We start from the raw sequence: 70543 nt of genomic DNA, 5'->3' as shown, positions 1-70543 counted from the left end.
ACATCAACTTGTTGCATGCTGAATTGAAGTGGTTCCTACGTGCTGGGACTTCTTTCGAGTTGGGTGAACTTTGGGAGCTCACTGTCAAGGCTAGCCATGGCCGGTAGGGGTTAGCATCCATAGAAGAAGAAGAAGAGAAGGGAGAGAGAGAGATTCTCAGAATTCATCATTCATTCATTCATCATAATTTGTTGGCTAACCATCCAAAGTCTGTTACAACCACATAAGACTATATAATTTTAACCCGGATTAATTTGCAATCATCATCATCATCATCATCAAAACTTTCTCTTACCTGACCATACAAATTCATACAATTACAACCCTTAAATAAAACATGTAACATACCATAGATAGAGAAGCAGAAAACTTTGAAAAAGAAAAATTGGGTTTTGTTTTGTGAGTTAAAACAAAAGGCACTTAATGACTAAGAAATTAGTGATGAATTATTACACAAAATTCTAAAAGAGACCAATTTTTTATTCACACACTTAAATTACTTTTTAAATCTTCATAATTTAAATCTTATAACTTGCTTTCAAGGATAATATAGTTTTTTCATCCAGATATTTTTACTATTACAAGATTGAATATGAATGGAGAAGTCTTTTAACCTTTTATTTGCTTAGTGCAATATCTAAAATATTTTTGTTTTCTTTTTTTGATACAGTGTAATTATTAAAATATTTTTTGAATAAAATTTTTTATAGCAATGATTGAAGGGCTTTTCGATCCTTTTCTTATGTTTTTTTGTTAATATGGTGTGGAGTCAGGGTATTTATGTATTTATATAAATTAGATTAATTTAAAAATAAAAAAAAAATGTTGGTGTGTATAATCATACTAGTATTTGAAGCGGCTACATCTTTTCAACGGTAAGTACGACTTTTCCTAGCTGTCAAAATAGGCTGACTCACTGTTGTCTCTTTCAAAGGTTGGGTGGTCGTTGAATTGGCCGCCTGTTGTCTCTTTCACAGGTTTGGTGGTGGTTCAATTCTCCCCCTCTTTCTCTCTCTTCCCCTTGCAACGCACGCTAGCCTAGCCAAAATTAAGAGAAGTCCTGGTTCCATGAAATTGATGGTGCATCCTTGATATTTCCCCATCGTTCAGCGTACGTTTTATTTTTGAAAGAAACTGTCTGTTGCAATCCCTGTACTGCTGCTTATAATCATTATGATATAATTTTTCTAGCTCGTAATGTTGCTCTTAAATTTAAATTCTTTACTTTAAACATCATTTTAATATCATACTTTATACATCCATTCCTGTTTTTCCAAAGTAAGATTATGTTACATATTTGCCCAATCAGAAAGGACTATCTAGCCTTATTATGCTTATATTAAGACTTCTTGGAATCATTGCAATCCACCATAGCTGATACGAAGGCAACCTTTAGGCATCAAAAGGCTTTCAACGCAAGCTTGTATAATACCCTTTAGGTTTTTTCTCTTGCTTTTAAATGGATGCATGGCATTCATTTGGTGCCTGCAAAGACCCTGTTTGCTGGTGAGACATTTTTACATAATCATGATGACAAATAATTTCCTTGTTAAAACCAGTACTATTTTGTTTATATATTAAGTTTCTGTTGTCAGCTATCAAGTGGGGAAACCATCAACTGAAAACAGATCTTTGTTCTTCGACCGTTTAATTGAGGCTGCCTTATCAGTTGTGGTGGAGGACGTGACCAAGAAATCAAAGGATCTGCACCCTTTCTTGAACTTCCCAAGGCACAAAAAGTGGCGAGTGGCCCAAAGGCCTCAGAGTTAAAAGCCAAGATAGAAGCTGAGCAGCATGCTCTACGCCGAATGCGCATGTGCCTCTTCATGCAACAAGAAATTTGCTTCTTCATGCAACAAGAAATTTTAAATTTGGATTGTTGGTTCACTTTGTAGCATTATTGAAATGGTCTCAATTTAGTCCAGCAAGTGGGTTCTAATAAAATGCAGTCGTCATGGAGCATATTTCAATTCGTCTAGTTAATTAAAGCCAAATGCAGATTGTTAAAAAAGTTGGTGAACTTGGAATTGGTTCTCCTATGCCTTTCCCGTAGGCAATACCCATGACACTCTTGAATCTCTTATCTTTTGAACAAATCACGACTAATTTTTACTGAATAGAATCAAATTTCAAAATAAATGAAGAGGATGGGAGAGTCAAGTATGTGGTTACAAACCAAATTAAGAGAGATGAGAGGAGCTAGATGAGAGATATAGTGAACGTTTAAGATCCAGAAGAGAATGAAATCAATGAAAAGTGGTCTGGGTGAGGGATAAGGTCAAGAAAGCGCGAGTAGACTGTATGTCTCTGTGCACTCGCTCGTGAGAGAGGAGGAGGGGGGTTTCCTAGCAAGGTCTGCTATGTTGTATGCATTTAAAATTACATCAACCTATGATCATCCCACTCAATTGGTTGTTACAGCACATGTTTCTTGTTACATACAAGCTGGTTGTCTCTGTACAGTATTTGTGCTTCCTTTCACTGTTTACACTTAACATTCTAACTTCTTTGCTGCAGGATGTTGTATGACATGACAAACGATTTATTGCCTTCCATTATCCTGTCACTGACGAGGATGCTCCAACCTATCGCTCTATAATCCAGAACCCTATGGACATGGCTACCATGCTGCAGCGTGTTGACTCTGGTCAATATATCACATGCTCAGGATTCCTGCAAGACATTGATCTAATTGTGACCAATGCAAAGGCGTGTTTTGTTCCTAGCTTCATTTAATTCTATTTCTAGGTTCTCCTTCCATTGAATAATTTAACACCACTATACCTTTGGTCAGTGCATCTATTTCATGCTTAAATTTGGCGTGCATGTCTCTAATATAGGTGTACAACGGAGATGATTACAATGGAGCTAGGATTGTCAGTGGAGGTTATGAGCTTCGGGATGCGGTAAGTTTCCATGCCTTCTGGTTTTCTATGACTTTACCTCTCATTTTGTCCTATCACCTAAAGCATCATTTGATGAATCCCTTTTCATAATATTTTACAGGTGCATGGAATGTTGTCACAGATGGATCCTGCGCTTGTCACATACTGTGACAAGATTGCTGCTCAAGGGGGTCCTGTACAAATACCAGATGATTTAGGGGGATCTATTTTCCCTTCAACCCCAGTTGTGCAGCTTGGAACAGTTACCAGAACAAGTTCCAGGCTACGCAACGTCCAGCCTGATGTTAATCTGGATCAAAGCTACGAGGCCTTGAAAAGGCAGAAGAAAAATGCTGATGCTACTTGTGCTGGGATGTTCATTGGTAATGCTATATACTTTGTCCTTACGATATTGCATTTTGTTTTTCCCACCCATCTGAATGATGTCTTGAAACATGTCATTCAGATATTTGAAGGACCTGACCAGTAAGCTACACCCTTCAAGAACCACCATCTCCATTTTTGTTTGACTTAGTTGTTGAGGGGCTTTTTGTCCTGTTTAAAAGGGCTTCAATACCAAGATATTTTAAGGGAATTGACTTTATGAATGGGTTATCTTTAAGTCATCTGCAATATACAGATGATACATTGTTTGTACCCAATAACGACAACTCGTTAATGAATTTTAAGAGGATTTTGAAGTGATTTAAACTAGCATCAGGTCTGCGAATTAATTTCTATTAAAGCTCTCTGGTAGGGATCAACTTCGATGATGATTTTATGGTTGGAATGGAGAATGCAATATATTGTAAATGGGACACATTACCAATCAAATACTTAGGACTCCCTTTTGGTGAAAATCCAGAAAGGCTTTTAACAAGGAAGCCAAGATCAATAAGATTCGTTAAAGATTGGGAATGTTGAAAGGAAAAATACTTATGACTTCCTTTGGGAGAGAATCCATAAAGGCTTTTAACAAGGAAGCCAGTGATCAACAAGATTCGTAAAAGAATGAGAAAGTGGAAAGGAAAACTTCTCGTCAGCATAGTTTGAAGAGTTTGTCTTTTTAAAATTGTTCTTTCTTCTCTTCCATTGTATTATATGTCTGTCTTTCTCATGCCCAAGTGTGTATCTCATGTTATCTCTTCAATCCAGCATAGGTTTTTGTGGGTTGGGGTATCTACTGAAATGAAGATTTGTAAGGTTGCTTGGCATGTGGTAGTCAGAGATAAATGCAGAGATTGTTTGGGTGTGGTTTGCAAGGTAAAAACAAGGCACTGCTTTTCAAGTGGCTTTGGCGTTTAGGCGATACTAATCATGGAGGAAGGCAGCAACTTATTAACAACATGTATCAGCCTACTTATATCAATGGTCTTACACTCTTACATTGTTTAGAAACTCTCTGTCACCAACATGGAATGCTATTTATTCCATTATCAGCAATGATGCAACAACTTCTTCTCTCTTGAAGAATATTTGTTACTTCAAAGTTGGAAATGGAGAGACAAATTCACTTTTGGACAGACAGATGATTAACAATGTGGGATTCCAAGAGAGTGATTTCCATTGCTCTATGCACTTTCAACAAGTATATCAATTTGTTTGACAGCGACGAGGAATTACAGACATGGGTCTTGGATATGAAATCTCACTTGGAATCAAAACTTAAACTCCTCAGAACAGTCCCAGTAATTGCAGCAACTACTTACATTGATAGATGGAGTCAACTTGAGTTCAAGCAGAGCTGATTTAAAACTATGGGAACCTAATGCACAAGGGCACTATACGGTTAAATCTTCCAGCACTATTATTGACAACATTGACTTCCCAGGTACTTTCTCTTTCATTCCATTGTTATGGAAAGGTTTTGCTCCTCCTAGGATCGAAATATTTCTCTGGTTACGTCTGCAAGATAAAGTCTGTACAAGGGGATTTTTTTTTATAAAGGCATTTAATCATTTCAAGCCAAGTTTTGTGTCCATTCCATGATGTCGAGAATGAGCATGCACCGCACTTATTTCTTCACCATCATGGTTCCTGGAAGTTTTGGCAGCATTTTATGAAATGGATTGGGATGAGATGGTGTGTGCCTAAACAGTGGAACAAGTTGTTTTGCAATGGTTAGTGGCAGGTTTCAAAGGAGAGCATCAACTCTGCTGTGCTTATAATTGGAATACAGTGTTTTACACTTCACAGGTTATCTCTTTGGTTGAAGTCGATGGATAGAAATTTTATGTAGTATTAAGAGGATCTGATGGTATCTTAGCATGGACAAACAACTAAAGTTCCAGTAGTCTCATGCATTCTTTCTGCTACTGCTTAGCAACTCATCTATTAATGTTCTTCTTTTTCTAATTGTTATTGTTGTCATTTTCTTCCATTTTAGAATTCCATTGACATAATGGTTTTTGGAACTCATCAATAAAACTTCGATTGTTTTAAAAAATCCCTTCTTCTGTTTCTCTTTTAGTATACATCTAGATTTAAATATGGATTAAATATGGGTAACACTACTAATAAATTAACGAATATAAATAAAAACACTGACGGATTTTTTCTATCGCTATTTTGTGGTGATCTTTATTGACTGAATTTTTTTCCATCACTAACCCCATTGGTAAATACCGACAGAAATATGTTGTCGGTATATATTGAGGGAATCTCAGTCAAAATAGAAGGAATGAAAAAAAAACAATTAGTACGTTAACATGTAAGTTTTTACAGACGCCGTTACTAACGAAATTACAATTGGATTCAAACAAGCAAGCTGTACAGTGACATGTCACTTATACCGACAGATTGATAGACGAAATAATTTTATCGACAAATCCATCGATAATATTTAATATATGACATGATGCTCGACCATCCTCTCCCCTTCCCCTATTTCTTCTTCTTCCTTAAAAAACCTCTCTACAACAAAACAAATACCCCCCCCCACACATCGCCTTTCATCTCAACACAACTCATTCTTCTACAACTTGAAAATGTCACAACAACACTCTGTTTGACAACATCCGTATTCTGATTGAAATTTTATTGTGAATTTTTCATTTTAAGTAAGAAAATCTATTTTTTTTTTAAATTTGAACACAATTTTAAAATATTAATTTTTTTATTGCATATTTTTGTTGTATATGTATTTTGTTTGGGTGTTTATTTGTTTTATTGTTTTTTTCTCAAAGAAACTTGTTGTATGGATTTATAATTTTGTACATCTTACGGTTTGTTTTAAATTTTGTAAAATTATATTTTTTTGTAAATTGTTGAAACTTATGTCAAATTATCGACTTAGGTGTATTGTGATGAAATAAATAATGGCTTGTTTAACGGGTCTGTTTTATATTTTATTAATTTTATTGCCGAGTTGTAATTTTCGTAAATGTATACAAATTTGTATGCATGTAGATAATGGATAATGAATTAATAGATAATACATATATAATCTGACATCAGACACTGTTTCACGCCGATGGAAATACCGATGGTTTGTGTCTGTCGGTGTATTCCAAAGGTGAAAGGAATCATTCCCGTCCCTCCGGGATTGTTCATTACGCATAATGCCAATGAAAATATCGATGGTTTGCAATCCATTGGTGTATTTCAAAGGCGAAGGGAACTGTTCCTCTTCACATGTCGATGATGGCAATTAAAGTTCAGTAATTGAGTGGCAGGTTTCCCAAGAGAATCACCGACGGACTGTGAACTCCAACGTGCTGGTAATTAATGCATCTCTGATTGTTTACTATTTATAGTTTTACCGATGGAATCACGGATGAACTGAAAAAATTCTAGAGGGCATTTTGAAATTTTTAGTGCGAAATGAAAATTTCAAGGGGACGTTACTGAGGGAACCACCAACGGATTAATTTAAAATAATAATATTTAATAGTTCGTCGTTGATTTTCTCAGTAAAACATAGTATGAAAACCAACGAGCACATCAGAACTTCATTTTTTTCTCTTAATCCCAAAATCACTCTCACCCTCTCAAATCCTCTCCTCAATTCTCTTAATCTAAAGTGCTAGAAATTAAGCCTTTTCTCTTTCAACACAATTAATAGGTATATGTGGTGAATCTTTTAATGTATTTTCTTTTTATTTTTCTTCTTTTCTTCAATTTAATAACAATGTATTTTTTATTTTATTTTTTTGTATCACACATAGATAAACTCTGAAATTAAGTATGCCATTAAGGTAAAAAAATTTCATTTCTAAGGCCTATATTTGTTTTTGTATTATTTTTTTGCATCTATTTTTTTTTTGTCTATGTTGCAATAATGTTCTATTGTTTTGTTGAATTTTAATTGTTATTGTCAAATTTGTTGTTCAATGTCAATTGAATATATAGGATTAAATTTAATTACAAAAAAATCTTATCAATTTAGGATTAAAAATATTATCACGTTGAAAATGAGATGAAATTGAATTATTCAAAATTGTTGTTAGAAATAAAATAAAATCAACTGGTTTGTGGCATAGATGTTGTATATTTGCAAGATTAAAAATTTTGGGTAGTTTCTAGTATTGAGGAGTTGCTGCCAAAATGTTTTTTTTTAAATGAAATTGTTTATCCAAATATTTATTAAATTTGTGTAGATGCATAGAGGGAAATCAATTGTACGTCGTGAGCACATGATCGCAACTACTTCTTCTATCAGTGATGATGACAACAATGTGTCATTAGGTGCCGACTAAGAAGAGGCACCTGAAGCATATGCGTCGACTGATGATACTGCCTCTTCGATTGAGATTCTGCAATGTAGAAGTGGTGTCCCTTCACAGCGGGATCAATTCACCCGTAAGTATAAGGCGCATTGGAAGGACGATATTTTAATGTAAATTTCTTTTGCTTTGAGTTTGTTTATGTTTAACAATTTATGAACAAATAATATTTCATTAAATTTATCAATTTTTAGTTTCACAAACATTGAGGTTGCTCAAGTAATAACATCAGCATTTAAATCATCCATGAAAATTCTATTGTTCCAATGGAGCCAGGTTTCCAAACATCCTGATTGGAAACCACATGTTGATGCATGGTTTACAAGATTTATTTTTTATGTTAATTCCTTTACTTTATTGAAATTATTGATTTTTTTATTAATTTTTAATGCAAGGCTAAATTTGAGTGAGATAGAGTAAATGATAATATTGCGAGTAGGGTTTAGGAGAATCACACTACAACTAGGTAATATTTGAAAGGATTTCAAACCGTCATACATCCTGGAGAATATATGGGTGAAATATATTCATCACGTGACGTCCGAGCATTTCACACGATGCTTACAGTCCGGTGCGGGAACCAGAGCTAGTAAATTCACGGTTCGGTTACCACACATACTGGCAACTCTGTTTTGCTTGTTTCGCATGTGAAGTGAATGGTAAGATTAATTTTAATCAATATATCTTTTATTAATTTGTTGTTATTTATAAATATATTTTCTTATAGGCTATGACTTCTGAATGTGAGTCAAGCCCAATTGAGTTTTTTATGGAGATGCATGTGTGAAGTGAAAACCGTCAAAAAGGGTTGCAACAGTTTGTCAACAACCGTGCTCAACACTTTTTGGTACGTTATTATTTTCTTGAATTTGATGATTTTATTTTTTATTTCCATGAGACATGTAACAACTGGTTAAAGAAGAGATACGAGGATGATCCTTCGATCCACTCGGATTTCGATCCGAATTTATGGATGGAGGCAGGATCGTCTAGTGGACCTGATAGAAATTGGGTGTAGGAACTCCCCAACACTACAAACAAGAACTTACAGAAGGTCCATAGTGTCTCACATATTAGGAGCTCGCAATTAATACCGAGCACCCAGTTTCCAGAGTTCGCGGCCTTGTTATAGCAAGGAGTGCAAGAACATACGACCTATCTAAATGAAAAATATAAACGACTCTCTACTAAATATGAAGAACTTCGTTGAATGGTCATGAATATTAGATCACAAGTGGGTGGTACATGTGCACCCTCTTTTTAGCTCTATGGTCTCGAGAATTAATGACCAGCCTCCTCCTCCTCCTCCTCCTCCTCCTCCTCCTCCTCCAGCACTGCTTTCGTTCTAGTTTTATTGTATTTGAACATATAAATTTTAATAAATATTTGGCTTTTATATTAAGATTTTAATAAATTGAATTTTATACAATTTTAATTTTTTAATTTTTTTTGTTCATAGATTTTTTTAAAAAAATATTTTTTTTAATTATTACGGACTGCATTACCAATGGACTCAATCCGTCGACATATTATAAAGAGTTAGAAAAAATTATTGCATATGTTGGTATTTTACAAAGGATTGGAATAAAATTACTTTAAATACCATTGTCAATCACTGACGATCCCGTGGGTCAAAAAAAATTTTGACATGCATTTTTTATTTATAAAACTTTGAGGGTTTTTTTTATACCAACAAACTAAAAATTACCGAAAAGTAGTTTTTCAACTAACGTTTTTTTATCTATGAATTAGTTGGCAAAATACGCTCTAACAAAATTATAAAGTAAATACTGATATAATATTCTATAGATGAAAGTGTCTAATGTAATAGTGTAACCGACCAGTCTTAATAGTCAAATAATTAGCAGTAGTGTATGATCAATAATTTTTTTAGTGATATTCGCATGCTATCATTGAATTCTTGGTACTAGGTCCATGATTTATCTGTATGTGCTCGTACATTAACAAAAATAGGATTTGAATATTAAGTATGAATGTTAAAATTTAAACGTAATCATATGTCTGACCTTTGAGCACTGATCCACACCTCTGTTGATCAGTTCGGTCCAACGTAATAATCTATAGATATAAAGAATCTATTTATGTCCCACAACACAGAAATTTTACACTCAGCTTGTTGTCAATATAAAAAGGTTAATCAAGGATCGGTTGGTCATAAACTTGTACTTTATTCAATTCTTGTAATTTTTTCTTTCATAGATTAGTCCTAAACTTTTTTATATATTAATTATTTATGCTCTTTCTCATAATCTATTTTTATATTATTCCTTAAAATTTATATTTTTTTCTTTTAATATAAAAAATCAAAAATAAAATAGTAGTAATAAGAATACTAGCGATTTGATAAAAGTAGGCTGAGGAGAATTTCAAATATACAGAAAAATTAAGTTGTAATTTTAAACATCATTAAGAGCCTAATTGTATTCCATTGTACCCAAGATTGAAGAGACAATGCGGATTTAAGGTCAAATTAAATGATTATTGGACAAATCTACATAAAAATTAAGCTCATAGACATAATTAGATGTTTAATAGGCCAAATTGATTTAATCATGGACGAAATTAAAAGTTTAATTATGCTTAAGAATTAATTTGGGTCAAATTAAAGGATTGCATTAAGTATAAGGACTTAATTATTGTAATAGTCCGGTCCAACCTACCGTATATTATCTGCTTTGAGCCTTACTGCCCTCATGGTTTTGTTCCTGGTGACGCGAGCCCACTTCTAAACCTGACGCCCCAAAACGCGTACAACAGGTCGGCGACCAACACTACACCTAAAGCCCAAATATCATCGAAAGGAGAAGGGAAGTTCGACCAAGATTAAAGAAGAATAGGAGTTGGAAGCTTGAATTGGGTAGTGTTTAGAGTTTAATTACTTGCTTGGTAAGGCCCAAAACGAACAATATACGGCAGGTTGAGTCGAACTATTACATTTGGTATCAGAGCCGAGGATGGCTCGTCTTAAGGTGGGAGGATTGTGATATCCCACATCGGAAGCGAGCATCTAGATCCAGGGCTTTATGAGAAGTGCTGGATGCTGACCTCTTGTACGCGTTTTGAGGCGTCAGGCTTAGAAGTGGGCTCACGTCACTAGGAACAAAACCATGAGGGCGGTAAGGCCCAAAGCGAACAATATACAGCAGGTTGGGCCGAGTTATTACAATTATACTTTAAATGAGTCGAATTAATATTATCAAGGACTTAATTGGTGAAAACTTAAGTTTGGGAGCCCAATTTAGGTTTAAATGAGAAGATTGAAATTTTAAAGGACCAACTTAATTTTTACAAAGTTAATTAGTTGAAATCAGGGGTAAAATTGCAAAAAAATAAAAATTTAGGGTCAATTAAGGGTTAAATTGGAGAAATTCACAGTTAATGACTTTTTTGAAAAAGGCATTGAACTTTAAGGACTCAATTGATTGAAATTAGAGGTGAAATTGAAGAGAATTGAAAGTTTAATAGTCAATTGAGTGTCAATTTTCATAAATCCAAGACCAATAACCAAAATAAAAAAGACACTAGAATTCAGGGTTGATATTGAAGTTCAGTAGGAGAAAATTGCATAAAATTAGAAGTTCTAGACCAAATAAAGACGCAATTGAAAGAATCAAAAGTCAAAGGACTAAATTGAAATTTGGTCAAATCCCTAAATTAAAACTCTAAAGGAAAAATAGCATTGTTTTCAAGATATATATAAAAAAAACACAAACCAAACGGCGCATCGTCTGGTTGTTGTTCATCACCCCTTACCTTTTGCCTGAAAAACTGCTTGGGTGGCTACTTTCCATGGCATTTAATGCTACTTCTCTTCCATTAAACTGGGTAAACCATACACCATCATGATGACCTGATATTGTACTACACCTCAGAGTAGATCTTGCTGACCAACTACCCCTATGGCCACCGCGACGCCACCCCAAAAAGGCCAACTCAAACAGCTTCTAGCTGTCAACTTTTTTAATCTATGATTGCACTTTTGAGCCTGCGGTTGACATCCTTCCTACTTAAATCAAGGGCCAAGATTTGCCTCCAATAAAAACAAAGTTTGGAAAAAATCAGCTTCTCTGTGGTCCCTATTTTTCTTCCTTTTTTTTCGTCACGCCTCCATCATCGTTGAAGCCGTCAGAAACATGTCAGACTCCTCAACACCACTAGGAACGCCACCAGCATCTTTTTTCCTTAACCAGGCAAGCCTCCGTCTTCTTTTTCTTCTTAAACCCCCCTCCCCCCAGTGGCCATTTCATGCAGAATTTTGCATGCAATGTTCAAATAATTAACATGGTCGCTGGGTTGGGTTGACGACCATGTGAGCTATAAGTTGAACCCGTTTCAACTCAGCATAAAAAAAAACAAGAGGAAGAAGAAAGGATGTTGGGTTGTCAGTTGGTCTAACCCAACCGAGCTGGACCTATTGCAACCCAGCTCGGATGGCTGGGCTAGGTCCAGCCCAATATAAAAAAAAAGAAAAAAAAAAGAAGGAAAGGTCTATTTGGCCATTAGTTAGCCCAACCTGACTTGACCGGGTCCGGCCTAGATGGCTGGGCTAAATCCAGCCCAATATATATTTAATAATAAAAAAATTATTTTTTTAAAAAAAGAAAAAAAATCAGATTTTCCAAAGGGAATTTTAAAAATATATGTGGGCCCCTTGCATGTTTTTTCAACTATTTTGCATAATAATAGGTTGTAGACTTACACTATAAGACATAGACTCGGTATTAAAAATACCCGATTTACTCCAAAACTTTTTAAAAAAAATTCAAAAAATATAAATTAATTCCCTCTTTCGAAAAAACACAAAAAAAAAATATGTTTTTATCTTTGTGCATATGGTCAAATCCTAAAAGTTTTTCATGCATATTTTCTAAAGACAGTAAAATCATTTTTACCATGTTTTTAAAAAAATATAAAATTAATATCGCAACCAGTTTATGATTATCCATTTCAGTATGATCAAAATACAAAAAATCTCATCATTTGGAATGCTAGGACTTAGCTATATCTAATAAATAAATAAGTATTGTCATTAGAATGGTTATAATTTAATCCGATAAGGTTGAAATTTCTTTATGAAGGAAGATCTACCTTGAACTTTGACAAGATCAATTAATAGAAACGCGACTTAGAATAACAATCAAACAACAATACAACTTATCTAAGATAGAGTGTACTAGGGGTGATGCGTCTTTTTCTTGCACAACCAATCCCTTACCCGAACTTTCACAGACCATTAGGTTTCGTAGTTATTATAATATTAGATAACAACTCATGAAATTTATAATTATAAGTTTATAATTAAATTAAAAACCTTTCTTCAATATATTCAAAAGATAGATCCATCATTTAACCGTTTTGGGATATGATTTAATTATATTCAATAAAGGTCAATTTGGATAGCACGCAACCACCTAATCTTCGAATTCAAGGCTCCGGATTGGGATATGATTTTTGATCTCACCTTTCACCGTTTGGCCTTCTGGTTGAAGTCTTTAGTTAGAAATTTCAGCTATACAGGCTCAGATCTTTTTAGAAATCCTGAATGTATTATGAACTAGACTAATTAATTAGGTCCCTCGTCGCTTTGGTCTTCTCTTTTCTTTTATATTCCCATTGTATTTTTTTCTTTCGTTCAGTTTCACCTACTTGATGGGGCTGTTTAATATATAATTCTCTCGTTTACTATAAAAAAAAATCCATCATTTAACATTGTGATTTTCGTAACACTCTTCAATTAAAAAAACAATGAAAACATTTCTTCCTAAAAACCAACGTTTTTTTAATTTTACTTGGTATGAAAGCAACAGCTTTACTAGAATCCTCATCTATTTCATGCACCGTGGCCCACGATCAATCTGAAATTTCATCTACACGTGAAATACCCACATTGAATCAGAAAAGCTTTAAAGGGGGCATCACCTTTACAGACACCAACTATGATGTATGAAATCAAATCATGGAGATGCATATTGCAGGACGTGAAAAGCTTAAATAAAATATAGGTGAAACATCTCAATCAAAGGTTACTGCTGCCTCGCATACAAAGTGGTATACATAAAATCAAAAGGTCAGAAGATTGTTGCCCATTTCTATGTCATCAGAAATTGTAAAGCGCAATCTCCGATAGCGCATCACACATGAAATCTAAAATGCTCTAGCCAAAACTTTCTATGATAGGCCAGATGAACCACAAATCTTGGCACTGATTCAGTGAGCATTAATTTTCTTCCATGCAGATTGACAATTGTGATAAGACTGCAATGAAAAATCTAATTATGTTCTCATATAGATATAAAATGAGTTGAAGGATTACATGTGCATATCTTCTAGAATGAACTTGATGTAGAGTATGAACAAGATCGAGATGAGATTCTCAGGAAGGAACTAGCACTGGATTTTGAAGAAACTTATGCATATACACATCGTGATGCTATTCGTAGAACAATATTTGATGGAGAACCTGATCACTCAAAGTCAGCTGCCATGGTGGCTCGTGGTCTCAGCCTCAAAAAGGGCAAACTAATCTGAAATATAATTGAACAACTAACCACAAAATCATATTGCAAAACAGAATCAATCATATAGATCACAGGAACGTAGCTTTAAAGTAGGAATTGCATGATCAAAATGCTTGTATACATATATTGTGATTGAAACCAAACATACTATATATGTCGCTATGTTATGAGCTAATCAGATAGCTAAAGTGGCAGGAACATGCCAAGTCACCCAGCTAACAAAGTTTCAATCAAATCATCATGTCTCTGTTATTGTGGTTGAACCTTCTCCTAAGGAAGCCTCATTCTTGAATGCAACTTTAGGTTACCTGGGTAAGGCTCTTCATCTGATAGTAATATTGAATGGACAACTAATTCAGATGCTACAGATCACATTACCTTTGATATTAATCATGTTCAATTACTTTCACAAAAAATAAAATAGATTAAATTGTGGCCATCCTTTTCCTCAACTATAACTAATTGTTTGTTGCTCAAACTACCTACGGTTTGCATTATGTTGTGATTTGTTTCTTCAACCTTTGTTTTTTAAAGACATCCAGAACGTCTGAAGACAATTGGTTATGATACGGGAAAAGCTTTATTATCTTAATTTGATAAAGACAAGTTCAAGTCAATTGGAACAAGTTTACTTGGTTGATAAATTTGACAAACATCGGAATTTAGAAACTTCGTAGTGGCATGGGCGCACTTAGGTCATATCTCTATCGGATATTTTAAAAATATATATTGTTTACAATTTTTTTCTAAAATGATTAACATGGATTTGTATATTTGTGAAATGGCTAGAAGCCATCATGTTTCAATTCCAACAAGGATGAATAAAAGTGGTATCTTTTATAATTGTTTAATTGTTGACTCTAATTAATGTATGACTTCCAACAAAAACTTTTTCTTTGAATTGCGAACATTAATTTGTTTTATTTATTGATTATCATATTCGTATTACATGTGGGTTTGTTAAATGAAATTAAAAAATTAAATTTAGTGACACATTTTAGAAATTTCAGATGATAATAGTTGCTTGCTATCAATTTAATATATAAGTTCTTTGCATTGATAACGATAAAGAATTTGTTAATTAATTATAACTTATAACGGTATCTGAAATTATATGGCATTGTTCATCAGACAACTTACTCTTACTCCCCTTAACAAAATAGGATTGCATTTTTATACATCGAACTATTTAGTCTTATAGTTTTTAATCTACATTTTTTTTTGTATATTGACTATTTATGCCTATTAATTAGAAGAAATAAATTATTGAAAACTTTTCTTCCTAAAACCCTCTTTTTCTTTGTTGAAATACTTTTTTTTTTCTACTATAAAAAGCCTTACTAATGAAGACCTTATCAAGAGTTGTCTACACGATACATGCAATATATTTTCTTTTGTCATTTATTGAATACAATTTTATTGGTTTTATCACCTACGTGGGGAGAATAATTTGATTTTGATATATAATAATACATACAAATATGATAGAGCAGCTAAAAAAAAAAAACAATGTTTATGGTTGTGATGTGTGGATAACGAAAAAAAAGACTTTAGGAGGTAAGTGATGTGTGGATAACAATTACTTTCTCTAATATAATATTTTTTATAACCTAATTTTAACCCTCTTTTCCAGAATATTTTCAAAAAAGTATGAAAAAAATCATGTAGCAAATGATGATCAAATGAGAAGATAAATCAAATAAAACAAATAAATAGTCATCAAACAAACGAGGGCTATAATTGAAATAGGAAGAAAATGAAGAGCTACTCTTAATTTTGGCTGGACTGACATGTTTTTCAAAGGGAGGAGAAAAAACTCAACCACTATCAAACCACCATAATATGCCTTACACTCGCCATCCTAGTGGATGCGCCTCCATACTATCCTTTAGAAAAGGTCTTTTTTAGCAGTCACAAGAAGTCGCACTCACCGCTCAAAAGGTTTGAACATCTCCCACAAGTTCTGTGTTTTATTTGAGGGTCATAATTGTTAGGATACTGGCATGCAAACCCGACAAGATAAAAGACAAAGAATAGGATAAAACGAGAAATCAGACACACAAGAATTTACGTGGTTCATCCAATTTGGCTACGTCCACGGGCAAGTATAGAAGGATTTTACTAAGTAATATGGGAAATACAACCTCTCTCTACTAATAGGAGAACAACTGAAATTTCTCTATTAATAGGAGAAAACACCTCACTTACTTTCTCACAAATACCTCACTTTTGTGGGATTACTTTCCCTCTCTCACTCTTCTCTTCCTCTCTTGTGATGTGCAAAATAAGCTTGGATGCACTGCCTATTTATAGGCAAGCATCCAAGCAAAGGACAAAGGGGCACCAATTGGTGCTGCAAGTGGCACCGAATTGGTGCCCAACATTGTTGAATTTGCAGCACCAATTTGGTGCCTAACATTGTTGACTTTGCCAACAATGCAACTGGCTTCACATTCTCCCACTTGAAGACTTTGATGAGTGAATCAAGTCTTCACACTTAATCATCTGTGATTCTTCTATCTTTTCTATACTTGCCATCTTGATGCTGCTTACGTTTCTGCTAGGCCATAAGAGGATTTACACCATATATACTTATCAGTGTTGACCGGTTTAGTCAAAGCATCTGCTGGGTTTTCCTTTGTGTGAACCTTCTGAAAATCCACACTTCCATCTTCCAACACTTCGCGAATAAAGTGATATTGAACATCTATGTGTTTTGTTCTTGAATGAAACGCTGGATTCCTTGCAATATGCAAGGCACTTTGACTATCACAATACAAAAGAATATTCTCTTGTTTGTGCCCGAGCTCCTCTATAAGTTTCTTCATCCATATTGCTTCTTTACAAGCTTGTGTAGCTGCCATGTACTCAGCTTCTGTTGTGGATAAAGCTACAACAGTCTGAAGTTTAGAGACCCAACTCACAGCTCCTCCTGCAATTATGAACACATAGCCTGTAGTGGATTTTCTTTTCTCAAGGTCACCAGCAAAATCTGAGTCAACATAACCTCTGACCGTAAATTCTGATCCTCCATAACATAATGCAGCATCTGAGGTACCCTTGATGTATCTCAAGATCCTTTTAATAGTATTCCAATGCTCTCTACCAGGATTTGTCATGTATCGACTAACTGCTCCCACTGCTTGTGCAATGTCTGGTCTTGTACATATCATGGCAAACATTAAACTTCCCACTGCTGATGCATACGGTACACGAGACATCTCCATCCTCTCTGCTTCATTGCTAGGAGACATACTTGAGGATAATTTGAAGTTAACAGGAAGTGGGGTGAAAATTGGCTTACAATTTGCATGTTGAAGCGTCGCAAGATCTTCTTCAAATAATTCTTCTGAGAAAGCCAAATCTTCCTCTTACTTCTGTCTCGGTGAATTTGCATCCCTAGAATCTTGTTTGCTGGTCCCAAGTCCTTCATATCAAACTCCCTAGCCAATTGAGCCTTCAATTCTTGGATTCGATCTTTGTTGGGGCCTATTACTAACATGTCATCCACGTACAACAACAAAATGATGAAATCTTCTTCAAACCTCTTGTAATACGTACAATGGTCTGAACTGAGTCTGTTGTACCCAAGGCTAATTATGAAGGAATCAAATCTCTTGTACCAACACCTCGGCGCCTGTTTGAGACCGTATAGAGATTTGTTCAACCTGCAAACCAAGTTCTCCTTGCCTGTTTCAGCAAAACCCTCTGGTTGGAGCATATAAATTTATTCTTCAAGTTCTCCATGAAGAAATGCAGTTTTCACATCTAACTGCTCTAAATGAAGATCAAATATAGCACACATTGCCAAGACTACTCTGATTGTAGTAAGTCGTACCACCGGAGAAAATATCTCATTGAAGTCTATTCCTTCTTTTTGAGCATATCCTTTCACCAACAATCTTGCACGATATCGCTCCACTTGATCATTGCCATCACGCTTTATCTTGTAAACCCATTTGTTGCCAATGGCCTTTCTTCCTTGTGGTAGCGGAACAAGATCCCAAGTGTTATTCTTGTATAGAGCTTCAATCTCCTCTTACATTGCTGTCATCCACATAGATACATCTGTGCTTTTGATAGCCTCATGGAAAGTTGATGGCTCTTCATCCTCTGTTAGAAGACAATATGCAATGTTGCTCTCAGTAACATATTCTGAGTGCCAAGCCGGTGGTCTTCTTTCACGAGTTGACCGTCGAACTTCAGGAGTTTCAGCCTCTATTTGTTGTTGTTCTTCATGCTCTGGTGCATCTTCAGAAGAAGTATGATTCTGAGTATTTTCCATCTGGACTTCTGTAGTCTCCTTTAAAATGCTATTATTTTCTTCCATTTGCATTTTATCTTCTGCAAATATAACATCTCTGCTGATGACTACCTTGTGGGCAGTGGGATCTCACAGGCGATACCCCTTAACTCCATCAGCATATCCCAAGAATACACATTTTCTGGATTTTGAATCCAGCTTGCTCACTTCTTGTGTATTGTACATCACGTACACAGGACTTCCAAATATATGCAATCGAGAATAATCCGCTGGTTTTCCAGTCCACATCTCCATCGGTGTCTTCAGCTCAATTGCAGTTGATGGAGATCGATTTATCACATAACAGGCGGTATTGACTGCTTCTGCCCAAAATGACTTTCCTAGACCTGCAGCCTTCAACATTGCTCTTGTTCTTTCTAATAGAGTTCTGTTCATCCGCTCTGCCACTCCATTTTGTTGTGGAGTGTATGCCGTTGTGAACTGCCTTTTGATACCTTCATGTTGACAGAAGTTATCAAATTCATCACTGATATATTCTCCTCCATTGTCAGTCCTCAAACACTTGATCTTCTTTTCAGATTCAAGTTCTACCCGCGCTTTGAAAGTTTTAAAGACTACGAACACATCTGCCTTCCTTCTAATTGGATACACCCAACATCTCCTGGAGAAGTCATCTATGAATGATAGAAAGTATCTTGCTCCTCCCAAGGATACAACCGGTGCTTGTCAAACATCAGAGTGAATCAGGTCTAAGATGCATTTGCTCTTAGTTATTGATGTGCCAAACTTCAACCTGTGTTGTTTACTTGTAACACAGTGCTCACAAAAAGGTAAAGTAACCTTTGTAAGCCCAGGGAGTAACTTCTGATCAGAGAGAACCTTTAAACCTTTCTCTGACATGTGGCCTAGTTTTTGATGCCACATCATCGTCTTCTCTTCTGCAAGACTGGCTGATGCGATTGACGCTTCTGCCCCATGATGTGTTTCTCCCATTAATACAAACATGTTTGCAACTGTCTTTCTTGCCTTTAAAACCACCAGCGCTCCTTTGACAATTTTCATTATTCCATTATCTGTTCGGATCTTAAAGCCAAGACTATCAAATTGTCCTACAGACAAAAGATTCTTCTTCAAGTCTTTCACATGTCGCACTCCGGAAATAGTACGAATTAAGCCATCATACATCTTCAATTTGATGGTGCCAATGCCAGCAATCTCCAAAGCATGATTATCACCCATGAACACTTTGCCTCCAGAGATGGGTTCATATGTATGGAACCAATCTCGATTAGGAGTCATATGCCATGTTGCTCCTGAATCCATTAGCCAGACCTCAGTGAGCTCTTCTCTATCTGTAGAGACTGTCGCTGCTTCACTATATAAAACCTCTCCATCTTCTGAGGTCTTTGCAACACATCCTTGAGGTTTTGATGACTCTGTAGTATTCTCTATACCCTTTTTAAACCAACAATCCCTTTTGAAGTGCCCTTTTCTGCCACAGTTGTAACATTTCACAGTCTTCTTACTTCTTGATTTGGACCTCCCTTGCCTTTGACTCCCACTGGAGCCACGCTCCGTTGATCTCCCTCTTGACACCAACAATGCCTCTGCTTGGTTTGAACTATTTCTGTCTCCTTTATTTTTACGCCTATTTTCTTCTTCCAAGAAGGCGGCTGCAACATCATCAAAGACTAAATAGTCTGTGAGGATATTATTGGTCAAGTTTATAATGAGTTGATCATACGAATCTGGAAGACTTTGAAGTAGAAGCTCTGCACGTTCACTTTCCTCTATTTGTTGACCCAACGTAGTGAGTTGTGAAAATAGAGTTCTTATTGTGTTGATGTGGTCAGTCACCGTCGTGGTTTCTGCCATTCGAAGAGTATAAAGTCTCTGCTTTAAGAAAATCTTATTGTGCAAAGACTTGGACTCATATAGTTTTGTTAGAGTCTCTCATATCTCCTTAGCTGTTTTCTTCTCTGCCACACTTGATAATACTTCATCGGCTAATGCTAAATGTATGTTAGCAATAGCATTGCCATCCATCTCATTCCATTTTGCATTATCAGTGATCTCCGCGGGTCGATCCCCAATTGCTGCCAAGCAATTATCTTTCCTTAAGATTGCCTTGATTCTCATTTTCCAGAGTGAGAAATTGCTCCCATTGAACCTTTCAATCTCGTACTTTGCTGCCATTTTATTCACCGTGATCTATTCAGCTATCACCGTTTCACAGAACTGTAACGTATACAGAAATAGTATCGTGTGAATAATACTTCACTAAGTAAGTTCCCAGGAAAGATTGGAGGGGTCACAAACGGTCCCGCTTAAAACCCAATCTCCTTAGACAGAACTTCCTAGACTGTATTTAATCACCGCATTGACTTTCTATACACGCCAACAGTAACTTATGTGAACAGTACCGTATGGGTGAATAGTGCCGTATAGGTGAATAGTAACCGTATGCACGAATAACTTTTGTGTATCAACAACACCAACCAAGAAGGCTCTGATACCACTGCTAGGATACTGGCATGCAAACCCGACAAGATAAAAGGCAAAGAATAGGATAAAACGAGAAATCAAACAAAAGAATTTACGTGGTTCACCCAATTTGGCTACGTCCACGGGCAAGTATAGAAGGATTTTACTAACTAATGTGGGAAATACAACATCTCTCTACTAATAGGAGAACAACTGAAATCTCTCTATTAATGGGAGAAAACACCTCACTTACTTTCTCACAAATACCTCATTTTTATGAGATTACTTTCCCTCTCTCACTCTTCTCTTCCTCTCTTGTGATGTGCAAAATAAGCTTGGATGCACTGCCTATTTATAGGCAAGCATCCAAGCAAAGGACAAAGGGGCACTAATTGGTGCTGCAAGTGGCACCGAATTGGTGCCCAACATTGTTGAATTTGCAGCACCAATTTGATGCCTAACATTGTTGACTTTGCCAACAATGCAGTTGGCTTCACAGTAATTGTGTGAATTTAAAAAAAAACAAAATTGCTTGAATTTTGGAATTTGTTTACTTGGGGAATATTGTATGGTCAGGTAAGAGAAATTAGTTTTGATCCTTTCTCAGAATTTGATTTTTTTTGGGTTGTTTTATGTGAAGATTTTGATGGTGGAAGTTGTTTCACAAGCACTTCTGGAATTAGGCAATTGTCAAGTGTTAAGTAAGAAGAAGAAAAGAAGAAGCATGTCAGGGCTTCGACAATTTAAATGAGAAAGAGACGTTATATTCAACGCACCGTTTCATCATGTGATCGTTGCTATTTCTTTAGTTCTTTAATATCAGGAATGTGTTAGAGAAGGCGTAGTCTTGGATGAATGATGGTAAGGCAAAAAATTATGATGAATGAATGAATGATGAATTCTGATAATCTCTCTCTCTCTCTCTCTCCCTCCCTTTTCTTCTTCTTCTTCTTCTTCTTCTTCTTCTTCTTCTATGGATGCTAACCCCTACCAGCCATGGCTAGCCTTGACAGTGAGCTCCAAAAGTTCACCCAAATACTCGAAAGAAGTCCCAGTAGGAACCATTTCAATTCAGCATGCAACAAGCTGATGTGCTAGTGCAAGAGAATGCTATTTTCTTGTGTTTGAATTTTAGGTTTTTTCTGAGATTTTTTGTTTTGTTGTTTCATTCTTTATGGCATACAATGATAAAGTTTTGATCTTTGTGAATTTCTGCAATGAATGTTGCTAGCTTTTAAGTTAGAGGTTGTTGAAAATTAGAAAAACCCTAGATATCGCCTCAGGGTATCGATACTACGATGTTATGAAGTTGATTCTATTTAATATCTTTATGACATAAATGACTAAGAAGGTGTTGATGTTGGTATAGCTTTGTAGTTTCTATCTCAATTCTCATGTAGGCCTTTTTTAGCATGTTACTTGTTTTGAGTCTGGATTTTTTGTTACATTGTTTTCTTGGCCCCCATAGATATAAGGATTTTAAGGCAAGTTGTTCTTCAGTGACTTCAATAGCCATGGATGTAGCAGATGCGTGTCCAGCCGAGGATTTCATTGCTACGATCACTTGCAAATGACAGAACCTCACTCATCCAACAGGCTAATGCTATCAAAACTCGACATGACCTCTACTCACCTGGCCATTTAAAGCACCACAATGGCTTTATCTGAAGCCACCTGGGTGAATGGAGGAGCATTAAGGGTTGGTTTTACTTACACCAACCTGTTACATGTGCTATAATGCTATAAAGAAACCTACAAGCTTTGCATCAAACTCTACAGAAACTGGAATTCCTGTTCCCATTCCTTGTTCCCTGATGATCGACATTTCGGGTCTTGTCAATCATCTTGAACTAAGGAAAAGTAAAAACAACCTCCTTTTCCTTGGACCTTTTCTCATGTGTTAGGATGTTTCATACCTTAGCTTGCAAGGGGATGTATTCTCCGATTAAGGATGCTATCATTAGGTCTCTCTCCTTTTCATTTCACCCTTTAACCATTCATTAATGCATTCAATTATTGTTTTTTGGGTTAGTGTAAAGGTTGATTGTTGGCCAACAGTTGGATAGGAACACGAATTATTTGCTAATATTGCTAGTATTTGACAATACTTGCTAGTACACCTTTACAGATGATTTGTTGATACAGTCACTTGTGTTTTGATTAGATCACTCACATTCATTTCCATCCATGCATCTTCATTGTCAAAAAAAAATTAACAAATATAAATAGAAATATCTATAAATTTTTTCCATCAATATATTGCAGTAATATTTATTGATCGAATTTCTCCACCATTAAATCCATCAAAAAGTTACTGATGGAATAGACCGATAGCACAATTTATTCATGAATATCCTAACAAAAAACTTTTGTCGGTATATACCGATGACATTACGGATGTTGTTACTGTCGCGGGTGCGCGGCGTCGTGGCGAAATATTCCACTTTTAAAATCTAGGAAAGTGTATGGTATCTATCTGGCAAATATGGAGAGACAAGAAAATATTGTCTTTTTTGTAGAAAATGGAATGGGAGTCGCCACCTAGTATTTTGGTCACTAGGAACCCTAACTGGTCTCAGAGATTGGGTACGGGGACTGGTTGCGTAAAGGGAAGGTATTAGCACCCCAAATACGCCTTACCTAAGGTAAGCTGCATTGTTTATTTTGTCTGATAAAATTCAAGGTCTCGTTGTGTTTCCTAGTTGTTGGTCCGTCTATAGTTCAAGAAAAGTCCTCCTCAATAAGGAGGTCCTTATCTTATCGGGTAAAACCTAACCGTTCTAACGTCTATGTAAAAAAACCATATTTTTAATATCAGGAATACGTTTTACGTATAAATTCGTAATCCCAAATACTAAAAGAAGACAAAAAGATTTTTTTAGAATTTTTGAAATATTGGCCTAGTTCTCATGGCTTGAATAAACTGGTTATTAAAGCCAAAATGCATGTTAATACATATATTGTTTTGAAATTTCCTTTGTTGTGTGAAAACATGATGTTATAATATTTATATATATATGTTGGAGAGACTAGGCCGTATGCATGAAAACAAAATATTTTTAATTTATTTTATTTTTTTATGACTTGACGAAAACCGGGTATTTTAATACCGGATTTGTATCTTTACAGTATAAAAATACAAACCGATATTGATCAAAAATACAGTAATAAAATTACATAAAATCACATATTTTTTGAAATAATTTTTTTGAAGAATTTTTGTTCGAACGGATCAGACCCGGCCCAAAAGGAAACTGGGCTGAAATCAGCCCAACATAAAATGGGCCTGGTTTCTACAGGGCTGGACTCAGCCCAGCAGCATGGGCTGGGCTGGAACCCCAGCCCAAAACAACAGTAAAACGGGGTCACTGTACATCGGGGTACTGTTCACACATAGTAACCGGGGTACTGTACATGCACAGCAACCCGTTAATTAATTAGCTGGCTACTGTGCACATGTACAGTAACCGGCTAATTATTTTCTTGCTTGCAGAGACGATGAACAGTAAAACGAGATAAGGGTAAGAGGGCTCACCTGTGGTGGCTCTGAAGGCTGTGCTGCTGGCGGTTGCTGACCGGAGGATGACCGGGAGGGTGGTCGGCCTTTCTTCCTTTCTTCTCTGCTGTTTTCTTCTTCAGCTCTGTTCTCCCCTGTTTCATTTGCTTCTTCTGTCAACCATGTTCTTCCTCCTCTGCAGCGGCTTCGTGGAGGTGCTGGTGGTGGTGGAGAGGAAACCGATGATGCCTCCCGGTGGTTATGAAGGTGGCAGTGGCTGGGAAGTCCAATGACAGCAGCTGTTTTCTTCTTCTTCTCCTGCTGCTCGCGAGGCAGGCGCTCCCTTTTTCTTCAAGCAGCAGCGCCGGGTGGGAGGAAGGTGATGAATTGAGGCAGGATGGTGGCGGCGTTTGGCAATGCTGGTGCAGTTGGCGTGTTACTACAGCTGTTCTCCTTTGTTTTCTCTTCTCCCGTTCACAACTGAACTTCTCCTCCTTCCTCTCCAAAAAACCCCCTGTTGTTTCAGCGTTGCTTGGCCCCTTTCTTCCTTTGCTTCTTTCCCGTTCCCCTCTCTTTTGTTCAAAAAACTTTCCCCCTCTTTTAGTTTTCCAGCCCTCTCTCTCGTTCCCTCAAAAAAAACTCCTCCCTCCTTTCTCCTCTCCTCTCTCCGTTCTCTCTCTTTCGGGTCTTTCTTTTCCCTCCTTTCTCCCTTCTTCTTGTTAGAGAATAATATAAATCATATCCTAGGACCTCACCTAAGAGCTTAAGCTTTTGGGTTGAGATGGTTCCTTGACATTTTTTTTTTTTTTTTATTACTTCATTTCAAATTTTTTTTAACAGGGTGAACACGATAAGTAACCATCGGTCAAAAAAGCAGCAACCAGCAAATCAGAACACGAGAGATCCCGTAACCAAACAGAACCACAACTAAAACTAAGCCATTAAAATCATAAAACAACCAAGTGCCTCCCAAACCTAATCCCTCCAGCTACCACCATCAGATCCGCCCCTGGAAGAATACCTTGATCCACCATCACCGTACCCACGGTCACGTCCACCACCATAACCACCGCCACCGTATCCACCTCCACCACCTCCATATCCACCTCCACCACGGCTGTAACCGCCTCCGCCACCTTCACGGCGACCTCCGTAACCTCCACCGCCGCCACCGCCGCTTCCGCGGGATTGTGCTTCATTCACGGTGATGTTACGCCCATCAAGGTCTTGGCCGTTCATTCCATCAATCGCATCTCTCATTGCCTTCTCGTTGTTGAAAGTCACAAATCCAAAGCCGCGAGATCTTCCAGTCTCGCGATCATTTATAATCTTCGAATCGATGATTTCACCGTACTGGCTAAACGCTTCTTGAAGGGATTGGTCAGTAGTGGCCCATGCTAGGCCACCAACAAAGCACCTGTACTCAACCTCAGCGGCCATTGAGAAACCCTAGGATATATTTTATAAAGATGAAGGGTAAATTGGAATAGAAAAGGATTTTTTTAAGTAACCAAATGAGACATGCCCCAATCGTCGGTGCCACAACCAAATATCTGATGACTTCTTCTCTCCTTGAGAACCATCTACTGCCAAGGCTTGACGCAACTTATCTGAACTTTTTGACGTTAAGTCGAGGTAGTATAACATCCCTCGTTTAATACCATAACCAATCGTCTGCCTTGTTCGGATGTCCTTAAACACACAAGAGTTAGGCCAAAAAATAACAATACAAAATAAGGCAGTGGTTATTTGGGAGACAGACAATAAATTATAGTTTAAAGAAGGAACAATTAAGACAGAATCTAAACTCAAGTCATTAGTGAGAGGTACTGATCCTTCCCCTCTAACCGGATTTGAAGTACCATTGGCAGTTGAGACACATTGTTTGGAGGATGGTTTGATTAATGATACTTGACTAGAATCAAATGTCATGTGGTCAGATGCACCAGAATCAATTATCCATGCACTATTAGAAACAGGTGTAGAAACATTAAAAAACTTACCGCTGTCATATGAAGCCTTCCCAGCAGTATTAATTTTGTCATGTGTTTCGACAGTTGCTGCAGTAGGAGTTGTCATTTTCGGTGTCTTCTTTCGTGGATCGCGACTATGATCCCACCAATCTGGATATCCCACCAGTTCAAAGCATTTGCTTTTAGTATGACCATTTTGATCACAGTGACTGCATTTGTATGCAGATTTATCAGCTCCATTCTTCTGATGATTATACCTTGTTCTCTCCTGCTGATATTTGCTAGATCGGTTTTGGGCCACCATTGCTGAGGTTTCAAAGTGTTCTGTTTCTCCGTTCATCATTGTACGTCGGCTGGATTCACGACGGATTAGTGCATAACACTCTTCTAGTTCAGGAACTGGTTCCTTTCTCAGAATTTCTCCACGGATTTGTTCAAAGTCATCATCTAATCCAGCAAGAAAGATATGCACCCTCTGCCGCTGGACCAGTTTTCTATATGATTCAACATCTTTCTCACTCTCCATGATCACCTTATCGCGATGATCTAATTCACCAAAGAGCTCAGTCAGTTCCCCATAATACATAGACAACGTTCTGCCCCTTTGTTTGGCAGAGAATGCTTTCTTGTTTAAGGCAAAGACTTGTAACTCATCTGTTCCATCATAGAAAGCTTTAGAGAGAGCCTTCCAAATATCACAAGCAGTAGGTAAGCGCAAATATCTCTTCATTATTTCTGGAGACATAGACATCAAGAGCCACCTCTTGACCTTTTGATTGTCTGCATACCATTTTTCGTATCCCTCTTCTTCCTCTGCAGGTGTCTGTGTGCCACGAATAAAGGAGAGTTTCTCCTTCTCAGCAATATGCATTTCAATGATTTAAGACCACATGTCATAGTTTGTTTCATTGAGTAGAATCCCTGCATTAAAAGAGGATCCTTCCGATTGAATAATAATTGGACCAAGTTTGTTACCAGAAGCTTCAACATCTGATCTGTTCATCTGACCCTAAAACTTCTGATTTGATGCAATTTAGTCCCGGCGTAACTTCATCTTTGGCCCCAGAGTTACGCGCCTTTTCCAATTTGGTCCTTGGTTTCGGATTTCTTTAATTAAGTCCCTAATTGACCCTTAAACTTCAATATGTATGCAATTAGGCCCTTGATTTAACCAATTCAACCCTCAAAAATTATAATTTGACCCCAGAACTTTAATTTCTTCCAATTAAAGCCAAATTGACTTAAAACTCAATTTTCCTTGCAATCAAAACCTCTATAAATTCAAATAAACCTTCAATAAAATCCAATTGAGTCCATAAACATCCAATTTTGGCCCTTTTCTCTTCAAATTAAATTTTCTCTTCCGACAGGGCTCTCCTCAGTCAAATATATACGGTAAAATCACACCTTGCATTTCTAAACCTCCTTAATCAATTTTTTTCTGATTCTTTCTGAGCGCTCCCACTTTTTATTATTTTTTCTAAATTCTTCCGGCTATATATTTTTATTTTTGTGGGGGGGACCCAAAAGTGGGTTACAACAGTTACAGTGAAATTCAAAAGGGTAAATCGTACGGTGATGTGGCATTTATACCAATAGAATTGCTTACGGAGTTACTATCAAAATAATATTGTCGGTAATATTTAATTTATAACCTGACGCTCGACCCTTCTCTCCACCTCCCTCGTATTTACTTCTTCCTTGTAAAATTTTTCTCTGCCACAAAACAGTCACCCCTCCCCTCCTCAATCTCAGCATAACTCAAACTTTCATAACTTTTTCAGCCACCATAACACTCAGTTTCTCAGCATTTGTGTTCTGATTCAAATTTTATTAAGGATTTTGCACCTTAAATAAGCAAATCCATCCTTTTTTTAATTTTATCATAATTTTAAAATGTTAATCTTTTTTGCATATTTTTGCAGTATATGTCTTTTGTTTGGGTATTTCCTTGTTTTATAGTTTTTTTCTCAAACAAACTTGTTGTATGGATTTATGATTTGTACATGTTAAGGTTTGTTTTAGATTTTGTAAAATTATATTCATTTGTAAATTGTTTGAAATTTATATCGAATTACCAACTTAGGTATATTGTAATTAAATAAATAATGGTTTATTTAATGTCTTTGTTTTATATTTTGTCAACTTTATTGCCGAATTGTAATTTCCGGTAAATGTATATAAATTTGTATTTATGTAGATAATTGATAATAAATTAAGAGAAGTATTAAAATAAATTGAATAATCTTGATCTAAACCAATATTTTTGCAAATTTATTTAGTTAGCATAGTTAATTAATACATGTTGTCATCATTATTTTACATAGGTTTGATAGAAGTGATGGGTGATTGTTCATAGATGTATCAAAATTCACCTCAAGGATTGTGGAGGATGGATTATTGTTATAGCATTCAGGATTTTATTAATTACGCAATATCTAATCCGAGAAATATTAGTAGGGATGGTATTAGATGTCTTGGGTTATTATATATAGACGGATTCAATCCATCCAGGTCATTTGTTGCTCCTTATTTTTATTAACTAGTGATACTCATGGTTTACAACTTGTCATCGAGGATGTGTATAAAGCTGAAGTTCATGTTTTTATATACGGTCATACCCGGTTTTAATAGTCCAGGTCGGAATATAGATATTTATCTTCGACTGTCGATTGATAAGTTGAAGCAGTTGTGGTTATTCAGGGCTTTGACTTATGATGTATTGAGAAAATAAAATGTTCTAATAAAGGTAGCGTTGATGTAGACTATCAATGATTTACTAGCTTATATAATGGTTTTTAGTTGGATCGTGTATGAAAAACTAGTATGTTCATACTATATGAAAAATAATAAGACATTAACGCTAACAAACAACGGTAAGCAGAAGTTTTCTAGTAAAGAAATAACTTTTTTTATTAACAGAGTTGAAAGAGATATATATTGCACTACCATTTCTTTTAAGTGAAGATTTGTATAATATAATGTCGGAGTATGATAATATTATATTTTGTTTATAATCTAATAAGTAGAAATTTTCTAATTTTGATGTGATCATTGAATGAAATAAAATAATTTCTAGGAGTTTCATTATTAAAATACCAATCTCCTTAAGGAATTTATTGACCATCATCAAATGAATGTACATGGGTGCTTGCACTTGTTTCCTTTTTACACGTTGGAATCTAACAAAAATCTCTGTAGCTTTGATTCCCAGAGCTAAATTAGTGTGAACGGAAGGATGCATTCACATTTTTCACTTTACATATATACAACACTCATGTTTACCTTACTTCCTAATCAAAAAGCTATTTCTCTAGTCTCAAAATTGAATAATTAGTTTATTACTCATTTGCATGTACTTTGACCCTACCATGTTCAATAATGCGAATTAGGGCTGAATCTAGCAGCGAGTTAGTGGACGATCATAGTTATGTGTAGGATTTCTTAGAGAATTTGACTTAGTTGCCTGCTTGTAGTAAAAAAAAATTAAATTAATGTTTTTTTTGTTTTTTTAACATGTTAATATTAAAAATAAATTTTGTAGTACATGTATTACAAATTTACAGCCTAAGTACAGTATGACCTATAATTCACCATTAAAAAAATTGTATATCAAAAACTTTTAAGAAAAGTACACTATTTTTTCATTATCTTAAAATATATCTAGTTAGACATGTTTCTCTTAAGGTTGTTTGATAAGAGAACTTAATTTCAATTGATGTTGATCTAATAATATTATCCTATAAATATCAAATAAAAATAAATCAATTGATGTTGATCCTTGTATGAATAAATGTGTATTTAGTTTATGTTGATTTCCTATCTTAGTTACAAAGGATCGATCACCAATCTTACCAAAATAGTAGTGTAAAAATGTATTTTAGCATACTAGATTGGTAATTGAGTTATAATTTCGACCACTTAAATAAATTGATTTTATTTTAATTATATTTAAAAAAGAAGAGACAACAATAGCAAATGAATAAAATATATATATATATATATATATATATATATATATATATATATATATATATATATATATATATATCCAAGAGCAAAAAGACGGGTCAATTATCTGGTTGTATTTAATAAATTTGTTTATTAAAATCAATTTGTTATAGAAATTGACACACACATATAATTTATTAAATAAAATAAAATGAAAAAAAATATTATGCAAGGTTACACATATTAAAAATATTATAAAAAAAATAAAAGAGCTAAAAAATCAAGATGAATCATAATAATCCTTTAAAAAATTAAACACACTCAATATAATATTAAAAAAAAACAATTGCTATTTAAAAAAGTCTAAAAGAGCTAAAAAAATCAAAGAAAAAGGTATTAATTAAAACATAAATTTAAAAATTATTTTAAAAAACATATTAAAAATAAATTTTTTTGAAAAAAAAATTGGGATCGGGCGTTGTAGGTCTGGTAAACCAGGCCAAATGCCTAAACCACCAAGAAAGGTCCTATATATATATGCGGGCTTGCAAGTTCAGGCCCACGCGTGCGGGCCTGTAATTTTTGAAAAGTTAATGGAGCGGACGACATGTTGTCTGTCCCATTCTTTGACCAAAAATAAATAGACAACATGTTGTATACAAAAATAGGGTTCTTGTTTTGTTTATCAAAAAATTTATTTTCAACTTGATTTTGATCCAAAAAAACCTAACAAACACTATTAGAATCTTGTTAAATCAATCTATGGCCTTTAAAAACATAAAAAATAAAAAAATAACTAGCTCAAAACCCATAATGAACCCAAAAAAAGTCTTCTCAAGCTCAAATTGTTTTGTTAGATGCTTTTAAGGTAAAACAACACATAATCTTAACTCCTCTTAGTATATAAAACTATTAATTTGATAAAAATTGATTGTTTTAGTGTCTGAAATCATCTCCAACAGAAACTTTCTCTCTCTACATCGGATCTAGTGTGACTCCATCTCTCTTCTCCACCAAAAAAAACTAAAAATAAATAAATAAAGCTTGGTATTGAAATTAAATTTTTAAAAATTTGAGGGATTGACTACCTAATAGATAAAAAAATATTGAGGATTAAAATAAACTTTTCAAAAAAAATTCAATATTGCCACTTATGTCACCCAACATTTTCATTTAAGTCCCTTTTCTTTCAATTCAACCCTTACTCCTCAAAAAATACACAATTGGATGCTAATTTGGGCTATAAATGGCTCAATTGTGAAAAATAAAAGTTTAGGGTAATTAATTAATTAATCACTATTGAAAAAATAGTGACATGTGATAGTATAAATAGTAAATTAGCCACAATAAAACCTTTATCTCTTTTAATTTATACTATAATACAATAAAGGGTAATTAATTAATTAATCAATATGGCTACAATTTTTAGCACCAAGAAAGATGTACAATATTAGTGAATGATGGGACCAAGATAGAGGATAAACAAGTACTAAACTAGGATATTTGGTTATTGAGGAACAAAATTATTTTTGAAAAAAAAATTATAAACTTATTTAATTGTTTCTTCTTTATCCTTTATTAGGTTGTTATTTAATTATATAGTCTAGATTCAATCCTCATGTATACAAGAAATTACCTCTTAAAATCTTTTAATAGCATCAAATTGTGATGTAATTAGAAATCTCAAGTAATTTCTTTGTGTTTTGTTGTAGTAGATCAGTTTTTTTTTCTATGGTGTCCTTTTATTTTGATTTGGCTAATGGTTTGAATGGTTGTATGGTCATTTCAGTATACTCTCAATTATTATAAAAAAAAAATACCGAGCAATCATCAAATTCCAATTACTCGAGACATAAACCATATTTGTTTCTAACATAGCAATAATGACTACAGAAACAGAAAGGAAACGAGACATCCTTCCGTATACCAAAACATGCATAAGCAATTTTTTCATACATTCATAGCAACCTGGATTTAGAAGCAACAAAAAATGATGGACAACAAAATCCTAGTTCGTCCAAGACCAAAGACTAGGAAATGGGTGCTCATCATCACTGGGCTCTAACTTCTCTTGCTGCTCCACATAATAGTGACCACTACTAGTACTCGGTGGCGGCGGTAGATAAGGATCATATGGAGATGGTGGTAACTGCTGCATATTGTTCCATTGATAATAGGATTCATGATGATCATATCCTTCATAATTTGTAGGCAGTGAGGTTTGTTCCTGTTGCTGTTGCCCACCAACAAAATTGGTCGAACTACTCTCCATCTCTTCTTGCACACTTGGTTTCCCCTTATACTTAATCTTGCAAAGCCTCCACTCCTAACAAAATGAAAGTAGTACAAATGAAACAAACACAAGAAGATGCATATAATTAAGACTAATTAACTTAGAACTGTGCACGCAAATATATTAAAACTAGTACCGTGGTTCTTGATTCAAGGCTATATTCATGCATAATCCAATTAGTCTTGACGGCATTATTGCGATTTCTTTCATTGTCCTTGAACCTATGGAATGTTAAAGGCCTCTTGTTCCCAACAAGAAGTTGATCATCATTATTAGCATGTATTTTCTTGACATGGCTCGTAGCTTTCCACCATCCTCGACCGAGTACTTCCCTCGAATAGTTTGTCTCCCTCGTACAATAGTAGTATCTCTCACCAATGCTTAAAGGAGCGGTTTGATTCCCTGCATGTAACAATATTGTTAAAGAGATCTGACTTAAGCAGTCAGTTATCATAGTAAGGTATAAACTAACATAAACTCAACATTGATACTGTAAATTTCAATGGATGGACAAGATCACGGAATATGATATTATCCCTCTAAACTTGAACCCTAGGAAATATATAGGTAGCCTGAAATTTGTACCATATAGTATAAATGCAAAAAAGCTTGAAAAAATCATTTCCACCATACCATTATTGCAAAGAAAAGGGAAGAAAAATCACGAGCCCTGCATGCAGTAGAACAAAGAAATACATAGTGCATATTACGCACATTCAAGATCCTGTGGTTCACGCTCGTAAACATTTCTTTCGAGAATGAAATGAAGTGGCATTTCTTGGCCAGAAGCTTTTCTGTCTAGGACTTGGATGAGCTCTTCATCAGTGGGATTGAACCTGAACCCATGCGGCACCATCTTCAAAGTATATAACGAAGTAGTTTCCCTTTCTTTTTAGAGAGCTAATTCTCTGAAAAATGGCCTCCAATGCTGCTTCCTTATATAGAGCAAAGGGACTAAAAGGTAGATATAGCAAAATACTCAAAGAACAAAAGGCAAGCACAATTGATAATGACAGAAATCGCAACGAGAGATTCTCTATTTCCTGCTAGAAGTTATGCACAGTCCAGAAGGAGAAAAATGTTTTCATTGGCAATGACTTGAGAAACTTTAATAATGGACTGAAAATTTAGCCTAAGAAAAGTATATGAAGCAGCGTCATTAAACCAAGATTAGACTGGTAGGTCAGACAAAAAAAACGTGATAATCTGATTCCGCAAATAAGCTCCTAAAAAAAATTTAAATTCGGTCCAATTGAACACAAGTGCCTTCTTATTGACATCATCCCATACGCCACAGGGGTGAACAGGATGCTGTTTTGCTGTAGCTTACATTTGCTGGAAAGTGAAGGGCTTGATTGGCTAGATTGAGCTCATGAAATGATCTCCACTAGATATATATTCTTGGGCCCAAAGTTGTATCGTATAATCAGCTAGGAAACTTCTTAGTTGCTAGTATTATTTTGTGCCAAGATCAGTATCTTCTTAGTAGCTAGCATTATTTTGTGACAAGATCAGTATCTTCCAGAAATTTATGATGGCATGGCCACGGGCGGAGCTAGAATTATTTGTTAGGGGGGGTCAAAATTAATATAATAAAATATAATATTTGTTTTAATTTATTATACATGAGTTGTAAAACAAAACCTACATAATTTAGTTTTATTCAAATAACTTATTACAAATATATAATAACCTTTGTATAAGGTAAAAGGTTTTGAGTAATACCAAATTGAGTCAAAGTAATGAAGTTAATTTCATCTTCATAATATATCCATCACTTTAATGTTGTTGGTTTTTATACCTATCAAATATAAACATACAAAGTATATAAGAAACATTAGCTAAAACAAAACATTATTTATGTTTGATAAACTTTGAAATAAAGCAAAAAATAATAAAGAATGATTCTTACATATTTATTTTAATTGTGCTCGTCGTTCTTTCATATAATAGAATTTATCGATTGTCATATCAATTGTGAATCTTTCAGCAATTTCTTTTTCTATATAGACAATCAAATAATTTGCAAGAAAATCATCCTCTATCCGATTGCGAAGTCTTGTTTTAACAATTTTAATCGCTGAAAAAGCTCGTTCAATAGGCTGTGAGTTATCAATATTTTTTTCTTTTTTTAAAAAAAAAAGAATTAATTCTTCTTATTTTTTTCATGGTTCAACCTAAAATCAAAACATATATTATAAGAAAAAATTGATAATTTTGGTGGTTTTGCTAAAAACAGAACATAAAAAAAATCCAAGTATAATCAAAACAAACCAATAAAATATATCTAATTAATTAAAAAAATCAATATAACAAGAATTCAAAAAACAATTGATAGAACTAGAAGATCTAAGAAAAAAAAAGAGAAAACATGATAGAATTATTAAAAAAAACCTCATCAAATTATTAACAAACATCTCAAAACGAAAAAAAATATTTTAAATTTAAGTTACCTTATTTTGTTTGATGAAACATAAATTAATTAGTAGCTCTGCTTCAATTTTTTGTAGAAAACTTTTGCTCGTGATTTATGTTTTTGATTGGCTGCAGGATATTAGGGTAAATTGGTAGCTCTGTTTTTTATTTCACAAAATAATACCTTTATATTTTTTTTCTTTTCCATGTAGGTCAAGAGTAAATTCAAAGAAAATAAAAAATAAAATCACACTTAATTTAGGAGAGCCACCTTTTTAAAATAAAAAATATAACACTTTTTCCATTTTAATTACCTAATTACCCAATATAAGAAAAAAAAAAAAAAAAAGAGGATTGCAGGGGTAAATATTGCAGGGGCAAGTATTGCAGGGGGGGCCCGGGCCCCTGCTCGCCCCCCCTTGCTTCCGCCCCTGGGCATGGCTAATCTGAAGGAGCATATGCAAAATATGCACGATAATTTAGAATTGATTATCTAAAATAATGATTCAATATGCAAAATCCTCCTAACAGCTTTCTGGAGGTCTACGTGTGCATTGTATTATAATTTGCACTCAAATTATATGAAAGGGTTCAATAACCTCTATACCAAGTTAGTAGCACACTTCAGCACCAACATATATGTTAAGAAAAGCTTCACAAAGCTATTCGATGTTATTCAACAAAAGAGTTAGTTTACAGAGACATATTTAAAAAGGTTTAATGAAAAGATGTTTAAAGTAGAAGAAATACTTGAACTTGTAGCCTTAGCTTGTAGCCTTAAAGGCCTTGATAAGAAGAGTAGAAGAACATGCTCTCTAAAGAAAACTTTATATTTTATCAGACAAAAACTTGCTCAAATTTAAGCAAGTTATGAAAAATCACATATAGGTAAAAAAAAGTCAACTTGCTACAATATTAGCCTCTTTGTTTTTACAAAAACAACCAGTATAAAGGAACTTTCAAGTGAAATTATTTTTCTATAACTCCTTTTAATCAAAATAGGATCAAAGTTATCAAGACAATCAAAGCAAACATCTTAATATCACTTTCTAAACATGTTTCTTCTAAAAATTCCCTCTACAATTATCACAATAAAAAAATAAGTTTATTTTTTAAAATAAAAATAATATATCTCTCACATATAGTTTTTAACTATAAATTTTTTTTTCTAAAATTTAATATGTTTTGTATATTTTGAATCGTTTTGATGTACTCATATCAAAAATAATTTTTAAAAAATAAAAAATTATCATTGTCATGCATTTTAAGAAAATTATTTAAAAACAACTGTAATTATATTGAAAAACATACCATGAAGATTCGGATGAAGATTCTGATGGAAATACGACAAGAAATGATCCAATCAGGGCTTCTGTTTTAGAACGTCCCACATAAGTATCGATTGAGGGCTTGGTGTCTTCCCATCTGTTTTTCTTCTTGTTTCTTGAGTCGCTGCATTTTCTATTTTTTAACTTGTCTCCTATTTTAGCAGCATTTTTTTTTAATTTTCTTTATATAGATTTAGTTTTAAATTTTAAAAATAAAATAAATAGTTTTAAGACTTAATATCATAATTTTGATTCTCCGAAAAAATACTTGGTTTTAAATTAAATAAAATAATAGCTTGAATACCCTTTCTTCTCCTGTCTCTCTCTCTGAGTAAGTTGGAAGTTGAAGATATTAAACAAACATCTTGGAAACTATGAAAAAATATTCATTCAGAAAGAGACTAATTTATACCAGCGATGCTTTTGCTGACATTCAAACCCAATTCTTGATGTGTCTGCTTCAGAAAAGATCCCACCTAGTCCTCCCTGTAAAAGAATGCCACATTGGATTTGCCACCAGCCATAACAATACCATGGAGCTCGACAGCTTGTGAGGTCAAATAAGTTTATGGAAACTGTACTCTGGGAGAGAGAGAGACAGACAGACAGAGAGAGGTAGAGAGAGAGAGAGAGACAGAGAGAGGTAGAGAGAGAGAGAGAGAGAGAGAGACTACTTTCACTCTAATTTTTTTGCATTGAAAAGAAAATCCCGACTTTACATCAGCTAACTGCAAGATTTCTTTTTTTTGGGTTCATTTTTCATTTTTCTTTTATCCTCTGGTTTTAAGGGGAAAAGGTATTGAGTTCAGAAGTTTGCAGTGTTCTCTGCAAATTTCACCAAAAACCTCAAAATTGAGTATCTGGGGCCATCATCTTCGACTCCTTTGTCCTTGGTTTCGAAGATTCCCTTCATTATACGAGTGTAGAGCCTTTCAAGCAGTGGAATGCCATAATTTTCTGTGCGCTCCACGAAAAGCCGCTTGACGTAATCCACGTGGCTTGAGACTTCGGCTTCTGACATTGTAACATCTTGGGATCCACTCCCTTCAGTATGACCACAAGCTTCTCCTCCTGAAGTTTCATGTCGACTGTCATCAGCTGAAGAGGACTCAGGTCTGTCAGGATTCATATCATCTGCCCCGGCTTCCTCTGGCGGCTTTGCCTGCACTGAACCCTGATGCCGTGATTTATCCTCTGCTGTTGAAGCTGTTTTTCATGAAAGTATAAAATGGTCAGAGAGTTGCATCCAAAGAGCGATCATGGCAAATTAAAGAGTTCAGTCAAAGAATAACATTAAATATAACAAATCTAGGAAAATTAGGAGTTAAAAACTTCAGATAAAGGGCACAAGCTGAAGAGAATGCTAGTTTGGAATATGGGCTGTGAGATCAAATTCATATATTGAATAGAAAAATTCGGATTTCTGGCTTCAGGATTTAATTGTCAATATTTACGAGAGGTTTTTCTAACTAGGAAAGGAAATTTGAAAACATGAACTACGAACAGGTCATGTCTGTTATACAAGAAGTCGATGGCTGAGATTAGTTTTACTTGCTACTGATCTATTACATCAGAATCCGCACCAAAATTCAACATGTAAAATGTGTCTTGCAACTTGACATGTTTCAAGACATCATTCAGATAGGTGGGAAAAACAAACAGCCATATCAGAAGGACAAAGTATATAACTTTACCAATGAACATACCAGCATGAGTGGCATCAGCATTTTTCTTCTGCCTTTTCAAGGCCTCGTAGCTTTGATCCAGATTAACATCAGGCTGGACATTGCGTAGCCTGGCACTTGTTCTAGTAACTGTTCCAAGCTGCACAACTGGGGTTGAAGGGAAAATAGATCCCCCTAAATCATCTGCTATTTGTACAGGACCCCCTTGAGCAGCAATCTTGTCACAGTAAGTGACAAGCGCAGGGTCCATCTGTGACAACATTCCATGCACCTGTAAAATATTATGAAAAGGGATTCATTAAATGATGCTTTAGGTGATAGGACAAGATGAGAGGAAAAATCATAGAAAACCAAAAGGCATGGAAACTTACTGCATCCCGAAGCTCATAACCTCTACTGACAATCCTAGCTCCATTGTAATCATCTCCATTGTACACCTTTATTAGAAACATGCACGCCAAATTATTCAATGAAAGGAGAACCTAGAAATAGAATTAAATGAAGCTAGGAACAAAACACACCTTTGCATTGGTCACAATTAGATCAATGTCTTGCAGGAATCCTAAGCATGTGATATATTGACCAGAGTCAACACGCTTCAGCATGGTAGCCATGTCCATAGGGATCTGGATTATGGAGCGATAGGTTGGAGCATCCTCGTCAGTGACAGGATAATGGAAGGCACTAAATCGTTTGTCATGTCATACAACATCCTGCAGCAAAGAAGTTAGAATGTTAAGTGTATACAGTGAAAGGAAGCACAAATACTGTACAGAGACAACCAGCTTGTATGTAACAAGAAACATGTGCTGTGTAACAAGCAATTGAGTGGGATGATCATAGGTTGATGTAATTTCAAATGCAGACAACATACCAGACCTTGCTAGGAAACCCCCCTCCTCTCTCTCACGAGCGAGTGCACAGAGACATACAGTCTACTCGCGCTTTCTTGACCTTATCCCTCACCTAGACCACTTTTCATTGATTTCATTCTCTTCTGGATCTTAAACGTTCACTATATCTCTCATCTAGCTCCTCTCATCTCTCTTAATTTGGTTTGTAACCACATACTTGACTCTCCCATCCTCTTCATTTATTTTGAAATTTGATTCTATTCAGTAAAAATTAGACGTGATTTGTTCAAAAGATAAGAGATTCAAGAGTGTCATGGGTATTGCCTACGGGAAAGGCATAGGAGAACCAATTAATTCCAAGTTCACAACTTTTTTAACAATCTGCATTTGGCTTTAATTAACTAGACGAATTGAAATATGCTCCATGATATTAAGGAAAGAGACCCTATACAATGTAAACATTCTTATATAGGAATAGTTATTGTATAGAATACATCCTACCATTATATTGTACACAACCCTACAAGTATAAATACAAAGGATGGTTGCTACCTTTAAGCAACCTACACAATTATACAAAACTATCTCTCAATTAAATTCTAACTTTGTATCAGAGCTGCGGTTATTGTTCAGCAGCCTTCTTCCGAAATAGTTGCAACTCTCCTGCGTAATTGTTTCAACCAGCAGCCATTCTTTCTCCTTAGCAGCCGTTCTTCCTCTATTATAGTCGCCAGCAGCAGTTCTTTTTCTCTCAGCAGATATCAGTCATCCTCTTCCTCTGTTACTTCTCATCAGCATCCTTAAAAGAACTGCAACTTCTCCTCCCTAGCAACATGGACAATCAAGAACTTCAATCTTCTTTCTCTCCTGTGGCGCAATCCGTTATGTATGGAGCATCGCCTACTGCCTCCATTATTTCTCTTCCTAACACACACCAGGTAGTCTCTTTAAAACTATCCAACCATAATTTCCTGTATTGGAGGATGCAGATGAAACCTTTTCTCTTGGGCCAAGGCGTTTATTCATTTGTTGATGGTACATCATCATGTCCTCCTTCACATCTGGCAGCAACCGAGACATCTACATTCTCTGTCAACCCTGCCTATTTGTCATGGAAGCAGCAAGATCACTAATCATGAGTGCCCTCCTATCTTCTCTCTCGGTGGAAGTTCTGCACTTGGTTGTAGATTGTAACACTTTCCATGCCATCTGGACAACACTGGAAACAGCTCTTGCATCTCCCTCAAATTCCAGGATTATGCAGCTCCATGGCTCATTCCAGGATTTATGACAGAATGATGATTCTGCTAGCATTTACTTGCAGAAGGCAAAGGCCTTGTTTGATGAACTGGCTGCCGCTGGCAGACCAATCTCCCTGGCAGAATTTAACTTGTATGTATTTCGCGGGTTACGTAGTGAGTTTAAGGATCTCGTCACCAGCCTGTCTACTAAGGATGCTCCCATCACCTATACTGATCTCCATAGCAACCTCCTTACACATGAGTTTCTTCACAAAGCCTCTGTCCAGCCATCTGTAACAGCTCCTCTGTTACCAACTCCAACGCAGCAGCCAGCTGCATTCTTTGTGCAGCATCAATCTAGCAGACGGGGTCGTTTTCGTGGGAGCTAGAGACCTAACAATCGCAGCAATTTCTATCGTGGCAATGGACCAGCTCACAGTTATACTTCAGGACAACACTATAGCCCACAAGGAAACTGGTTCTCCTCTGGCACTTCCTCACGGCCAACAGGCAGTTTTGGGCAGCAAGGAAATCGCTTTTCTGGCTATACTCGTAATATAAAATGTCAGTTGTGTTATGAATATGGGCATACTGCTCAACAGTGTTCTCAGTTGGCTACTCATCATATGCAAGCTAATGCTAATCTTGCATTTAATACTACCTCTTCCACTACTCCTGTTACTTGGTTTCCTGATACAGGTGCAAATCATCATGTCACGTCGGACCTTGTAAGTATGACGAGTTCAGAACCCTATCTTGGAAATGATCATCTGCATGTTGGTGATGGTAAGGGCCTTGTTATCTCAAATATTGCTCACTCTAAAAATCGCTCACCAAACCGCATGTTTACTTTATCCAATATCTTACATGTTCCTACCATTAAAAAACCCCTGCTATCTGTTCAAAAATTTTGTCTTGAGAATAACGTCTTTTTTGAATTTCATTCCTCTCTATTGTATGTTAAGGATCTCATGACAAAGGAAGTTCTTCTTTCCGGTCAGAGTAGAGATGGTCTATATGTTTTGTCCGAATCGTCCGCAACGTCGTTGCCTCAAGCTTTTTCCTCTACTTGTCTATCTACTTCAGCTGATGTCTGGCACTGTCGCCTTGGACATCCTAGTCCACGTATTCTGCATTTGTTGGTGAAAAATAAAAAAGTGGCATGTACGTCCACTTAGTTTCATTTTCATTGTCCTGCGTGCCCTCTAGGCAAGTCATCACGTCTGATTCTAAAAACTACGGGTCATCAAACTCAAGCTCCCCTTGACTTGATTTTTAGTGATGTTTGGGGTCCATCCCCTATGTTGTCATCTGATGGTTTTCGCTATTTTGTTATTTTTATGGATGCTCATACAAAGTTTATATGGTTTTATCCTTTGACTGCTAAGTCTGATGTTTTTGCAATTTTTCACCAGTTTCAAGCGCTTGTGGAGCGCCAATTCTCCTTAAAAATTAAGTCTGTTCAAACTGATTGGGGTGGTGAATATCGAAAACTAAATACATATTTTAAAACGATTGTTATTCATCATCGTGTGATTTGCCCCCACACTCATGAACAAAATGGCATGGTTGAACGCCGTCATAGACATATTGTTGAAACTGGACTAACTCTCCTTGGGCAGTGTCACGCTCCCCTTAAATATTGGAGTTATGCCTTTGAAAGTTCTGTTTATTTGATTAATCGCATGCCCACTCCAGTTCTTAATAATAAGACACCGTTTGAATGTCTTCTTAAATCAAAACCTGATTATGCGTTTCTTCGTACTTTCGGGTGTCTCTGCTTTCCTTTTCTTCGTCCATACAATGCTCATAAGTTAGACTTTCGGTCCACTCCTTGTGTTTTTCTAGGATATAGTACCTCGCATGTCGGTTATCGATGTCTTGATTTGTCATCCAAACGAATTTATCTTGCTCGTCATGTCCGGTTTCATGAAAATGTTTTTCCTCTTGATAAAATTGAACAGATTGCAGCAACACCCAAACAGCCCTTTTCTCCCTCTATACCCGTCACTTTACATCCTCTCATGCAACCCTCTTCAGTCCCTTCACCACTGCCCCTTACACTGCCTACACTTCCTCCGGCTCACTTACCATTATCTGCATGTTATTATGATCATTCTTCAATTGCAGGTTCAGATTCGTCACATTCACAGGCGTCACCCGATGCTGCTGCCAGCTCCCTTGTTTTATCCCTTGTTCGCTCCCCTGTTGTGGGTGCTTCTTCTGCTAGGTCTCCTTCACGGTCTGATACAGGTTCTGCCTCTCTTTCCCCTCCTGGTATTATCGTATGTGTTGATCTTTCTAAGTTCAATCTTCAGCATGTCCCTACCGCTGTCTCCTCTCCATCTCAGTGGGTTCGCACCCATCCTATGGTGCTTCGACCGCGGCCAGCAAAAAATGCTAATCTTAGCATTGCGGGTGTCTCACGAGTCACGACCTTACCTCAGCAGGAGCCATTGTCCTTTAAGGACGCAAACAGGTATGTTACTTGGGACACTGCCATGCAGGAGGAACTTCGGGCACTTCACTCTAATCAAACTTGGACGTTGGTGCCTCCCCATCCAACTATGAATGTGATTGGCAGTAGATGGGTTTACAAAATAAAAAGACATGCTGATGGTCAGGTCGCCCGATATAAAGCACGATTAGTTGCCCATGGCTTCACTCAGCAAGAAGGGATTGATTATTTGGAGACGTTCAGTCCAGTGATTAAGCCTACAACAGTTCGCCTTGTGCTCACTATTGTTGTCTCATATGGTTGGACTATTCATCAGTTGGATGTTCATAATGCTTTCCTAAATGGCATTCTTCAGGAAGAGGTATACATGGCGCAACCGCCTGGGTTTGTTGATCCTGCACTCCCTTCTCATGTGTGTCGTCTCCATAAATCTTTGTATGGTTTGAAACAAGCCCCTCGTGCTTGGTACAACCGGTTGAGTGAGTTCTTACTCTCTATTGGATTTCAGGCATCCAAGGGTGATACTTCTCTGTTTATTCTCTCTCATGATGGTGCTATGATTTACTTGCTTGTGTATGTTGATGATATTTTATTAACCGGGAGTAACTCAGCTGTGCTTCATAGATTGATTACTTTGCTACAATCAGAATTTAAGCTTCGGGATTTGGGCTCTGTTCATTTCTTCTTGGGTATTGAAGTTAAACCTACTGCTATGGGTATCTTATTAAGCCAACATAAATATGCCCTTGATATCATCCAACGAGCAGGTATGACTTCGTGCAAACCAGTTGATACTCCTCTATCTGCCTCCTCAAAATTAGCACTCATACCGGGTACTCTCTACTCTGATCCCACACGGTATCGGAAAATTGTTGGGGCATTACAATATCTTACCTTCACTAGACCTGACATCTGCTATGCAGTCAACAAGGTCTGTCAATTTATGCATGCCCCCACTGAGGATCATTGGTCTGCTGTTAAACGCATTCTGCGTTACCTCCAAGCTACAGCCACTTATGGTCTGCACATCACTAGGGATTCTCCCTTGTCTCTTCATGGTTTCACATATGCTGATTGGGCTGGTAGTATTGACGATCGCAAATCCACAGGTGGTTACCTTGTGTACCTTGGCTCTACCCCTATCTCATGGAAATCCGGGAAACAACGCACTATTGCGAGGTCTTCTACTGAAGCGGAATATAAAGCCTTAGCTGATGGTACTGCTGAGATTTTATGGATTTGCTCATTATTGACAGAACTTCGGGTCCCTTCTTCAACTGTGACCACGTTATGGTGTGATAATTTAGGGGCCACTTTCTTATCTGCAAATCCAGTATTTCACGCTCATACTAAACATGTTGAAGTTGATTATCACTTTATCCGTGATCGGGTTACTAAGCAAGAAATTCAGGTACGGTTTATCTCTTCCAAAGATCAACTAGCCGATGTCCTTACCAAGCCTCTTCCTTCAGTCTCGTTTACTTACTTTCGATCCAAGCTTCGGGTCGAATCTCCACCTTCAGCTTGACGGGGTGTATTAAGGAAAGAGACCCTATACAATGTAAACACTCTTATATAGGAATAGTTATTGTATAGAATACATCCTACCATTACATTGTACACAACCCTACAAGTATAAATACAAAGGATGGCTGCTACCCTTAAGCAACCTACACAATTATACAAAACTATCTCTCAATTAAATTCTAACTCATGACTAACTCATGACGACTGCATTTTATTAGAACATACTTGCTGGACTAAATTGAGACCATTTCAATAATGCTACAAAGTGATACAACAATCCAAATTTAAAATTTCTTGTTGCATGAAGAAGCAAATTTCTTGTTGCATGAAGAGGCACATGCGCATTCGGCGTAGAGCATGCTGCTCAGCTTCTATCTTGGCTTTTAACTCTGAGGCCTTTGGGCCACTCGCCACTTTTTGTGCCTTGGGAAGTTCAAGAAAGGGTGCAGATCCTTGTGATTTCTTGGTCACGTCCTCCACCACAACTGATAAGGCAGCCTCAATTAAACGGTCAAAGAACAAAGATCTGTTTTCAGTTGATGGTTTCCCCACTTGATAGCTGACAACAGAAACTTAATATATAAACAAAATAATGGTTTTAAGAAGGAAATTATTTGTCATCATGATTATGTAAAAATGGCTCCCCAGAAAACAGGGTCTTTGCAGGCACCAAATGAATGCCATGCATCCATTTAAAAGCAAGAGAAAAAAACTAAAGGGTATTAATTATACAAGCTTGCGTTGAAAGCCTTTTGATGCCTAAAGATTGCCTTCCTATCAGCTATGGTGGATTGCAATGAATCCAAGAAGTCTTAATATAAGCATGATAAGGTTAGATAGTCCTTTCTGTTTGGGCAAATATGTAACATAATCTTACTTTGGAAAAACAAGAATGGATGTATAAAGTATGATATTAAAATGATGTTTAAAGTAAAGAATTTAAATTTAAAAGCAACATTACGAGCTAGAAAAATTATATCATAATGATTATAAGCAGCAGTACAGGGGATTGCAACAGACAGTTGCTTTCAAAAACAAAACGTACGCTGAACGATGGGGAAATACCAAGGATGCACCATCAATTTCATGAAACCAGGACTTCTCTTAATTTTGGCTAGACTAGCGTGCGTTGCAAGGGGAAGAGAGAGAGAAAGAGGGGGAGAATTGAACCACCACCAAACCTGTGAAAGAGACACCAGTCGGCCAATTCAACGACCACCAAACCTTTGAAAGAGACAACAGTCAGCCTATTTTGACAGCTAGGAAAAGTCGTACTTACCGTTGAAAAGATGTAGCCGCTTCACATACTGGATTACATACACCAACAAAATTTTTTTTATTTTTAAATTAATATAATTTATACAAATACATAATTACCTTGACTCCACAAAATATTAACAAAAAAACATAAGAAAAGGATCAAAAAGCCTTCAATCATTGCTATAAAATTTTTTATTCAAAAGATATTTTAATAATTACAGTATGCCCAAAAAATAAAAGCAAAAAGGTATTTTAGACATTACATTAAGCAAATAAAAAGTTAAAAGACTTCTCCTTTCATATTCAATCTTGTAATAGTGAAAATGTCTCGATGAAAAAATTATATTATCCTTGAAAACAAGTTATAAGATTTAAATTATAAAGATTTAAAAAAATAATTTAATTATGTGAATGAAAAATTGGTCTCTTTTAGAATTTTGTGTAATAATTCATCACTAATTTCTTATTCATTAAGTGACTTTTGTTTTAACTCACAAAACAAAACCCAATTTTTCTTTTTCAAAGTTTTCTGCTTCTCTATCTATGGTATGTTACATGTTTTATGTAAGGGTTGTAATTGTATGAATTTGTATGGTCAGGTAAGAGAAAGTTTTGATGATGATGATAATGATGAAGATGATTATTGTAAATTAATCCGGGTTAAAATTATATAGTCTTATGTGGTTGTAACAGACTTTGGATGGTTAGCCAATAAATTATGATGAATGAATGAATGAATGAATGATGAATTCTGAGAATCTCTCTCTCTCCCTTCTCTTCTTCTTCTTCTATGGATGCTAACCCCTACCAGCCATGGCTAGCCTTGACAGTGAGCTCCCAAAGTTCACCCAAATACTCGAAAGAAGTCCCAGTACGTACGTAGGAACCACTTCAATTCAGCATGCAACAAGTTGATGTGCCAATGCAAGAGAATGTTATTTTACTGTGTTTAAATTTTAGGGTTTTTTTTTAGTTTTTGTATTTTGTTGGTGCATTTTTTATGGTATATAATGATAAGGTTTTGATCTTTGTGAAATTCTGTAATGCAAGTTGCTTGCTTTTAAGGCAGAGGTTGTTGAGATTTAGAAAAACACTAGAAATCGCATCTTGGTATCTGATTTTATTACTTTTATGTGTTAGTACGTACGTGATCTTCTAATTAATGCAGTATGTGAATGTATTGCATGTTTGATTATGTATTTGTTCCTTAGAAAGAACAGGAAAAGAAAAGGAACATGATAAAATTCAATCGTTGTATTTGTGCCATACAAGTGAAAATCTGAGTTCTTGTCATGTTTTTATTTGGTATTTCTTTCAAGGGGAATGGAATTAAGGTTCATGGTTTTGTCTGTATTTCTTGGCCCCCGTAGATACCAAGGACTTTAAGGCAAGTTGTTCTTCAATGAATTCAATAGCCATGGATGCAGCAGATGCGTGTCCAGCCGAGGATTTCATGATCACTTGCAAATGACAGGAACCTCACTCATCCAACAGACTTGGGAAATGTATGCATTTGCATGAGCGGTGGGCCCTACACGTGCCTGTTGGATAGCATGGTTTTGTCTTTCATGAAGGATGCCCCCTTTTGGTATTGCATTGACTGTATCAATCTTGGCATGCTGCTGAATAAAAAACTTAGTTGTTGCCATTTCATGATTTTGTTTTCCTATGAACTGTGGTTCCCTCCGCACCTCTTGATTCATTTAGGCCAGAGTACTGCTACGCTGTTTGTGCAGTCCCTCTGTGTATTTTATTTGTTGCTCTAAACAGTGGTTGAAATCCATGTGAATCTATGGTGTCCTTCCTTGAACTAATAAAATTCTGTATACTGTCCTGAAAGACAGAAGAATAATGGCAATTAAACGAATCCCAAAAATAGTTCTCCTCCACGAGAAGCTAATGCTATCAAAACTAGGCATGACAACTACTCGTACCAGGCCATTTAAAGCACCACAATGGCTTTTATCTGAAGCCACCAGGGTGAATGGAGGAGCATTGAGGGTTGGCTTTACTTACACCAACCCTGTTACATCTGCTATAAAGAAACCTTCATGCTTTGCATCAAACTCTACATCGATTGGAATTTTTATTTGTAGCAATAATTAAAATTGTTAAGTAAAATTTTAAAATATAATTTATATTATTTTTAAACATATTCTATGAAAAAATTTTGAGTTTAAAATTTAATTATATAAATTCATATTATTTTGTGTTTAATTTTTATTAAGTAAATAGAAATTGTGAAATTCAAACTTATAACTATTTAATATCAAGATTTTAACATCTTATTAAAAAAACGTTTCGACTTAATAATTTAAATGATTAAATATCTAAAAATATAATTAATATTATTTTCTACACCAGCACTGTTCTTATTCCATGATGACCGACTGTTCCTATTCTTGTTCCAATCAACATTGGGGTCTTTTCAATCATCTTGAACTCAGGAAAAGTAAAACCACCCTCATTTTCTTCATGTAAGAGGACATTCCCCGATTAAGGATGCTATCGTTAGGTCTCTCTCCTTTTCATTATACCCTCTAACCACTCATCAAATATTGTCTTTCGGGTTGGTGTAAAGGTTGCTTGTTGGCTACCAGTTGGATAGCTAGGAACACGAATTATTTGCTAATACTTGCTAGTACACCTTTACAGATGATTTGTTGATACAGTCACTTGTGTTTTGATTAGATCACTCACATTCATTTCCATCCATGCACCAGCTTCTGCAGTCGGCGCTCTTGTTTCCTTTTTACACATTGAAATCTAACAAAAACCTACGTACCTTTGACTCCTAGAGCTAAATTAGTATGAACGGAAGGATGCTTTCACATTTTTCACTGTATATATAGACAACACTCATTGGCATTTATTCCAGCAAGTAAGTGGACGATGTTAGATTCATAGTTATGTGTAGGATTATTACTCATTTGCGTGTATTTTGACCCCACAAAATTCAATAATGCGAATTAAAGCTGAATCTAAATTTTACTTCTTAAAGAGAAATGAGAGTTACGATATTTAAATCTGTTAATATGAACATTAATTAAAATCCTCCTTCACTCAATGGATTCAATTGATCTATGTGTACATATTCATACTTAAAGTCTTGATGTAAGAGTATTACGAACTTTATAACTGATCATAGTATAATAATTCACAATATGAATGTAGTGTACGTCAAAAACTTAAAAGAAAAGTATATTTCTTTTTGTAAAAATAAAAAGGGTTGGAACTAATGCAATTAGGTCTATGTAGCCGATTGATTGATGTTTGTTTACAAGTATTACAAACATACAACCTAGCTAAGTACAGTGTGACCTATACTTCACTATAAAAAAGAAATTGTATGTCAATAACTTTTAAGAAAATTACATTATTTTTTCAATATCCTTCAAATCGCTAGATCACATGTTTCTCTTTAAGGTTGTTTGATTAGAGAACGTAATTTCAATTAATGTAGGCCTAAGAATATCTATAAATATCATTGTAGCTTGTAGCTTATAAGAAGCGTTGCATTGAAATGAGGGAAGCGAAATGATTGATAGGTTCGGGGTGTGGATCCAACACCCCCTGGTATGATAATATTGCTGAACAACATGGAATTTGTGTATTTTTCTAGTGCAATATTCATTATTATTGCTGCAGGTTTCATAACAAATATCAAATAAAAAAATGAATTGATGTTGATTCTTGTTCGAACAAATGTGTATTTACTTTATGTTGATTTCCTATCTTAGCTACAAAGGAAATTTTTCCAAAATAGTAGCATCAATATATTTTAGCATCAATGTATTTTAGTATGTATGAAGGGTAATTAAGGGGTATGGCTTCTATTTTTAGGACCAAGAAAGAAGTACAACGTAGTGAATGAGGGAGGGGGCCAAGATGGAGGATAAACAAGTACTGAACAATCATCATATTACAATTACTCGAGACAACCGTATTTATTTCTAACATTGCGATAATGACTACAGTAACAGAAAGGCAACGAGACGTCCTTCCTTATACCAAAACATGCATAAGCAATTTTTTCTTTACATTCATAGCAACCTGGATATTTAGAAGCAACAAAAAAGATGGACAACAAAATCCTAGTTCGTCCAAGACCAAAGATTAGGAAATGGGTGCTCATCACTGGGCTCTAATAACTTCTCTTGCTGCTCCACATAATAGTGACCACTACTAGTACTCGGTGGCGGCGGTAGATAAGGATCATATGGAGATGGTGGTAACTGCTGCATATTGTTCCATTGATAATAGGATTCATGATGATCATATCCTTCATAATTTGTAGGCAGTGAGGTTTGTTCCTGTTGCTGTTGCCCACCAACAAAATTGGTCGAACTACTCTCCATCTCTTCTTGCACACTTGGTTTCCCCTTATACTTAATCTTGCAAAGCCTCCACTCCTAACAAAATGAAAGTAGTACAAGTGAAACAAACAGAAGAAGATGCATATAATTAAGACTAATTAACTTAGAACTGTGCACGCAAATATATTAAAACTAGTACCGTGGTTCTTGATTCAAGGCTGTATTCATGCATAATCCAATTAGTCTTGACGGCATTATTGCGATTTCTTTCATTGTCCTTGAACCTATGGAATGTTAAAGGCCTCTTGTTCCCAACAAGAAGTTGATCATCATTATTAGCATGTATTTTCTTGACATGGCTCGTAGCTTTCCACCATCCTCGACCGAGTACTTCCCTCGAATAGTTTGCCTCCCTCGTACAATAGTAGTATCTCTCACCATTGCTTAAAGGAGCGGTTTGATTCCCTGCATGTAACAATATTGTTAAAGAGATCTGACTTAAGCAGTCAGTTATCATAGTAAGGTATAAACTAACATAAACTCAACATTGATACTGTAAATTTCAATGGATGGACAAGATCACGGAATATGATATTATCCCTCTAAACTTGAACCCTAGAAAATATATAGGTAGCCTGAAATTTGTACCATATAGTATAAATGCAAAAAAGCTTGAAAAAATCATTTCCACCATACCATTATTGCAAAGAAAAGGGAAGAAAAATCACGAGCCCTACATGCAGTAGAACAAAGAAATACATAGTGCATATTACGCACATTCAAGATCCTGTGGTTCACGCTCGTAAACATTTCTTTCGAGAATGAAATGAAGTGGCATTTCTTGGCCAGAAGCTTTTCTGTCTAGGACTTGGATGAGCTCTTCATCAGTGGGATTGAACCTGAACCCATGCGGCACCATCTTCAAAGTATATAACGAAGTAGTTTCCCTTTCTTTTTAGAGAGCTAATTCTCTGAAAAATGGCCTCCAATGCTGCTTCCTTATATAGAGCAAAGGGACTAAAAGGTAGATATAGCAAAATACTCAAAGAACAAAAGGCAAGCACAATTGATAATGACAGAAATCGCAACGAGAGATTCTCTATTTCCTGCTAGAAGTTATGCACAGTCCAGAAGGAGAAAAATGTTTTCATTGGCAATGACTTGAGAAACTTTAATAATGGACTGAAAATTTAGCCTAAGAAAAGTATATGAAGCAGCGTCATTAAACCAAGATTAGACTGGTAGGTCAGACAAAAAAAACGTGATAATCTGATTCCACAAATAAGCTCCTAAAAAAAATTTAAATTCGGTCCAATTGAACACAAGTGCCTTCTTATTGACATCATCCCATACGCCACAGGGGTGAACAGGATGCTGTTTTGCTGTAGCTTACATTTGCTGGAAAGTGAAGGGCTTGATTGGCTAGATTGAGCTCATGAAATGATCTCCACTAGATATATATTCTTGGGCCCAAAGGTGTATCGTATAATCAGCTAGGAAACTTCTTAGTTGCTAGTATTATTTTGTGCCAAGATCAGTATCTTCTTAGTAGCTAGCATTATTTTGTGACAAGATCAGTATCTTCCAGAAATTTATGATGGCATGGCTAATCTGAAGGAGCATATGCAAAATATGCACGATAATTTAGAATTGATTATCTAAAATAATTATTCAATATGCAAAATTCTCCTCACATACTTTATGGAGGTCTACATGTGCATTGTATTATAATTTGCACTCAAACTATATAAAAGGGTACAATAACCTCTATACCAAGTTAACGATACACTTCAGCACCAACATACATGTCAAGAAAAGCTTCACAAAGCTATTTGATGTTGAATATTATTCAACAAGAGAGTTAGTTTACATAGACATATTTGAAAAGGAATGGAAAGATATTTAAAGTAGAAGAAATGCTTGAACTTGTAGCCTTAAAGGCCTTGATAAGAGAAGTAGAAGAACATGCTTTCTAAAGAAAACTTTATACTTTATCAAACAAAAATTTATTTTAAGTAAGTTATGAAAAATCATACATAGGTAAAAAAAGATCAATTTGCTACAACATTGGCCTCTTTATTTTTACAAAAACAACCAGCATAAAAGACCTTTCAAGTGAAATTATTTTCCTATAAGGGATCAACCCACTTTCATTTGGTGTGTTTTAAGAATTTATAATTCCTTTGAATCAAAATAGAATTATCCACTTAAAGTTATCAAGGTAATCAAAACAAACATCTTAATATCACTTCCTAAACATGTTCCTTCTAAAAGCTCCCTCTATAATTATCACTTGAATCATCTCAAGGTACATAACCATCAATAAAAATATAAGTTTATTTTTTAAAATAAAAATAATATATTTCTCACATATATTTTTTAATTATAAATTTTCGGTGGAGGTTTTTAGACACTCTCCTTGAAGGTGAGATAGTTGGTATTCAAATATTAAAAATTAATGGTAACGGGATAAATATTCAGGAGAGGACCGGAGCAAACAGTCCGGCAATGGAATCTCGTTTCACGGCTTACAGGATTCAACTAAGGAAACAAATGGCGCAGAGATTGTTTGTGCCGGGAATCTTGGAACCATAAATAATTATGAGGATGGACAGCCAAAATAAAGGAATTGACTTCGAAGCCCTAAGAAGTGTAGAGTATCAAACCAAAGAATACCTAAGTATGCTATAATTAATATATTAATATATATACCCTTACTCTTAATGTTTCTTAAAAAATAATTCAATAGTCGGCTAGTTAAAACTCTAAAAAAAAAAAAAAAGGAATTTAACAACGAGGCTTGCCCGGCCCCGGATGTTAAACCTAGTAATGAATTGAGACAGCACCTTGAGGAGTTAGAAGACTTGGAGGGAAATACGACAAGAAATGATCCAATCAGGGCTTCTGTTTAGAACGGCCCACATAAGTATCAATTGAGGGCTTGGCGCCTTCCCATCTGTTTTTCTTCTTGTTTCTTGAGTCGCTGCATTTTCTATTTTTTAACTTGTCTCCTATTTTAGCAGCATGTTTTTTTTTAGTTTTTTTTATATAGATTTAGTTTTAAATGTTGAAAATAAAATAAATAGTTTTAAGACTTAATATCATAATTTTGATTCTCCGAAAAAATACTTGGTTTTAAATTAAATAAAATAATAGCTTGAATACCCTTTCTTCTCCTGTCTCTCTCTGAGTAAGTTTGAAGTTGATATTAAACAAACATCTTGGAAACTATGAAAAAATATTCATTCAGAAAGAGACTAATTTATACCAGCGATGCTTTTGCTGACATTCAAACCCAATTCTTGATGTGTCTGCTTCAGAAAAGATCCCACTTAGTCCTCCCTGTAAAAGAATGCCACATTGGATTTGCCACCAGCCATAACAATACCATGGAGCTTGACAGCTTGTGAGGTCAAATAAGTTTATGGAAACTGTACTCTGGGAGAGAGAGAGAGACAGAGAGAAGTAGAGAGAGAGAGGGAGAGGGAGACTGCTTTCACTCTAATTTTTTTGCATTGAAAAGAAAATCCCGACTTTACATCAGCTACCTGCAAGATTTCTTTTTTTTTTGGGTTCATTTTTCATTTTTCTTTTATCCTCTGGTTTTAAGGGGAAAAGGTATTGAGTTTAGAAGTTTGCAGTGTTCTCTGCAAATTTCACCAAAAACCTCAAAATTGAGTATCTGGGGCCATCATCTTCGACTCCTTTGTCCTTGGCTTCGAAGATTCCCTTCATTATACGAGTGTAGAGCCTTTCAAGCAGTGAAATGCCATAATTTTCTGTGCGCTCCACGAAAAGCCGCTTGACGTAATCCACGTGGCTTGAGACTTCGGCTTCTGACATTGTAACATCTTGGGATCCACTCCCTTCATTATGACCACAAGCTTCTCCTCCTGAAGTTTCATGTCGACTGTCATCAGCTGAAGAGGACTCAGGTCTGTCAGGATTCATATCATCTGCCCCGGCTTCCTCTGGCGGCTTTGCCTGCACTGAACCCTGATGCCGTGATTTATCTTCTGCTGTTGAAGCTGTTTTTCATGAAAGTATAAAATGGTCAGAGAGTTGCATCCAAAGAGCGATCATGGCAAATTAAAGAGTTCAGTCAAAGAATAACATTAAATATAACAAATCTAGGAAAATTAGGAGTTAAAAACTTCAGATAAAGGGCACAAGCTGAAGAGAATGCTAGTTTGGAATATGGGCTGTGAGATCAAATTCATATATTGAATAGAAAAATTCGGATTTCTGGCTTCAGGATTTAATTGTCAATATTTACGAGAGGTTTTTCTAACTAGGAAAGGAAATTTGAAAACATGAACCACGAACAGGTCATGTCTATTATACAAGAAGTCCATGGCTGAGATTAGTTTTACTTGCTACTGATCTATTACATCAGTATCCGCACCAAAATTCAACATGTAAAAAACTTCACCAATGAACATACCAGCATGAGTAGCATCAGCATTTTTCTTCTGCCTTTTCAAGGCCTCGTAGCTTTGATCCAGATTAACATCAGGCTGGACATTGCGTAGCCTGGCACTTGTTCTAGTAACTGTTCCAAGCTGCACAACTGGGGTTGAAGGGAAAATAGATCCCCCTAAATCATCTGCTATTTGTACAGGACCCCCTTGAGCAGCAATCTTGTCACAGTAAGTGACAAGCGCAGGGTCCATCTGTGACAACATTCCATGCACCTGTAAAATATTATGAAAAGGGATTCATCAAATGATGCTTTAGGTGATAGGACAAGATGAGAGGAAAAATCATAGAAAACCAAAAGGCATGGAAACTTACTGCATCCCGAAGCTCATAACCTCTACTGACAATCCTAGCTCCATTGTAATCATCTCCATTGTACACCTATATTAGAAACATGCACACCAAATTTAAGCATGAAATAGATGCACTGACCAGAGGTATAGTGGTGTTAAATTATTCAATGAAAGGAGAACCTAGAAATAGAATTAAATGAAGCTAGGAACAAAACACACCTTTGCATTGGTCACAATGAGATCAATGTCTTGCAGGAATCCTGAGCATGTGATATATTGACCAGAGTCAACGCGCTGCAGGATGGTAGCCATGTCCATAGGGTTCTGGATTATAGAGCGATAGTTTGGAGCATCCTCATCAGTGACAGGATAATGGAAGGCACTAAATCGTTTGTCATACAACATCCTGCAGCGAAGAAGTTAGAATGTTAAGTGTAAACAGTGAAAGGAAGCACAAATACTGGACAGAGACAACCAGCTTATATGTAACAAGAAACATGTGCTGTAACAACCAATGGAGTGGGATGATCATAGGGTGATGTAATTTCAAATTCAGACAACATACCAGACCTTGCTAGGAAACCCCCCTCCTCTCTCTCACATGCGAGTGCACAGAGACATACAGTCTACACCCTTTCTTGACCTTATCCCTCACCCAGACAACTTTTCATTGATTTCATTCTCTTCTGGATCTAAATCGTTCACTATATCTCTCATCTAGCTCCTCCCATCTCTCTTTGGTTTGCAACCACATACTTACTCTACCATCCTCTTCATTTATTTTGAAATTTGATTCTATTCAATAAAAAATAGATTTGATTTGTTCAAAAGATAAGAGATTCAAAGTGTCATGGGTATTGCCTGCGCGAAAGGCATAGGAGTACCAATTCCAAGCTCACCAACTTTTTTTTAACAATCTGCATTTGGCTTTAATTAACTAGACGAAGTGAAATATGCTCCATGACATCTGCATTTTATTAGAACCCACATGCTGGACTAAATTGAGACCATTTCAACAATGATACAAAGTGAAACAACAAGCCAAATTTAAAATTTCTTGTTGCATGAAGAAGCAAATTCCATATTGCATTACTGTGTTTTGTTTAGACCATTTCAATGTGATTTAAACTACAACTACAGTATTAATATAATAATTTCTTGTTGCATTAAGGCAGTAAAATCACATCATTTTGTGGTAAAATGTGGTTTGGGGTAAAACCACAAGTGTGATGTCAACATTATATACCAATCTTCTACCCAAAAGACTGGGACTCTGATCTTACCGGTTGCAAATATCTCTGAGGCACATGCGCATTCGGCGTAGAGCATGCTGCTCAGCCTCTATCTTGGCTTTTAACTCTGAGGCCTTCGGGCCACTTGCCACTTTTTGTGCCTTGGGAAGTTCAGGAAGGGGGGCAGATCCTTGTGATTTCTTGGTCACGTCCTCCACCACAACTGATAAGGCAGCCTCAATTAAATGGTCAAAGAACAAAGATCTGTCTTCAGTTGATGGTTTCCCCACTTGATAGCTGACAACAGAAATTTAATATATAAACAAAATACTGGATTTAAGAAGGAAATTATTTGTCATCATGATTATGTAAAAATGGCTCACCAGGAAACAGGGTCTTTGCAGGCACCAAAGGAATGCCATGCATCCATTTAAAAGCAAGAGAAAAAGACTAAAGGGTATTATACAAGCTTGCGTTGAAAGCCTTTTGATGCCTAAAGATTGTCTTCCTATCAGCTATGGTGGATTACAATGATTCCAAGAAGTCTTAATATAAGCATAATAAGGTTAGATAGTCCTTTCTGTTTGGGCAAATTTGTAACATAATCTTACTTTGGAAAAACAAGAATGGATGTATAAAGTATGATATTAAAATGATGTTTAAAGTAAAGAATTTAAATTTAAGAGCAACATTACTAGCTAGAAAAGTTATATCATAGTGATTAAAAGCAGTACAGGGATTGCAACAGACAATTGCTTTCAAAAATAAAACGTACGCTGAACGATGGGGAAATACCAAGGATGCACCATCAATTTCAGCAAGTGGAGATGAAGAGCTTCCAAGTAATAGAATGGGTAAGTCTGACGGCAATTCTTCTAATAAAGTGAGAAGAACAGCCCTGAGCTGTTCATGCGCCTGCAACATCAAGTTCATAAAGCTCAGAAAAAGGATGATGCAATGAGATCATTGACTTTAAGGTGCTTAATCAAAAATACATCACTCAAAAATCAGAAAGTTTAAGCAAGCATGGTCAATTGTTTCAGGTTAGACACAAGAATATGAATGACTCCCTTGGATTTGTAGGGGAAAAAACAGTGCATGTGATACAACAAAAATTTTACTGCATTTTCCTAAAGTTAGCAGAGGGAGGCATGTGCTTACGTTATCCCACCAAAGATCAAAATGAGGTATGTAAAGGATAGATGGCGTTGCTCTCCGTGCTTCACCAAATATGTGCACCAATGCTTCCTCTGCTGTCTTTGCACTGGGATCTGAAAGCAGAGATGGAAGTCCAAGAGAATGAACAGGAAATTTCTCCAGTTCATGTAACACTGCAGGCCCAAGATGATCCTGTTAAACTAAATCAGTAAGTACTCTTAGTTCGGTGTTTACATAATGATCAATATTCAAAGATCGAACGGTTATAAGATAATTACCAGACCAGAACCTTCACAACCACAAAGCAGAAGCCGTGGCCTATACACAAGAGGAATTGCAGATCCATAGGAAAGCATAGAAAGCTTGATAAACTCAGATGACACTGCAAGAGGTGGAAATATATCGAATAGGCAATTCATGGCTTTATGGAGATGACTTTGCAGACATGGTGCGACTACTAAAGACAATGGCCTAGAGTGCACAACAGCACCTCTATGAGCTGCAGGGGTAATTGTGGACATGGCTTCAACAAAATGATACTTTTCAACCTTTACAGAATCAACATCTATCACAAACTTATCATCACTTGTGTAAACTTGAGGGTATTTTTCACGGAAAGCACGGATGGCAGCTTCAGTGCATAATGCCTTTAAATCAGCACCACAATAGCCGACACAACTAGCTGCCAGTTCTGACTTTAGCTCCTTTGAAGGAGGATGCTTCCACTTGCGGGTGTGAATGTCTAAAATTTCAGCACGGGCCTCACAACCAGGCAAAGGAAAGTTAAATTCTCGATCAAACCGACCAGGGCGACGCAAGGCTCCATCAATGGCATCAACTCTGTTGGTTGCTCCAATCAAAACAACTTGTCCACGAGAATCCAGACCATCCATCAATGCAAGCAGAGTAGAAACAATAGAATTGTGAATCTGCTCTTGTTTGCTAGATCTAACAGGAGCAAGTCCATCTATTTCATCAAAGAAGATGATGGAAGGCTGGTTCCTTTGCGCCTCCTCAAAAAGAAGTTTCAATTGCCTTTCAGCCTCACCAACCCATTTGCTGAGCACATCAGCACCCTTGCGCATGTAAAAGCTAACCTTCTGGCCAGCTTTTGAAGCAGCACATGCTAATGCCCTGGCAATTAAAGTTTTCCCAGTACCAGGAGGACCGCATAACAAAACCCCTCTTGGCGGGGTAATGTGATAACTGGCAAAGAAATCTGGATATAACAAGGGAAAGAAAACCATCTCCTTCAGAGCATCAATATATCCTGAAAGCCCACCTATGTCATCAAAACTTACACTCTCATCAACCTGTAAAGGTTGGATATCTGCCCCTCCCTTAGAGCTAGGGCCAGCAGTTTGCACACCAGAAGTCAAGCTTGCTAAGGCATCACCTTGATGGCCCCAACCAGATGCAGCAACATTCAGTCCCCATGCTGTCGTCCCATGCATCTCTAGTCCCCCTAAGAGCCAAGGTGGTCCAGATCTGCTCCCACCTCGAGCCCAAGGAATAGCAGGACCTTGGTCTAGCTCATCCACAAGAAGGGAATCATCAGAATCTTCTGCTCTTGTTAGACGATGACGCTTGTGAACCCTTGATCCCCCCTTCCTTACATCCCTATTGATCTTTGTTCCCATTCCTTGATGCAATACCCTTCGAGGAGATCGTGGTCTTTGCTTACCTTCCTCCATAGAGAGCCTACGGACTTCTGCGCGATTTCGGAGATCATATCTCCTCCTTCCATCCTGTTCCTCCTCCTCCTCCTCCTCCTCCTCCTCCTCCTCCTCCTCTTCACCTTCATCGTCATCACCATCTTCCTCGCCTTCGTCCTCACCCTCTCCATCACCCTCATCATCATTCTGACCATCATCTGCATCATTATCATCAATATCGTTCCCATTTTCAGTCTCATCTTCGACAGCCTTCTCCTCAGAAGTATCTTGCTCATCCCCAGAGTCTAAACCCAATGGCTCTGTTTTGATTGTTCTTGAACGACGGGGCCGCAATCCTTCACGTCGAGGTGTTGATTTAGTCTCCACAATTTTTTTATGCTTGGAAGATGATAACTCATCTTGACTCGCACTATTATGAATCCGATTCCTCAAAGGTCGAAATGCAGGTCTCTGAAAAATAATGTTATCCAAAGCTTTACATGAAGTGGAAAATGGAGAACAAATCATTTTTACCATCTAAAACCTAAGCCCTTAGAAGTTGAGAAAAACTACAGTAACATGTATACCCAAAAACTGAGGGCTTGCAAGAGTACAGATTCTAACCATCAAGTCTTCATCCTCTGATCCAGAACTATCCGTGTAATCTTCAAGATGAGCAGAAAGCCTCCTCTTTCTTGTTGAGCGTCGAAGATTGGTTGGAACTGACTGCGAGAGAATCAGAAACAACACAATGTCATATTTTAGAATATATAACATTAATAAGAATAGGGAATCACAGAGTAATATAATTAGCATTAAGAGAGGAGAAATATTCTATAAACTCATCATAATAGCATGTTCAGCCTCCATGAAAAAGTCCCAAAGACAGAAGAATAAATAAAAAGAGAAATGAAGTTAAAGGAAATATGAACACTTACATTAGCATTTGCAGCCCGCACTGCCCGGTTACCCAACATCTTGGCAATCCGAGAAGCTGCAGTCCTCGTCTTCGTTTTTCCTTTCCTAGGCCGGATAATGCTTGGGGTATAATACAAGTATGTCCGGCTAAACACTTTTGGTCTTCTCCTAAGCCTATCACTAGTCCGCACAGGCCTTGCAACTGGGCCATCTCCTTGACCAGAACGTTTTGTATACATATGCAACGAAACAAAAATCTATCTCCGCTGTCTATGCTCTCCCATAAAATTAAAAACACCTGACCTCAACAGGGAAAAAAAAAAACCTCAAGTTTAGGATCCAGCCCCTACGATTAATAAACAAATAAAAAAACCCACAAACATAAACACAATTTACTAAGCTCACTCATAGAATACTGTTATTTTTATTTCTAAATTCTGATCATCTTTTCAGCACTACCACAAATTTAACAAAAATTCTGCTTTTCAAGAATAAAAACTCGTACATTGCTACACATTGTTCTCCTTCTCTCACTTTCAACTTCAAGCTTCCAGCAGAATCAACAGGAAATTCACTCCACTTCAAAAACACACTAAAAAAAATCAGTTCCTTCAAACCTCTAAATTCTTAACTCGCTATCTAAAACCCCTAGACAGCTCTCCTAAATACAAATTACTAAAACCCTAGAAACCGCAAAATCCCGATAATAACTCCATTGTTCAGCACACGCAACAGGCGTGCTTACACTCTAACATAAATACTCAAAAAAATCTACCATATAAAATTTACTAAACACTAATTATCCTCATTTAAAATGCCCTAAATTACTCTTATACACAAAAATCATCAAAATAAAATTACTCTAATAACTAATTAGCACTAATTTCGATCATTTTCAGTAATTTCCGCATAAAAACATAAAGACATGTGCAGATTTTTATTTCAGTAACTAAGAATTTCACAAAAAATCAATGCATGCAGAGAGGATAGACAGCGGAAATTAAAAAAAAAATCTCTTAAATTTTTTTTAAAAATTTGAACATTTACATTTTGAATAATCAGAAAAATCTTTGAAATTTTTTAGGGGAAAAGGGAAAGGAAAGGCACGGTGGAGATTTACCTGATCAGAGAGATCTGTCTAGAGAGAGAGAGATAAAACCCCAGGGTCATGGCGTTTCTCAGAGAGAGGGGGGGTTTCTCGGATTTTATAAAAACCTAAAGAGAGCGAGTTTTCGTTATTGTGACTCAGTGAGTGAGTTTAAAAGGATAGAGAGCGAGTTGACACATAGCTTTAATTTCTATGTGGACGTGTGTGTGGATCCTACTTGTCTCCAGTCCCGGTCGTTAAGTTCCACGTGTTTTATGTTTTTGCTGAAGAGTCTTGTTGTTAAAGTAATGGACCCAGTTGGATGTTGACACGTGGAAGGAAGCTTGATTTTGGGTGACGTGTGAATTGGATGTTTGATGTGGCGGAGGAGGATTGAGTGGAATTTGGGAATATTGTGTAAACGGGTACACTTGATGTTTTTACTTTTTTTCTATTTAGGAAAATATTAAACATCGTATACGTGTATTATTTCCATCGTGCATGTTTTGTGAACATGATTCATCAAGTTTGGTTCTGTTTAATGGGTTGTCTCAAAATCTATAGATTTGTTGTAAAACTCGAATTCGTCTGATAAATAATTAATTCAAATTAATTAACTCATTAATTTTAAAATAAATAATATTATTTTGATATTTAAAAAAAAACAAATGGAAGGTTATACTATATGACATGTTAGATTTGTAATTAAATAAAAAATAATAACAATCATTATTTTACTTGAATTTAATTGATGGGACTAATTAGGTTAAAAATATAATATATTTTTTTATTTTTAAAATAATATATATACACACACTAATGATTTAATAACCCATGAATTGATCTAATAATCATGTTCAAATTTATATTTTGAATAAAATGATAATAAACTCTGAATTTGACCAAGCAAATTATATTTAAGGAAAGTTTGATGAGGAGAGAAATGAAGGGAAAGTTTTAATATATTATTTTTTTTCCCTTCATGGTTAGGAGAGTGCACTTTTTTTTTTTTTTTTTAGATTCAAATATTAAAATCAACACAACAAAAAAATTTATTAAATTTCTTTAAATATATCACGTAATAAATTCCTTGAGTCATGAGAAATGTATTCTGTCTCGAGCAAGAGATCAACCATGGAAATGGCATTTTCTTCATTTTCAAGTATCCAATCATAGTACACGAAAATAATACTGATTGGATTTTAAATTTGTTATTTAATGGTTATAAGTTTGAAATTTTTTAAAATTATTAAAAATTTATATAATTATTAACTTTAAAATTTATAAATTAATCAAGTTACATGTAAGTAATATGAATTATAATGTTAGTAAAAAAAAAATTACACTTCTCGCTATCACGTAAACTATCAGCATGGCGTATCTGATTCAGCACAGCACATGCAATTTGAAAAATCAGATTGATAATTGTGTAAGAAAATCTTAATTCTCTCAGCTGGCCCTGTTTCCATGTCCACAAGCAGTGTTCATGGGACTTTAGCCGAAAGTTTAATGAAAAAGGGAAAAGATATTAACAAATCTTGCTCAAGATATGAAAACAGTGGAGACGATGACCACCCATTTTCCCTATATCGCTTCTCCACAGTAGAACAAGGCTGAGATGTAGAACCATCTAACCAGACTGGGGAACGTTTGTGTAAAGCTAACAAAAGGCAAGCTTCCATTTCTGACGAACATCATAGTTGAACATACGTATTAAACACATCCAACTGCTTTCAAGAATTTGTCTAGGGGCTTGAAGGTGGTAATCTGAAAGAATTTTGCCCGTAGTGGAGTGAGCAGAGGGAAATCTGATCAGGTGTTCTAATTTGCTCCTTAACAGCTAACTTCAGATCACATTGCGGCAACTCCACTTTCTAAATAATGAATATTTTGCAGATTAACTTTATCAGCACATAAATTATGGTGGGGACATTCACACATTCAGTAGATTATACGAGTTTATTTGGATCTATTTCATTGTTTTTATTTATTTATTTGAGTTATTTATGTTAAATGATTTTAATTGATGAGTTAGATGTTTTAGAATTATGTTATTTATATATTTTTCTTTGTGTTTGCATATTTTCCAACCCCCATTTTTTTTTCTTTTAATTCTTAATTTTTTTTCTCTAAAAGCTTTTTTTTTATTGTTTTAATTCTTTTTTGTTTATTGCTCCACGTCAAATTATATATTCACTGAGATAACAATATATGAAGGCAAAAAGGCTCTGAGGCTAATCAGGCAAAAAATTATAGTGGGGCCCTTCAGAACAGAGAAATCCAAAACCAAAGTGAAGGACAAAAGACCAAAATTCACCAACTTTCAGGAAACTTCCGGATATCTCAAACTTCAGGTATTATAGTGAAAACAATGATGGTGATAACTAAATTTGATCAAATATTGGCGTTACTGTTACTGTTCTTCTTGGTGTTGCTATTTTTAGTGACAGTTTCAATTTTAATGTCACTACCACCAAACCTGAGGACTGAAGCAACTGTGTTCTTGCAAAGGGACAAAACAAGACAGAAGGGAATCAATTCGAAAAAGCAATGTATTCATTAAGCATGGTTTGTATCTGTAAAGTAAACAGACTCACCACATCATAGACTGAGGTGTCTTTCTTTTCTTCTTCAATGGGGGAAACCTTGGCTTCTGCTTGAGGCTTAAAACTATGCAGTATTGACATTTTCTGCTGTTTCCCAGTTACAAGAGCTTCACACTGACTCTTCATCTGGTCGTAAGGAAAAGGTAATTTTAAACTAACTCTTTTCTTTTTTGATCTTTCCTAAATTTGCAATTTTCAATACATTCCAAAACCATTCCTTGCTAAGGATCACGGATCTAAACAACATAAAATGGGAAAGAAATGCAGCCAAGGAATGACATTTCCATGCACCAAGCAGTTAAATGTCGAAAAAGAAACGAAGAAACAGGAAGTGCTCCCCTTACTGGTTCCAGAAGTTCTTTGACGCTTAGGATGTCAAGTGTATGGACAGATATTGATGTTCTGGGACCTGACTGGCTTCCATTAAGTTCTGTGAAGGTTTCATCATCTGTCAAGGCAGCTGCAGGCATGATCTGAGAGACACCCAATAAATTAAGTGAACTGTCACCACGGATGCTAACTGTAAGATGGAAAACATTAACTTAATGATGTTACCTCCTCAAATGCCTGAAACTCCATTCGGGCAAGAGGGGAACATGGCCTAAGTGTATCCATAAACAGGGGAGCTCCTGATGGATATGCATCATCAGGTGAAAACTCCTGCAGAAGTTGCTGTTTTATGCCTGAATTCATCCTGGAAAAAAATGAAAAAAAAAGGAGTGAATTTTGATAAACACCGCAAATATAAATGTGGCTAATTTTGATAAACACCGCGAATATAAATGCCTGATAATTCATCCTAATATATTCTCTAATTTTTACATGACACAAATGCGGCTAATCCTATATCAGATCTAGGAAAGAGGGATTCACTAGTGATCTTGTTAAGAAATTGGATAAATATAAATAACAATATCACCTCTGATAATTTGACAAATTTTGTCATGAAGTGGGATGTCAGGGTTTCCTTCAAATGACCACCATCTGCTTCCACATGTGAAAGAGATTTTAAAGCAGCAACATCCTCCTCCTCTGATCCATATGCTATTTTCCCGTCATCAGATTCTACATAAACAGCCTGCAGCCTGATATATTCAACTAATTCAAGATAAGGGTTGGCCTGCCATAATATTCATAAATTGATGCAAATATATTAACAAAAGCTCCACGGGAAACATGTCATAGTCATAGAAAAACAACAACAAAACATTTCCTTCTAAATGGTAATGGAAAAGTAAACTAAATGTTTTTTCTGTTAGATAGGATTTAAAAAAAGGAATTAGCTCTGGAAGATTTCCTGCCCTTGCTGCAAAAATAAGCATGAATGATGCCAAGGTGAAGAGAGACCTTCCACGAGATTGTTGCAGACCTGCTTAGATATGGATGCAAGAAACAGGTATGGGAAGTAAAGTGCACCAACATAACCAATCTAATAATTTCAGAAAATAAACTTCAAGAGCAATTAAGAAATCATAAATCAGGGATCTTTTAGCCAAAGAGAAAAGAGGAATTAGAGAGCAAATGCTGTCAATCCCTACTATCAAAACATATTACCAATTTACCATACACTAACAGATTCAGCTAACCATCTTGAGCCAGAGAGACAGCCAGCTGAAAACACCGAACTAGTGCCATGTGACTTGAGGCCTGTATCCATCAACAAACAGGCTAAATATAATCATCAAATAGAAAGCATAAAATTCTTCAGTTATCTTAAACTGGGTGATTTGAAAGAAATGGCAAGACATTAAACTTTTTTTCTGGCTATGCGGAAGCCCCTCACAGCAATTTTCTTCTCCAGATTCAATGTCAGTATCATTGCAAAAGATAAAAAGGTTGATAAATGGTAAACTGAGAAAAAATGTTGCTGGCTTGAAGTATCATTGCAAGTTCAAAAGATTCAAAAGGAATTGCCAGATATACTTTGATAGATTAAGAAATATTATAACTGTGAGGAGATTGAAGTAAATGCATCCTCTCACCTTAGATCGTGTGGAAAGCAAAGTGATATTATAAGTATGGCTCATGGCCTCAATATTTGTGGGCATATTCTCTGCAGATGTTGCCTGAACCCATAATGATGAAAGCAAATGACTGATTTGATGGCTACTCAATCGAAGGGAAGTTAGCTGCCAGCAAACATTCAACTACATGAGACCATTTATAAAGGATGTGAAATGGAGATCCCAGCTGAAAACTAAATGAATTCTCAAATGCAACATCTTTGGAGCTCCATACCATTTTTCAATCTGGGGCAGCATGCCAGAAGCTGTTTAAATGATCATGAGAATCATGTTTTTCACCCACATTTGAAATTGAATTGCCTTCTTCCCACAATTTTCCATCCACGGCATCAACATTATCTTTGCTTTCACCCAGAAAGGAGAAACCTTACTCCTCTTTTGTGATGCTGATGCACCAAAAGTTTCAGAAACAGCTTCAGAGGTTTTCTTATCCTGGTCTGGCCAAGGAGAAAACAAGGATGGCATGAGCAAGATAGAGAAAACACTGTGTGCTCCAAATCTAGTCTCATGGTCTGGGTGGGCCATTGCTACAAGCAATTGGTGGAATAGAGCATCAGGAAAAGCCTGAAACAGTTTACATAGCATAACCTCAATTCTTTTCAAAAACAACTTTACATGCATATTAATATAAATTATGGTTAAGGAACAACTGCAGACCTTATCTGAGAGCTGTGAGATGCGTTTTAACGCAAACTGAAGATCAGCATTCCATCCATCACTGCCACCCCTGGGGTTGGAAAATTTGGATGAATTTTGCAGGCACTTTTGTAAATGTTTCATCAAGTCAGATATTGCACCAATGATAGCAACTGTGGCTCGCTGCATTGAGCTTTGTCCAAGTCGTGCTGTGACATTATAACAATGTCTACTTGTAAAGAAGGTTGTATGGCAACACTCTTATGATCCAAGTGCTTGACCAGGATAGATAATAGCAAATGCGAATTTTCTCCTGATGATAATATAACCATATATCAGTTATGTCTACAAAAGGTTATTTGAATTACAGTCTAGAGTATCCAAAACCACATACGCACACAGCCTACAGAGATGGCGCATCAAGTTCCAAATGCAGCCTGTTTCCTCCAGAAGTGACTGCAAAAATGTCAAAACAGGGTAGACGACTCCTTTTTCTAGGGCCAGTGATTGTTAGCATCGAAGTTCTGGAACAGAGGTTCAAGGACACGCCTTATCTTTGCTGCTTCATTCGCTAGTCTAGCCATAATACATAGACATACCTAGACCAGTAGGATGGACTCGTGGAAGTATCCCTGTTGTAGAGGTAAAGGAAGCGAGCTGTGCTGCGTGAACAAAAGTTATTGCCTCTGAACACATTTGATCGAAAATGGGCTTACATTGCTAGGTCCAATTCAGTAGTTAAACAATATTTCTGGGTTATATTTCTAGATTATAAAAATAGAATAACTTAATAAAAAATAAATTATAATGAATTATAAAATTTAATTTTTAATTAAATATAATATTAATTGAAAAAATTTTAAAATATCAATTAAAAAGAGAGAAAGAGAGAATTGAGTCAATTGGGTTAACTTGTCAAACATGCGATCTGGATCATGAAACGAAGATAACTCAATAAAAAAACAAATCTAATGTTGAAGAACTCGTGACTTAAATCATAAGACTGATATAATCTTTTAGAAAAAAAATAAAAAAAAATAACTTGATTTAACCAAGTTAAAATGTTAAAACTCATGACCTTCATCGTGAAATCAAGATATTCTTATAAAAAAAAATCATGAAACTCAATTTTCAACTAATCAAATATTGAATAATAAAACTAAAAAAAAATAATTAAATAAAAGATACAAATTAATCTAAACAACTCGAGTTAACCTCGTTAAGCACTATTATCAGATTATAAGAGCAGGATAACTTAATGAGAAGTAAAAAAAAATCATAAATTTTAATTTTCAATCAAATTAATATTAAAGGATAAAATTGAAAAAAATTAAGAAATTTTTTTTTTAACCAACTATGTTAGCTCACCAAACCAGGTTAACTTGTCAAATCTGAGATCCGTATCATGCATGAGAATATGATAACTGAATAAAAAAAATATAATATTAAATAATAAAATTAAAAAAATATATTAGTTAAAAAATCAAAAAAATAAAAACAAATCAATCTTTCAATAAATAAATGCTTTATAATGAGAGATATACTAAAACCCCTCCTCTTCTAGTCCTTGCTAAATGAGTCTAGCAGTAGCATGCTTAAATTAATATAGTATTCAGAAACATGAAAATGGAACCCAAGACCTAATCAAGTGTCCCTCTACTGTTTTTTTTTTACACTTTGGTCACTTTTTTCTAGCTTTTCTGCAATTGTTTTTTTTTTTTCCATCTTAATCACATCACATGATCATTCATCATCCTTGATTGCATTGAGGGGATCCTTTCTCTTAACAAAAGTAGAGAAAAAAATGGCTTGAATGCTACCCTATCCATGTTCAAAATACATTTGTTTAGGGTTGAATATTATTACTTGGATAAAATAAGAAAATAGAATACAATAGCGTTCGGTGTTCTAGTAGTGATTGCTTTTAAAAATATATTTTATTTAAAAATATATTAAAATAATATTTTTAAAAAATATATATTTTTAATATTATTATATCAAAAAATAATTTAGAAGAATAAAAATTTAAAATTTTTATAAAGAACAGTTGAACTGCAAAAACAAAGGAATCGGCAGCAAATCACTTCTAAAAGAAAGGCATTTCAAAAACTCATACATGGTTAATTGCATAAATCCTTTTTGCATTTCACTAGATCATTTAGGAAAGGCCTACCCCATCTTCTTCCAGGGAAGGCATGAATAGTTAGGTTATATGAGTTGATAACCTCAAACATCCACCTTATTTGGTTAGTGAATATTTGGCTACCATAACAGATCAATTAAGTCATGGATTTATCATATTAATGTTAAAATTATTTTTTTAAAAAAAATTCCAAAGCCCACTATACTAGCAATGGAAAAACCAAAATTTGATTTGAAGTTTCAGCGACTTTGTAAATTTGGTTTATTTGTTGTTTGATCGATCTGCCATTATGTTGTTGGATTCTTCTAACAATTGGATTTCAACAGGCCGTCCAAGATTCAGTGGGTTTGGTTTCTTTCTTGTTTGATTACCAGTGTCATTGTGCTGTTGGATTATAGCTAAGCATGCAGCCGAAGGAGACTTAATTAGATGGTAAGATAAAAGACTTGTTGCGTATTATTATTGGATATATTCAAGCCATTAACATTTTAGAAGAGGAATATAGCTAGGCCAGCCATTCTAAAAATTCAATTGTCTTTTCCACTGAGGATCTGGGTTAATTAGTTTAATATTTGAAGGACAATCTTACATTTTATGGTGGAGGAATCTGTTTTTACTTGAACAACAATATTTACAAGCACAATTTCTTTTGGAATGGCTTGCTGCAGAGATCAGTATCCAGGCATATATTGGCTCTCTCTCATTGATTTGAGTACTTCAGTGCATGCTAGCTAGAACATAACAAAAAAGCTTTTATCTCTGTGCATGCATGCTCTATGGAGAAAGAAAAATCTCCAGATACATTAGTTGCCCTGATTGTGGGCGTCACTGGCATGGTAGGATTTAGCTTAGCAGAGGCTCTAAAGCAGCCAACAACTCCAGGGAGCCCATGGAAAGTGTATGGCGTAGCAAGGCGTCCCTTGCCAAGTTGGTTTCCCTCTTCCTTGATCGACTGTTTCCTATCTCTCGATGCCTTAGGCCATGAAGATACTAAAAACAAACTCTTTCCTGTAGCCCATGAAATCACCCATGTCTTCTGGATTTCCAGAAAACTTCACGAAAGTGAAGAAGTAAACATCTCCATGAACTCCACCATGCTAGCCAACGTGCTTGATGCACTCAAACCCGCTGCCCCTTCAAGGCTCAGACATGTCACTTTGCTAACCGGAACCAAACACTACATGGGTCCAATATTTGACCCATCACTTAGAGGCAAGCTTGTCCATCAGGAGCCACCTTTCAAGGAGGACCTAGGCAGACTTCCCTACCCCAATTTCTATTATGCCTTAGAAGACTTGGTTGCCTCCTATTTGCCTTCAATTACACACTCAGTTCATCGCTCATCAATAATAGTAGGTGCATCTTCAAGAAGTCTGAATAACACACTGCTTACTCTATCAGTTTATGCTACAATTTGTCGATACCAGGGGTTACCATTTCTATACCCTGGGAACAAATACACATGGGAGCACTTCTGCGACATGTCTGATGCAAGGGTGCTGGCTGAGCAACAAATATGGGCAGCAGTGACCGAGAGAGCTAAGAATCAAGCCTTCAATTGCACAAATGGTGATGTTTTTTCGTGGAAGAGTTTATGGGGAGTCCTGTGTGAGGTCTTTGATGTCGAGTTTGTGGCCTTTGAAGAGAATGATGAGAAGTTTGATTGGCTGGGGATGATGAAGGGTAAAGGCAAAGTGTGGGATGAGATTGTTGAGAAATACGGGCTGTTTGAGACTAAGATGGAAGATATTACTTGTTTTGAAGCGCTTAATGTGGTTTTGCATTTTGGGTTTCAACATGTCTGTAGCATGAATAAGAGTAGAGAATCTGGGTTTCTAGGGTTTGCTGATACACTAAAGAGCATTCCGATGTGGGTGGGGAGACTGAGGGACATGAAAATCATACCGTGAAGATGATGTCCACTCCAATCAATGCTTAGCTTGTTTCAGTATTTTTTAAACTAATTCATTGATGATCAATAATCATCATAAAAATTTACTTAGAGTTTTCAGTATTTTTGGTTAAAATAACGTGATTGTATGCGGAGTTTATATCAGAAATCAATGTTTTTTACATGTAATTTTCTTAGAATTATACTTTATTAATATTATTGTATCATTGTTTTCCTCCCCAATTTATAAAAATATTCTTTAAATAATTATTTTACCCGGGGTTAATATTTTATTATTTTATTTAATCTGAAATTTAAATTAAATTTCTAAAGGTTTTAATCCCCATCTATAGCAAATTTTTCTTCTTAATTATCATTTCTCTATCAAAAATTGTCTGTTTTAGTACTGATATACCAGTGTTAAGCTGAGTGTTTACGTAGACGATGTTTTGTATGAAAAAAAACAAAAAAGAAAGAGAGAGAAACAAACCTGGGCAGATGGATGTGGCCTTCCGATCTCAAGCATGCCTCGGGTTTTCTTCGACGCCAAGCCCACAAACCTTTCCAGCTTCCTCCCATACTTAAGGGTGCCTTTCTTTTCTTAAATAGCCATTTTTTATTGATTTTAAAATAAAATTCTCTTAAAAATAAATTTATTAAAATAATAATAGTTAATAAATCATATAATTATCATAGTTTTTAAACCTGGCCCGATAGTCGACTCAACC

At 35.8% G+C, this 70543-nt stretch overlaps 6 protein-coding genes and 2 long non-coding RNA genes across 9 annotated transcripts; 2 read left to right on the top strand and 6 right to left on the bottom strand.

Annotated features, from left to right (window-relative positions):
* Positions 1-1390: 1390 nt before the first annotated feature.
* On the top strand, positions 1391-1970 carry LOC133670583 (uncharacterized). Its single transcript, XR_009834110.1, has 2 exons — positions 1391-1506; positions 1596-1970. It is a non-coding gene; the product is annotated as an uncharacterized LOC133670583 (long non-coding RNA).
* A 23381-nt stretch (positions 1971-25351) lies between these two features.
* Positions 25352-25884, bottom strand: LOC133670739 (glycine-rich RNA-binding protein GRP1A-like). The gene has a single exon (XM_062091330.1). It carries the CDS (start codon positions 25830-25832, stop codon positions 25368-25370), a length of 465 nt encoding a protein of 154 aa, XP_061947314.1. The 5' UTR covers positions 25833-25884; the 3' UTR covers positions 25352-25367.
* Positions 25885-32324: 6440 nt separating this feature from the next.
* On the bottom strand, positions 32325-33465 carry LOC133671465 (NAC domain-containing protein 83-like). The gene is made up of 3 exons (XM_062092234.1): positions 33324-33465; positions 32746-33011; positions 32325-32642 (listed from the first exon to the last, which is right to left on the bottom strand). The coding sequence occupies exons 1-3, from the start codon at positions 33463-33465 to the stop codon at positions 32325-32327; spliced, it is 726 nt and encodes a 241-aa protein (XP_061948218.1).
* A 3555-nt stretch (positions 33466-37020) lies between these two features.
* Positions 37021-38651, bottom strand: LOC133671463 (ATPase family AAA domain-containing protein At1g05910-like). The gene is made up of 4 exons (XM_062092232.1): positions 38559-38651; positions 38409-38474; positions 38059-38308; positions 37021-37558 (listed from the first exon to the last, which is right to left on the bottom strand). Exons 1-4 carry the CDS (start codon positions 38649-38651, stop codon positions 37158-37160), a joined length of 810 nt encoding a protein of 269 aa, XP_061948216.1. The 3' UTR covers positions 37021-37157.
* Positions 38652-49471: 10820 nt separating this feature from the next.
* Positions 49472-50612, bottom strand: LOC133671462 (NAC domain-containing protein 83-like). Its single transcript, XM_062092231.1, has 3 exons — positions 50471-50612; positions 49893-50158; positions 49472-49789 (listed from the first exon to the last, which is right to left on the bottom strand). The coding sequence occupies exons 1-3, from the start codon at positions 50610-50612 to the stop codon at positions 49472-49474; spliced, it is 726 nt and encodes a 241-aa protein (XP_061948215.1).
* Positions 50613-53187: 2575 nt separating this feature from the next.
* LOC133671217 (ATPase family AAA domain-containing protein At1g05910-like) lies at positions 53188-60702 on the bottom strand. Of its 2 annotated transcripts, XM_062091901.1 has the most exons (12): positions 60549-60653; positions 59934-60007; positions 59449-59726; positions 59135-59236; positions 57134-58981; positions 56859-57047; positions 56473-56612; positions 55749-55994; positions 54685-54871; positions 54488-54553; positions 54138-54387; positions 53188-53721 (listed from the first exon to the last, which is right to left on the bottom strand). In XM_062091901.1, exons 3-12 carry the CDS (start codon positions 59665-59667, stop codon positions 53321-53323), a joined length of 3648 nt encoding a protein of 1215 aa, XP_061947885.1. In that variant the 5' UTR covers positions 59668-59726; positions 59934-60007; positions 60549-60653; the 3' UTR covers positions 53188-53320. The 2 variants fall into 2 exon arrangements, with proteins under 2 accessions (XP_061947885.1, XP_061947884.1); XM_062091900.1 differs by lacking the exon at positions 59934-60007 and having other exon boundaries at positions 60549-60702.
* A 2299-nt stretch (positions 60703-63001) lies between these two features.
* Positions 63002-65682, bottom strand: LOC133670420 (uncharacterized). Its single transcript, XR_009834082.1, has 5 exons — positions 65360-65682; positions 65104-65250; positions 64041-64768; positions 63677-63815; positions 63002-63594 (listed from the first exon to the last, which is right to left on the bottom strand). It is a non-coding gene; the product is annotated as an uncharacterized LOC133670420 (long non-coding RNA).
* A 3003-nt stretch (positions 65683-68685) lies between these two features.
* LOC133671043 (3-oxo-Delta(4,5)-steroid 5-beta-reductase-like) lies at positions 68686-69865 on the top strand. Its single transcript, XM_062091664.1, has one exon. The coding sequence runs from the start codon at positions 68701-68703 to the stop codon at positions 69832-69834; it is 1134 nt and encodes a 377-aa protein (XP_061947648.1). The 5' UTR covers positions 68686-68700; the 3' UTR covers positions 69835-69865.
* Positions 69866-70543: the final 678 nt, after the last annotated feature.

This window comes from Populus nigra, chromosome 13 (genome assembly GCF_951802175.1).
Source record: "Populus nigra chromosome 13, ddPopNigr1.1, whole genome shotgun sequence".
Classification (NCBI taxonomy): domain Eukaryota; kingdom Viridiplantae; phylum Streptophyta; class Magnoliopsida; order Malpighiales; family Salicaceae; genus Populus; species Populus nigra.
Note: the sequence above shows the minus strand (reverse complement) of the source record. Positions and strands in the feature narration are given on the sequence as shown.

Excerpts from the sequence above, each read along its gene's own strand:
- LOC133671462 (XM_062092231.1), bottom strand. The coding sequence starts at position 50,612 with ATGGTGCCGCATGGGTTCAGGTTCAATCCCACTGATGAAGAGCTCATC. Across the intron at positions 50,159-50,470 it reads TGAACCACAGGATCTTGAAT|GGAATCAAACCGCTCCTTTA; the intron begins GTGCGTAATATG and ends TGTTACATGCAG. Across the intron at positions 49,790-49,892 it reads GCCTTGAATCAAGAACCACG|GAGTGGAGGCTTTGCAAGAT; the intron begins GTACTAGTTTTA and ends TCATTTTGTTAG.
- LOC133671465 (XM_062092234.1), bottom strand. The coding sequence starts at position 33,465 with ATGGTGCCGCATGGGTTCAGGTTCAATCCCACTGATGAAGAGCTCATC. Across the intron at positions 33,012-33,323 it reads TGAACCACAGGATCTTGAAT|GGAATCAAACCGCTCCTTTA; the intron begins GTGCGTAATATG and ends TGTTACATGCAG. Across the intron at positions 32,643-32,745 it reads GCCTTGAATCAAGAACCACG|GAGTGGAGGCTTTGCAAGAT; the intron begins GTACTAGTTTTA and ends TCATTTTGTTAG.
- LOC133671043 (XM_062091664.1), top strand. The coding sequence starts at position 68,701 with ATGGAGAAAGAAAAATCTCCAGATACATTAGTTGCCCTGATTGTGGGC.
- LOC133671217 (XM_062091900.1), bottom strand. The coding sequence starts at position 59,667 with ATGTATACAAAACGTTCTGGTCAAGGAGATGGCCCAGTTGCAAGGCCT. Across the intron at positions 59,237-59,448 it reads TGCGGGCTGCAAATGCTAAT|TCAGTTCCAACCAATCTTCG; the intron begins GTAAGTGTTCAT and ends ATTCTCTCGCAG. Across the intron at positions 55,995-56,472 it reads GTATTTCCCCATCGTTCAGC|CTATCAAGTGGGGAAACCAT; the intron begins GTACGTTTTATT and ends TTCTGTTGTCAG.
- LOC133670739 (XM_062091330.1), bottom strand. The coding sequence starts at position 25,832 with ATGGCCGCTGAGGTTGAGTACAGGTGCTTTGTTGGTGGCCTAGCATGG.
- LOC133671463 (XM_062092232.1), bottom strand. The coding sequence starts at position 38,651 with ATGGCTACCATGCTGAAGCGTGTTGACTCTGGTCAATATATCACATGC. Across the intron at positions 38,475-38,558 it reads TAATTGTGACCAATGCAAAG|GTGTACAATGGAGATGATTA; the intron begins GTGTGTTTTGTT and ends TTTCTAATAAAG. Across the intron at positions 38,309-38,408 it reads GTTATGAGCTTCGGGATGCA|GTGCATGGAATGTTGTCACA; the intron begins GTAAGTTTCCAT and ends AATATTTTACAG.